Genomic DNA, 72,089 nt, shown 5'->3' with positions numbered 1-72,089 from the left:
ATTTACAAAATCCTGGGGCACACCACCTACCAAAATGACACGAAATGACACTCTAACACAGTACATGTTATACAAATAGTTAATAATATAGTTTCTAAATGTATTTATACTCACTTAGTGTGAAGCCTGGGTCTGTTTCGATGAACACAAAAGGGATATCCTGGCAGGAATGGTAGAAAGACACGCGAAGCTCTTCCTCAACAGTTCTCAGTCTCTCTCTGTTTTTAGTTTTTATCGCAGTCAAGCTTGAGAAGCTCAGCTCACATAGATATGTGGTTGAAAACGGGAGCAATGTCAAAATAGCTTTGTTGACCAGAATGGGGAACTCCTTGGCAACAGATAACCAAAAACTGTCCAAAGGAAGATCAGCAAACTTTAGCTTTAAACCACGATCTTGTTTCAGTTCACTGAGTTCCTCTTGCTCCTTTAAAGTCATGTTCTTTCCAGCAACGGATACTGAGCTGTATGGGTCCCTAACCCAGTCAAGGCATTCTGTGAAGGCTGAAGAGAAATAAAATGACAACGTCTTCTCAAGAGTTTTCAAATGTCTGCCAATCACCTTGCACATTGCAGCAGTGTTGCCATCATGCTGTTTCTCGGTGAGCGGGAACATCTCAAGGTTGCCACGCTGCACATATTGTTGCCAGAGCTGCACCTTTAAACAGAATCCATTCATTTTATCAGTGCTTGTAAGCAGGTTTTCATTTCGGCCTTGCATCCGTGTGTTCAGTTCATTCAGATAATGAAATATATCATCCAGGTATGCCAGCTTTGACACCACACATCACTTGCAAGCAGCTTTGAGTAATTGGACCTCTTGTTTGTCAGAAATACTTTAAGTTCCTCTCACAACTCATACACACGGGCCAGCACTTTGCCATGCGACAGCCACTGGACCTCCGTGTGGAGCAATAAGATTTTATGTTCTGCTCCCATTTCTTTACACAAAGACGCAAATAGCAACATCTCAAAGGTCGCGTCTTCACAAAGTTCACTATGCTCACAACATCATCCAACACAGGAGCTAGATCTGCTGGTAAGGTCTTTGCAACGAGGGCCTCACGGTGCAAAAAGCAGTGCATAACAATAACATCTGGGTTTCTTTCTTTGACCCTACTTATGAAGCCTTCGATGCGCCTGACCATGGCTGCGGCTCCATCAGTGCAGACACCTGTGCAGTTTTCCCATGTAAGCCTGCTTTTATCAAGATATTCCAACGTGACCCAAAATATTTCCTCTCCTGTTGATTTTTCTGGCAGTGCCTTGCAAAATAGGAAGTTTTCTCTAATGGCTTCTCCATCCACAAAATGCACGTTGGCCAAGAGCTGACAATGTCCACTAATATCTGTCGACTCATCAAGTTGCAAGGCAAATTTCTTACTGATGCACACCTTTTCCAAAACAACAGTTTCAATGTCTGCAGACATGTCATCAATACGTCTGGCAATTGTGTTATCTGAGAGAGGCACTTTAGCTATCTCTTTGGCCGCGGTAGAGCCAAGCATCTCATTTACAATGGCTTTACAAGTTGACAGTATTAATGTTTCTGCCACAGTGTGGGACTTTTTAAATTTAGCTACAAGTTCAGCAACAAGGTAGCTAGATTTGAGAGCTCTCTCATTTACCTTTGTGGTTTTTCTCAAAAAAGTGCCCGTTTCTCATTGTTTGTATGTAAGCGTACAAAATAGTCCATCGGCTTGTTTTGAACAGAAGGGTGTTTCGTTTGGAGATGGCGTTTAAGCTTGCTTGGCACCATGGCGCTATTAAGCTTCTCACCACACACCAAGCACAGCAGAGTCGGTGCTGTCTCATCCCCAGTGAAAGTAAATCCAAATGAAAGATAGCTTTCACTGTATTGCCTCGAACTCACCATCTTGTCTTTTTTCTTTTGTTGACCACTCATACTAGGGCCTTCATCTGGGTCAGGATTTTGTCCAGGGCCCTGTTTGGCATTTGCATTTTCCCTTCTCAAAAACTTCTCCATCACTGTCACTTGCTCGTCTTGCTGAGATCCCAAACTGTCACAAGAATGAAATATGCCTGGCAGAGGTCCTTTAAATAAATTACATTTATTAAAAAAAAAGTTAAATAAAAAAGGATAACCTGCCTGACCTGTGGTGGCGCAGTGGATAAAGTGTCGACCTGGAAATGCAGAGGTCGCTGGTTCGAAACCCTGGGCTTGACTGGTCAAGGCATATATGGGAGTTGATGCTTCCAGCTCCTCCCCCTTCTCTCTCTCTCTGTCTCTCTCCTCTCTAAAAAAAAAAAAAAAAAAAAAAGGATAACCCCCTCATATATACAGTCCCATGTAACATCCCTCATATATACAGTCCCACATAACATCCCCTTATAAATACAGTCCCACGTAACATCCCCTCATATACAGTCCCACGTAACATCCCCTCATATACAGTCCCACGTAACATCCTCTCATATACAGTCCCATGTAACCTCATATATATAGTCCCATGTAACCTCATATATACAGTCCCATGTATCCCCTCATATATACAGTCCTGCTAATAGATACTGGAGCTTTCATCAAGGTGTGGGTTCAAATCAATTTGGCAAATACTCTCTCTATATAGAGACTGGACAAAATCAATTTTAGAAAATGTTGGGTACTTGTGTAACATCATAAGTCCTCAGAGCATCTCTACTGTCAGATTGAGAAGTTTGCTTTCTAGGTAAGGATTCTGATAAATACTAGAGTTCTCCCTGAGGTTGTGGGTTCAAATCCCATGGTCAGCTAGGTGCAGGGACCTTGGTTCTGTCTGTTTTGATGGTGTATATAGAGATTTGAACTCTTTAAGAAGATGACCCTTCAGGAGGCCATATACAATATAGATAACATTGTGATGCATTGTATATCATCCTCTGTGGGGGGCCTCTTTTAAAAAGAAAAAGGTCAAATATCTATATACACCATCAGGATAGACATAACCAGCTGAGGCTGAGGCTTCATCTAGTGGTGGCAACATTTACCTCTAGTCCTGACCAGGATTAGAAATCGGGACCATGGGGAAGAGTAGCAGCTTCAACTATTTGCCTCGGCCACACAATGACAAGTGCGCGGCAGCCCGAGCGGGGACCTTCCTGGGTGTGGATGAGAGGCGGCCTACTATTGGTTCATCGCTAGTGGTCGGGATGAATCCTAGAAGGTGATTGGTTAGTGAGCGTTCCCTGTGCCTCCACTCTTCCTGTCACTGATAGCTAGAGGGATTGTGCAGAGAATGTTTATGTTCTGATGGAGGCGGCTGGCAGCGGGCCAGATAAATAGCCTCTGTGGTCCGGCATGCAGGCCATAGTTTGGGGACCCATGTTTAATTTCCCCATGGCACACCTGACCATGTCTCATGGCACACTAGTGTGCCACGGCACACTGGATGAAAAACACTGGGCTAGAGCCTGGGGCAATTCAGGGTTAAGGAAGGGTGATAGGTGTGGCTTCCACCCCTGGGTCCCAGGTATCAGTCTGACTTGACTTTTTTCAAAGTCCTCAGAAGGGTGTGACCTTCAGAAGTCTGGTGGATGTGGCCTCTGAGACCCAGAAATGTGGTCTGTCCACATTCTTGACAGTTTCTACTGAATCTCCTGTGAAACAAAAGCACCAGTCATTGTCTCCAGAGAGTGCAGGTGGTAAGCTTTGGCCTCAACATGGAAAATTGAGTCACTGATATGCCCCCTGCTTCCTGGTTTACTTCTTAGAATGGCCCAGGCTCCACAGGGTGGGGCAAAAGGGATTCCAGAGGGTAGGGCATTTGTTCCCCACCCCTGCCCACCACCAACTGATACCACACAGAGGGGATGGATGCTCCACCCAGGAAAGATAGCAACTGCAGTATTGGAGAATGACTTAGCACAGGGGTTCTGGTGGCCATCCCCCACAGTGTCTCTCCCTGGGCCACCAACTTCACAGTTTCCTCATGCAACTCCAGTACTGTCAGCCCTTTCTCTGCCAGAGCCAGTAAGTGGCTACAAACAAGATTTTCTGCATGGACCCTTTAAGACGGTGCCTCTGTCTTGTGAGCTCCTATCTCTTTCTCATGGACAGAAACCTCGCCTCTTTTCACTGCCAAATTCTGTGGGTACTTCTTCTATGCTCTGAGGCTCTAGGCAGGGGCACCTGGCCTGGGCTTAGGACCCTCACCTCTAAAGGCAAACCTCCCTACACTGAGAGTCCCTCCAGACCCACTGCCTCAGCTCGCTCCTGGGAGTGAGGTGGCCCTTTTTGTATCTCTGCCCTTCCTACCAGTCTCAATGTGGCTTCTTCTGTGACTCCTTGGTTACATACTCCTCTTCATTTAGTCTGAAGGTAGTTTGTAAAGCCAGTATCCATGGCCACCATCAAGCCACCTGGCCCTCGCAGGTTCTCATAAGATTCAGACAAACAGTAATGAAACAATGGAGCCAAGAACTGGTGGGCCATTAGCTTTAATCCTAGCTTGCACCCGGCAGGCAAGTAAAAACACACACTGGGCTCCAAAACCCACTCACATTCAGTGTTCACAAAGCTACTGACTTATCTGAGTTTCCTAGAATCAAAAGTTTCTGGCTCACCAGCCTTATTCACCTCTGTTCCCCGTCTCCTTCTCTCTGCACAAACTCTGCACAAACTGGCTTCTCCTTCAACACTCCACCATCTTGGCTGCTTCTCTTGGCCTCTTCCACATGGCCTCTCTCTGCTCTCCTCTCTGCTCTCTCCTCTAATGCTAATCTCCAGAACCAAAAGAGCAAGCTCCCCGTCTGCCCCACTTTATAGTGCAGAAATCAAAACCTTTAATCCAATATATAAAATAGGAAAGTCTCTAATACAAAGTCACTTATCTGAGGCACCACCCCACATCAAAAAGGGTGGGAAAGGCTTAGTCCTAAAACCAAACCTCAGGCTACAAGGATCCTGCCTGCCCACAGCCCGTCCCCAACACACATTAATATCATCAGGGTGATGGGCTTCCACGTGGGCAGCACCATCTTTAACAAAGTGAGCATAATATATTTTATCTGCCCAACAAAGATAATTGTTCTCTCTTTTTTTTTTATTAAGTGAGAAGCAGGGAGGCAGAGAGACAGACTCCACATGTGCCTGACTAGAATCTACTCAGCAAGCCCCCTACTGGGTGATGCTCTGCCCATCAGGGGATGCTGCTCCATTGCACAGCAAATGAGCCATTTCAGCGCTTGAGGTGAGGCCATGGAGCCATCCTCAGTGCCTGGGGCCAACTTGCTTGCACCATTCAAGCCATGGCTGCGGGACAAGAAGAGAGATAGAAGGGGTAGGAGTGGAGAAACAGATGGTCATTTCTCCTGTATGCCCTGACTGGGATTCGAACCATGACTTCCACATGCTGGGCCAGTGCTCTATTGCTGAGCCAACTTACCAGGACAAGATGTTCTAAATGTAGTTGTAATCCAATTTGGTCTTGCGATGCTGCAGTTGGAACATCTGTCTACTGCATTGCCATCTTGGAATCCTTTCATTTGAATTTTCTGACTTTTCATTTGGTTGTGTAATCTTTAAAAAAAAAAATCCAGTGGCTTCTCAATAAGATCGTTATGCTCTGATGAGTAAGTTTGGAAGGTGTGAGGCCAGTTGCCACGACCACCATCACAGCCGCCTGGCCCATGCAGGTTCGCATTAGATTTGGACAGACGGTAATAAAACAATGGAGCCAAGAACTGGTGGGCCATCATCTTTAATCCTAGCTTGCACCCAGCGGGCAAGTATAAACACACACTGGGCTCCAAAACCCACTCACTCAGTGCTCACAAAGCTACTGACTTATTCGAGTTTCCTAGAATCAAAGGTTTCTAGCTCAGTAGACTTATTTACCTTTATTTCCCATCTTCTTCTCTCTGTACAAACTCTGCACAAACTGGCTTCTCACTCAGCACTCCACCATCTTGGCTGCTTCTCCTGTCCTCCTCTACATGACCTTTCTCTGCTCTTCTACAGCATGGGCTTCTCTTAGAACGTAATCACTTTCTCCTGGAACAACGTGATCTCTCTTTCTTTTAAAACCTTTTGGTGTGAAAGCCCTCCCAAACACATATTAACATAATCACGCCCATCCCAAGCAATCACTTGGGCAACAGGCTTTCACGTGGGCAGCACCATCTTTAACAAAGTGAGCATAATATATTTTATCTGCCCAACAGAGAGAGAGAGAGAGAAACATTGATTTATTGTTCCACTTATTTATGGATTCATTGGTTGATTCTTGCATGTGCCCTGACCGGGGATAGCACCTACAACCTTGGTGTAGCAGTAAGACTCTCTAACCAACTGAGCTACCCAGCCAGGGAAGTCCATTGCATTTCTTAAGCTGGCTTCAGAATAGGCAAAATCTCCCCAGAGAGCTGTTAAGCTGATGGCTTCCTTTATGCCAGCTACAATGAGACCTATGGCTCTCTTATTTTGAGGTTAAGTAGTATAATGAGCAGTGGCAGAAATCTCTTGGGGGCTAAGAAAACTTAAGGCGTGCTGGCCCTGAAATTGTGTGCTGTCAACATATGGATAGGCTAGAGCAGGTAATGGTTGGTGAAATTTGGTATAAGGTCTGCCATCATAAGGTAGGCTATTTTGGGGGTGTCCACAAAAAAAGAGGTATCCAGGCAGGGTACACTCACCAGGAATACTTTGTTGAAAATTAGGCCTATAGGGTTGGACCTCAGTAGGTGTTTTCCCTGCAGTCAGGGGAAAGGGTCCTCCTTTTTGAAGGGAGTTCTTTGGCCCTGTGGGGCTTTATGTGCTGTGGGGACTTGGTAAATGAGTTTCCAGTTAATACATATTAGTTTCCCCTTTCAATAACTGCAGGTGTCCTGGGGGTCATTTTGAGAATTAGTTTCCCAGATACCTGTTTGGGCCCCGTAGCCTAGTGGAGAGCAGTGTGTCAGTTGAGGGTGCAGAAAACATTGTTTTAAAAAGTCTTTGGATATATCAAGGATAAGACAAATTATTTAGTTCAAGCTTATTGATATATTCGTTAGACATAATACAATGGCAGCAGGGCTCTGTATGTTTCTTGCATTAGAGCAGGGGTCCCCAAACTTTTTACACAGGGGGCCAGTTCACTGTCCCTCAGATCGTTGGAGGGCCGGACTATAAAAAGAACTATGAACAAATCCCTATGCACACTGCACATATCTTATTTTAAAGTAAAAAACAAAACAAAACGGGAACAAATACAATATTTAAAATAAAAAACAAGTAAATTTAAATCAAGAAACTGACCAGCATTTCAATGGGAACTATGGGCCTGCTTTTGGCTAATGAGATGGTCAATGTGCTCCTCTCAATGACCACCAATGAAAGAGGTGCCCCTTCCAGAAGTGCAGCGGGGGCCGGATAAATGGCCTCAGGGGGCCGCATGTGGCCCGGGGGCCGTAGTTTGGGGACCCCTGCATTAGAGCCTCAATATTGATGGGTTATTAGTCTGATTAGTAACTGAGGTGAGGTTGGTGCAAGGGAAGTTTCTGGGAACTAAAGGGAAGTTTATTAAAAAAACCAAACTGGCTTTTAAAAAATTTTATGGGGACACTGATAACAGAATTAGATTTAAGTTGGGGATTGTAGGTTGAAACTGGAAGGGTTCTTGTAATCAGCTGTCTATGGCAAATTCAGCAATCAGAAAGTGGATTTCCGGCGGCAATGATACTGGAAAAGTTTACCAGTGTATTAGTCTTCCATTCTTTCTGTAAGGGTCTTGAGTACAGTAGGGATATGGAAACAAGAAGGATAAACATTGTTGATTAAAATTTGAATAATTTGAGTGATGTGGAGGATTTAGGACTTTATTTGATAAGAATTAAATCCAACAGGGACAGAAATATTATTTTCCTGTGGGAGGCGTGTGGTGTGCAGGAGGCACAGTACAGAGATGCAATCACTCACAAATGAATTTTAGGGAAAATTTTATTATGCTTAATAACACCAAAAAAAATAATCAAGGCAAAACCAAAAGAGGTTTGAATTTATGTAACCTAAAGTAGAATAAAGGAAAAGCTTAATATAATCACTACAACAATAAACTACACAACACTACCAGACAAAGAAACATCAGCCTGGGTTCTAGAGTAATAGCTAGTTAAAGCAATAAACTAAGAAAAAGAGAATTATGAGTATGTACAAATCCCACCAAACAGTGGAGGAACACATCACCAAACCAATAAGCCTCAGCCTGAGCTCCAAGGTCAGCCATCAATGAGAAAGAGTTCTCTAGAGCAGGGGTCCCCAAACTACCGCATGCGGCCCCCTGAGGCCATTTATCCCGCCCCCACCGCACTTCCGGAAGGGGCACCTCTTTCATTGGTGTTCAGTGAGAGGAGCACAGTATGCAGATGCAAAGCCCGGCGGGGCTCACTTACAGTACTACTTCCGGTGACGCTGAACGCATGCGTCAGGGCTCCGGAAGCGAGTCATATCACTTGTTACAGCTAGCAGTGATAAATATGGAACCGGACATTGAAGATCTCATTAGCCAAAAGCAGGCCCATAGTTCCCATTGAAATACTGATTAGTTTGTTGATTTAAATTTACTTGTTCTTCATTTTAAATATTGTATTTGTTCCCGTTTTGGTTTTTTACTTTAAAATAAGATATGTGCAGTGTGCATAGGGATTTGTTCATAGTTTTTTTTATAGCCCGGCCCTCCAATGGTCTGAGGAACAGTGAACTGGCCCCCTGTGTAAAAATTTTGGGCACCCCTGCTCTAGAGATTAAAGGGCAGGCTAAAACCCTACTTGTCTTAGGGTAAATTTTGGCTGGAGGTTATTACACAAGGGAACTTTGTGCATAGCCTCTAGGAACAAAGAAAGGTCACCACATTCAAGAATAATTAACTAGGCCAGCAGTCAAGTGATAAGAACATCCTCCCTGGCTTCAGGGGGAACTGCAGCAGGATGTCTTATCCCACCCTGAGTAAACAACTCAGTCATTCCTGTAACCATTTTTTTTGTGACCCTTATTCATGTTTAATTGAGTTCAAATTCATTTCATATATTTTTTTATATACTGTTCCTCCACAAGGAGGCTGGGCATAAGAATAGGCTAGCCTGACCAGGCAGTGATGCAGTGGATTGAGTGTCAGACTAGGATGCAGAAGATGCAGATTCGAAACCTCAAGGTTGCCAGCTTGAGTGCAGGCTCATCCGGCTTGAGTGTGAGCTCAACAGCTTGAGTGCAGGTTCTCTGGCTTGAGCGTGAGAACATAGACATAACCTAATGGTCACTGGCTTAAACCCAAAGTTGCTGGCTTGAAGCCCAAGGTTGCTGGCTTGAGTAAGGGGTCACTCGCACTGCTATAGTCCCCCCCCCATTAAGGCACATATGAGAAAGCAATCAATGAACAACTGAGGTGCTGCAACAAAGAATTGATGCTTCTCATCTATCTCCCTTCCTGTCTGTCTATCACCCTCTCTGTCTCTGTCACACACAAAAATTTGGCTAGTAGAAAGAGTGGCAAAAATATGAGAGGGGATTCCAAGATGACTGCAGAATAGGCAAAAGCTACACTCACCTGCTCCTAGTGCATTATAGCTAAATAATAGAGCAGTCAACCTGAATAGCCAACTGAAAGCTGTCTGAACTGAAATACTATCACTAAGAATTTACAGAAGAAGCCATATAGAGACTGGTAAGAAGGGCAGAGATGCAGAAAGGTCTGGCACCCATACCCATGTGTAGTGGCTGAGAAGCTGGTGGAATGCCTAGGCTGCAAAACTTCCTTCCCCAGGAGCAAGTTGTCTTAACCCCATGCAGGGATCCCTGACTTAGAGCAATAGAGGTGGGAAGAAGAGCCTGCATAGCATCTGGTAGTGAAAATCAGTGAGAATTCAATCTGACTAAGAGAGAAGGGAGTCTGCTAGAGATCCAGACACTACCTTCCAAGGGTAGAGCATTCCTATTGTTACAGCACCAGCCAAGGGAGTTGTCCTGGTAGAGCCTGAGCTCTACCTTGATCAGGTGTCCCTGATCTGACTTCCCCGTGCAGTGAGACATTCCTGCTTATCAGCAGGGCTGGCAGCCTCTTCAAGACTACTTTTGAGGCGGCTATGAGGATTTTATTTATCAGTGCCAACAACAACTGCCACCAGAGGAAAGACATGACTGACATACAAGTTAGTTGCAAGAATCACATAGGCAGTTTATTACTCACAAATTCTTTTGGAGTGCCTGGGTACAGCTTAATGGGGCCCCATAGGCATGCTCCTCTAGGCTGTTTTTGGTCAGAGCAGCGTGGAGACAGCCCACATTCACCTTGGAGTCTGGGCAACTACCGCAGCAGAAGGCCCATTAGCTTTAGTACCTTTTCTGGCCAACGCCTTCTAACAGGTGTCAATCTATAAGAATATCGTCTCAAACCACCTTTATGGGAGTTTCTCACAGGGAGCCCTTTTTATGTTAATCTACTGAAAGTCACATCAAGCCACTTTTAAGATGTTCCTAGGAGCCTCCTGTCTATGTCAACCCACAGAGTTATGACATCAAGCCACTTATCTATATGAATTAAACACACACACACACTGAGCCCTGCGCAAAAGGCAAAGTCTGTTTATCATATCTGTACACACTATATTAATTTCTATCCAGACAGCATAACTTTATTTAATTTCCTTAATTGCTTTAATATTATATCCTAATTATTTTTATATATCTTCCATATTTTCTATATATTTAATCACTATAACCTTATATTACTGCAACAGGAGTGCACTGCTTGGTCCTCCAGGTACTAGTGACAACACTCTGCTGTGCTTGGGTCCTGCAGAAGGGTGTGCTGGCTCAGATCTTCCAGTATAAACCTTTGGGTTGGCTCTTTTTCTGGAGAAGATTTTGGTAGGGACTCAGATAATGATTGAACTGTGTAACAGGAAAAGGAACCATTCTTCCTCACCTTGAGTACATAACTGGTATGCTCCCTAACCTGCTGAATCACTGGGCCTGCCCTGTCATTCTGTGGCCCTACCCTACTGAGTTCAGTCATGCAGGGGGATCAGAGTGCCTCAAAGAGTTAGGACTTTCAGAGTGTCTTTTAGGAGGTTTTTGTCCAGGAATAAGATAAGCAGGTACTGGGTTGTGTGGCTACGTTGAAAGGGGACCACTTCTATATCCCCTGTTAGCTCAGCCTATGCTATCCCAGGAAGAGGAAGAAGTGCCTAATCCCCTTCTACAGCCTGCCAGCAATACCATCAGTGGGAGACTATTTAGATTGGCTGTACTAAGTCCTGGTAACTCCTCCTGGCTGAGCTCAGTTCCACACAGGGAAGGGTGTACTGTTTGAGCTTGGGCGTTTGGAGTGTGTCTCCATCAGCAGCTATTGTCTGGGACTAGGATGAAGTGTTTGACTCCCTCCTGTGGGCTTGGCTAGAACCACCTCCAACAAAAGACTTAATCTGTCTTCATGAGACCTGGAAGCTCCACCCTGTTGAGCTTGCTCCTGTGGAGGGGTTGGCTGGCTGCACTGAACCTGAATCTGCAGTATGTTCCTCCTAGGGGAGCTAGAGTTGGAGACTCGGGCAGAAATTGAGTGGTTTGGCTCTAGAGTAGGGGCCACATTTCCCTCATTAAGTCATGACCCACTAGCTCCATCCTCCCCACCCAGGTCACACTGCCCTACTAAGCCCCTGATGTGTGGAAGGGTCCATGCACCCTGGCTAGCCAGGGCCCACTCTACGGTATTTTTCTGAAGACTCTGGAGGAAAACTAGGCAACCTCTGGTGGAGGGAGAGTAGCTGACAGGTGAGGATGGAACTCAGGGAGCCTAGGACCTTTTACAGAACTACCCAGCTTTAAGCTGAAATATCAGATTCTTGTACACTGATTGGCCCCTCTCATGCACACCCAGGCCCAGTAGACACAGGCACAAGCAGTGAATAGTGTGGTAACTCCAGACAGATATCCCAAGGCAATGTCTAACTTGTACCTGAACTCCACCAAAGAGGTACCAGAACCAACACAACCAATGGTGGGCTTCAGACCACACCAGAGCTTGAAACACAGCTATCCAGACAAGTAGCACACCGAAAGGGGGATTCCAGACCCTGCTAGGACCAACTCAAGGTGTATTTTACAGTCAGTCAGCCTGAAGGGTTAACTCTACCCACAAAATGGTCAACAACATTCAAGACTCAACTACAATAGGAAGGCACATATAACTCCCCAAAACATTCCTGTAACACAGATCACAGGAAGATTGTGCCAGAAAGCTCAACAAAATATCTAAATCATAAAGCCATCATAACAAGTTTGAGAGTCATAGCAGATCTACCTAATACACAAAGATGAAATGGAAACACAAAAAATATGCATCAAATGAACAAATAAGAGAAATCCCCCAGAAAAAGAATTATATAAAATGGAATAACCAACACACCAGATACAGAGTTTAAAACAATTGTTATGAAGATGTTCAAGGACCATACAAGAAAAAAGGATATTCTCAGTGAGAATTTAAACAAAGAGATAGTAAGCATTAAAAAGGACATAGAGGCAACTTCCCTAACCTCCATCTTTCTTTCCTCGGGGCCAGGGAACATTGCCAGGCGGGATGCGCTGTACTCAATAAAGCTGTTTATTATTCCACCCTTTGCGGCTCTGAGCCCTCTTCCTTCCTTCTCAGCGGGGAAAAATACCTTACATTTTGGTGCTGAAAACCTGGAAGGAGTTAGAAGTCTGCAAGGACCGCTCCTTTCCCCTCCCCTCCGAAAAAGAATCAGGATCTCCGACCTTCCACCCACTTCAGCGCATGGTGAGGTAAGTCCCCTGCCTCCAGCCTTCCTCTCAGTTCTTTCCGAGACTCCCTGTCCGAAACCATAGTTACGTCAGGGAACTCTTTTCCATCCAAGTGAGCATGTGCTTCGGAGACCTCCGGAGTGCATCCACTTTACCTTTTCTGTCTGTGGCTGGACCTTGAGTTTTTAGGACGCTAATGCTCAGGTCTGACCACTCCGAGGACTGAGGGCGGCTATGAGAGCACAGGAATCTCCCTCCCTAAAGAAGAAGAAACTGTTCTTCTTCTCCGCTGTGGCCAGGCCACAGAACCCACTGAATTAGCCTCCTGAAGGGACTTTCGGTGTTAACACTCTCACCAATATGACTATCGCCAAAAAAGTTGGGAACTGATTGGAGATCTCTTACATTCATGGCTTCTAATTATTCGCGCGCCCGTCCTTAATCTCTGTGCCGCCTGTTCCACCGCACAGGCCTTTTTCTGGCCAGAGAAACCTCACCTAAAACCTCCACTACTAATCTTTCCTTTAAAAAAAAAAAAAAGACATAGAAACCATAAAAAAGAATCAGTCAGAAATGAAGAATATAATATCTGATATGAAGAATACACTAGAAAAAAATCAACAGTGATTAGATGAAGTAGAGGATCAAATCAGTGATTTAGAGGACTAGATAACAGTAAGCACCCAAGCACAATATCAAAAAGAAAATAGAATTTAAAACATGAGGAAAGGCCAAGGGACCTCGGGGACAACATCAAGCATAACAACATGACATCATAGGGATACTAGAAGGAAAAGAGAATGAGCAAGGGATAGAGAACCTATTTGAAGAAATAATGGCTAAAAATGTCTCTAATCTGCTGAAGGAAAAAGTCACAAAAATTCAGGAAGCAAAGAGAGTCCCAATTAAGATGAACCAAAAGACCAACACCAAGACATATCATAATTAAAATGATAGAGTTTAAAGACAAAGAGAAAATCTTAAAGGCAACAAGAGAGACATAGTTAGTTACCTACAAGGGAGTTCCAGTAAGGCTTTCAGCTGATAACTCAACAGAAACACATCAGTCCATAAGTGATTGATCTGAAATATTCAAAGTGATGAAAAGCAAGGACCTTCTACCAAGACTATTTTCTCCAGCAAGGCTATCATTTAAGATTGAAGACAAAATAAAGAGCTTTCCAGAAAAAAGCTAAAGAAGTTCAAACCAGTTTAAAGAAATGTTAAAGGGTCTGCTTTAAGAAGAAAAAGAAATATATATAAAGAGGAACATAGGTATAAAGAATAAAAGGGCAGTAAATAAATACCTAGCAATAATAACTTTAAAAGTAAATGGATTAAATGTTCCAATCCAAAGACATAAGGTAGCTGAGTGAACAAGAAAAAATGATGTTTATATATGTTGTTTACAAGATAGCCACCTAAAACAAATGATACACACAGACTGAAAGTCAAGAGATGAAAAATAAATTCCATGCAAATGGAAACAAAAAGCTTGAGAAAGCAATACTTATCAGACAAAATAAACTTCAAAACCAAGATCGTAACAATTGGCAAAGAATGTTACTACATAATACTAAAGGGCTTGATCCAACAAAAGAATATAACTTTTGTAAACATCTCTACACTCATATAGCAGCACCTAAATATATCAAACAAATATTACTGAAAATTAGGGCCCTGGCCTGTTGGCTCAGTGGTAGAGCGTCGGCCTAGCGTGCGGAGGACCCGGGTTCGATTCCCGGCCAGGGCACATAGGAGAAGCACCCATTTGCTTCTCCACCCCTCCGCCGCGCCTTCCTCTCTGTCTCTCTCTTCCCTTCCCGCAGCCAAGGCTCCATTGGAGCAAAGATGGCCCGGGCGCTGGGGATGGCTCTGTGGCCTCTGCCCCAGGCACTAGAGTGGCTCTGGTTGCAACATGGCAACACCCAGGATGGGCAGAGCATCGCCCCCTGGTGGGCAGAGCGTCACCCCATGGTGGGCGTGCCGGGTGAATCCCGGTCGGGTGCATGCAGGAGTCTGTCTGACTGTCTCTCCCTGTTTCCAGCTTCAGAAAAATGAAAAAAAAAAAAAAAAAAAAAAATATATATATATATATATATATATATATATATATATATATATATATTACTGAAAATTAAGGGAAAGATTGACAGCAATATAGTCATAGTGGGAGATTTTAATATTCCACTGACATCAATGGATAGATCTTCTGGACAGAAAATCAACAAAATAATGGCAGACTGGATTGAATGGATTTAATTGACATTTCCATTGCAGTAGAATATATATTCATATATATTCTTCTCAAGTGCATATGGAACATTCTCAAAGACAGACCACATGTTAGGACACAAAATAAATCCTAATAAATTCAAGAAGATTGAAATCATATATCAAGCATCTTCTTTTACCACAATGCTATGAAATTAGAAATCAATTATAATAAAAGAACTGAAAAATATTCAAACACAGAGGTTAAATAACATGCTATTAAACGATGAATGGGTTTGAATAAGATCAAGGAAGAACTCAAAAGTTACCTGGAATTAAATGAAAATGAACACACTACAACCCAAAATCAATGGAACACAGTGAAAGCAATCCTGAGAAGGAAATTCATAGTATTACAGGCCTACCTCAAGAAGCAAGAAAAATCTCAGATAAACATATAACCCTGCACCTAAAAGGACTAGAAAAAGAACAACAAACAAAGCCCGAAGTAAGTAGAAGAAAGAAAAGATTTAAGTAGAAGGAAGAAAAGTTTAGAGTAGAAATAAATGACCTAGAGACTAAAAAAAGAAAAATACAAAAGATCAATGAAATCAAGAGCTGATTCTTGAAAAGACAGACTAGATAGATGAACCTTTAACCAAATTCTTCAGAAAAAAATGGGGGAGGGGAGAGCAAACCCAAATAAAATGAGACATGAAAGAGGAGAAATAACTGACTCCACAGAAATACAAGAAATTGTAAGAAAATGCTTTTATTAATTTTTAAAGAGAGATAGAGAGAGGAAGGAAGAGAGAGAGAGAAGCATTCATTTGTTGTTCCACTTAGTTGTGCATTCATTGGTTGCTTCCCATATGTGCCTTGATCAAACCCACAACCTTGGTGTCTGGGGGAAATACTCTGAGTAAACCAGCAAGGGACATTATGAATAACTATACGGCAAGATATTAGACAACCTGGGTGATATGATAAGTTCCTAGAAACATACAATTTTTCCAAACTGAATCTGCAAGAATCAGAACACCTGAATAGACTGATTAAAATTAATGAAATTGAAATAGTAATAATAATTTTAAAGAAAAACTCCCAACAAACAAAAATCCTGGATGAGATGGCTTCACAGGTGAATCTTATGAAACATTCAAGAAAGAACTAATACCAATCTTCCTCAAACTATTCCAAAAAATTCAAGAGGAGGGGAGACTCCCAAGCTATTTTTCTTTTTCTACAAGACTACCATTATCCTAAGTGCAGAACCAGATAAAGATACTACAAAGAAAGAAAATTATACGCCATTATCCCTGATGAATATGGATGCTAAAATCCTCAACAAAATATTAGCAAACCAGATCCAGCAATACATTAAAAACATCACACACCATCAACAAGTGGGATTTATTTCAGGGATGAGAGCTTGGTACAATATTTACAAATCAGTAAACACGATACTTCACATAAACAAAATGAAGGATAAAACCACATGATCATATCAATAGATGCAGAAAAAGTATTTGATATAATTCAGCACCTATTTCTGATAAAAACTCTCAGCAAAGTGGAAACACAGGGAATAACCTTAATGTAATAAAGGCCATATATGACAAACTCACAGCCATCATCATATTCAATGGGCAAAAACTAAAATACATTCCCCTTAAGATCAAGAACCACACAAGGATGTTTGTTTTTACCACTCTTATTCAATATAGTACTGAAAGTTCTAGTCACAGCAATGAGACCAGAAGAAACAAAAGGCTTCCAAATAGGAAAGGAGGAAGTAAAACTGCCATGATACGTAGATAACATAATATTATACCTAGAAAGCCTAAAGACTCTATCAAAAAAAACTACTAGATCTAATAAATGAATTTGGAAAAATAGCAGAACACAAGTTAATATTCAGAAATTGGTGAAAATCATTGCAATGACATCAGCGTAATGGCAGCATCAGAGATACCCTTGATCTCTCCCTTTGAAAGTTCAACAAACTGAACAGCTATGATTCAGTGAAGGAACCCCAGTTAGGCTCACAGGCTTGCCTGAAAAAGTCTGCACATCCAATTGACTAAAAGCAGGAAGGGTAAAAACTGGGAACAGAGCATAATAAGCACTTAATGGGACTCTGGAAAAAGGATAAACCCAGAGTGTCTGGGTCTTCTTCAGCAAGAAGGAACAAAGAGATTAGGGGACATCTGGAAAGATACTGGCCAAAGCAGCGGCAGAGCTTCTGGTCACTGCCAGTGTTCCTGCAGTCTGCTGGCAGCCCGCACTTGAAAAAGAGACAGAGAAATACAAAGTGAAGCCCTCTACCCTCTCAGATTCCACCTCCCTCTTCTCAGGGGGTATGGAGAGTGGCAGAGGCATACCCCACAGCTTGTTCTCTAGGACCACTCTTTCCCCTCAGAAACAGAGGTGGTCTGTGTTTGGTCCTCTGGCCTGTTGAGATACAGGGAAAGCACCCAAAAGTCTGAGATTGCCATTACTAAAGCCATGAAGCCCTCATAGCAGGCCCACTCATCATCATGACTACAGCCCCATTTCCATCATGGTGAGAGCAGATGCTCAGCAGAGGTCAGTCTGGGGATTTTATAGAGCTAAAACTTGTAATCCAGTGCCACCTACTGGAAAAAATAGAAAAGTCTTTTGCAAGTATAACCAACACCTCATTTTTTTATTTGCTTGGGTGTGTGTGTATGTGTGCGTGTGCGTGTGTGTGTGTGTGTGTGTGTGTGTGTGTGTGTGAGACAAAGGCAGAGAGAGAGACAAAGAGAGGAACAGATAGAAGCAGAAAGACAAAAAGGAGAGAGATGAGAAACATCAATTCTTTGTTGCAGCTCCTTAGTTGTTCATTGATTATTTTCTCATGTGTGTCTTGACTGGGGGGCTACAGCAGAGTGAGTGACTTCTTGCGCAAGTGAGCAACCTTAGGTTCAATCCAGCGATCTTGGGCTTCAAGCCAGTGACCATGGGGCCATGTCTATGATCCCACACTCAAGCCAGTGACCCGCATTCAAACTGGTGACCTCACACCCAAGCTGGATGAGTCTGTGCTCAAGCCGATGACCTCAGGGTTTCAAACCTGGGTCCTCTGCATCCCAGTCTGATGCTGCATCCACTGCACCACCACCCAGTCAGGCTCCATGGGTTCTTTTTGTTTGTCTTGATTTTATTTTGTTTCTTGTACTTTTTCTCGTTTTTAATTTCTTTTATATTTTATATTTCTAATTTTTATATTTTGTTGGGGTTTTTTGTTGATTTATTAACAATACCACTCTCTTTTTGAATTTTTTTTTTGTATTTTTCTGAAGTTGGAAACGGGGAGGCAGTCAGACAGACTCCCACATGCGCCCAGCTGGATCCACCCAGCATGCCCACCAGGGGGCGATGCTCCGCCCATCTGGGGCACTGCTCTGTTGCAACCAGAGCCATTCTAGAGCTTGAGGCAGAGGTCATAGAGCCATCCTCAGAGCCTGGGGCCAACTTTGCTCCAATGGAGCCTTGGTTGTGGGAGGGAAAGAGAGAGACAGAGAGGAAGGAGAGGGGGAGGGATAGAGAAGCAGATGGGCGCCTCTCCTGTGTGCCCTGGCCGGGAATCAAACTCGAGACTCCTGCACGCCAGGCCGATGCTCTACCACTGAGCCAACCAGCCAGGGCCAACAATACCACTCTTAAATGCTATCAAGGCAGAAAAAAAATCTAGTACCACGACTAATAAAAAAAGAGACAATGTTCGGAAAGAAAATGAAAAATCTCTAGAAAGCAATCTCAATTACATGAAAACCTTGAAGTTAAGTGATAGAGAATTCAAAATTGATGTTCTAAAAATAATCAATAAGATGCAAGAAAACACTGATGGGCAATTTAAGAAAATCAGAAAATAAAATAAATGGTTTAAAAACAGAAATGAAGCCTAACCAGGCAGTAGCTCAGGGGTAGAGCATCAGACTGGGATGCAAAGGACTCAGGTTTGAAACCCGGAGGTCACTGGTTTGAGCATGGGCTCATCTGGTTTGATCACAGGCTCACCAGCTAGAGAGAGGGGTCACTGGCTTGAACATGGGATCATAGACATGACTACATGGTTGGTGGTTTGAGCCCAAAGGTCACTGGCTTGAAGCCCAAGGTTGTTGGCTTGAGCAAGGGGTTACTCACTCTTCTGTAGCCCTCTAGTCAAGGCACATATGAGAAAGCAATCACTGAACAACTAAGGAGCTGCAATGAAGAATTGATGCTTCTCATTTCTCTCCCTTCCTGTCTTTCTGTCCCTATCTGTCTCTCTCTCTGACTCTCTCTCTCTGTCTCTGTCTCTGTCCAAAAAAAAATGATGGAAATGAAGAACTCAATACATGAATTGAAAAATGACGGCCTGACCTGTGGTAGCGCAGTGGATAAAGCGTCAACCTGGAAATGCTGAGATTGCCAGTTCGAAACCCTGGGCTTGCCTGGTCAAGGCACATATGGGAGTTGATGCTTCCAGCTCCTCCCCCTTCTCTCTCTCTCTCTCCTCTCTCTCTTTCTCTGTCTCTCCCTCTCCTCTTTAAAAAAATGAATAAATAAAAAAATTTTAAAAAAATTTTAAAAGAAAAATGAGCTAGCTAGTTTGGCTAATAGAACAGTCCAGATAGAGGAGAGAATTGTTGACATCAAAGACTGGCAACTAGAAATAATATGGAGGGAAGAAGAGAGAGACTCAAGAATTAAAAAATATGATAGAGCTCTATGACAATTGTCTGATATCACCAGAAAGAGCAAATAAGAATAATGGATATATCAGAAGAAGAAGAGAGGGAGAAGAGAATGAAGAGCCTATTTAAGCAAATAATTGATGAGAATGTCCCAAGCCTATGACAAGGTTATATCCTTGAATCCAAGAAGCAAACAGATCACTGAGTTACCTCAACCCAAACAGGTTTTCTCCAAGGCACATTGTAATAAAACTGTTAAAAATCAGTGACAAAGAAAGAATCTTCAAGGTAGCTAGGGGAAAATAGAACATAATATATAAAAGAAGTCCCATCAGGTTATCATCAGACTTCTCAGCAGAAATTCTACAAGCCAGAGAGAGTGAACCCAAACATTCAAAGTACTGAAAGGAATTGCCAGCCAAGAATACTATACCCATCAAAGTTGTCTTTCAAATATGAAGGAGAAATAAAAACTTTTCCAGACATACAAAAGCTGAAGGAATTTATCAGCAGAAACCCCTATGCAGGAAATACTCAAGGAGGTTATTCTACCAGATACAAAGAACAAAACGACACCAAACTACAAGTATAAGCTCCAAAAAGGTTACAATATAAAGAAAGATAATCTGTAACAACAAAAACATAAAAGGGAGAGAATAAAAGTCTGAAGTAGCAAAGGAGGATGAAGGTCAGAAGCACTCATAAGACAAAGGACTTTTTTTTTCCTGTATTTTTCCGAAGCCGGAAACGGGGAGAGACAGACAGACTCCCGCATGCGCCCAACCAGGATCCACCCGGCTCTGCCCACCAGGGGGCGACGCTCTGCCCCTCTGGGGCGTCGTGACCAGAGCCACTCCAGCGCCTGGGGCAGAGGCCGAGGAGTCATCCCCAGCGCCCGGGCCACCTTTGCTCCAGTGGAGCCTCGGCTATGGGAGGGGAAGAGAGAGACAGAGATGAAGGAAAGGGGGAGGGGTGGAGAAGCAGATGGGCGCTTCTCCTGTGTGCCTTGGCCGGGAATCGAACCCGGGACTTCTGCACGCCAGGCCGACGCTCTACCACTGAGCCAACCGGCCAGGGCAAAGGACTTTTGTATATGTGAAAAATTTTTTCTTAATAACTTAATGGTTACCACTGACAAAAACAATACTGAAACACATAGCTTTAAAAAGAGTAAACAGGGGAAAGAAGTATGGAATACCACCAGACAAAAACAACTGACAGAAATACAAAAGAGAAGAACCAAAGGAGACACAGAGCTACCAGAAAACAAAACATAAAATGGCTACAGGAAATCCTCAAGAGTCAGTAATTAGGCCCTGGCCGGTTGGCTCAGCGGTAGAGCGTCGGCCTGGCGTGCGGGGGACCCGGGTTTGATTCCCGGCCAGGGCACATAGGAGAAGCGCCCATTTGCTTCTCCACCCCCACGCCCCTCCTTCCTCTCTGTCTCTCTCTTCCCCTCCCGCAGCCAAGGCTCCATTGGAGCAAAGATGGCCCAGGCGCTGGGGATGGCTCCTTGGCCTCTGCCCCAGGCGCTAGAGTGGCTCTGGTCGCGGCAGAGCGACGCCGGGAGGAGCAGAGTATCGCCCCCTGGTGAGCAGAGCGTCGCCCCTGGTGGGCATGCCGGGTGGATCCGGGTCGGGCGCATGCGGGAGTCTGTCTGACTGTCTCTCCCCGTTTCCAGCTTCAGAAAAATACAAAAAAAAAAAAAGAGTCAATAATTAGTCTAAATGTAAATCAGCTGAACTCCCCAATAAAGAGGCACAGAGGAGTAGCAAATTAAATCGAAAAACAAAAGCTAACCATATGCTGCCTTACATCTAAGCTACAAGGACAAAAGCAGACGCAAAGTAAAAGATTGAAAAATGATTCTCTAAGCAAATAATACCCAAAGAAAAGCAGGCATAGTCATACTTATATCTGACAATACTGACTGCAAGACAACAAAGGTAACAAGAGACAAAAATGAACATTTCATGACAAAAGGGACACTATATTAAGAAGACATACCACTTCTTAATATATTATATATGCACTGAATCAGGGAGCACCAAAATATATGTCACCTACTAACAGATTGAAAAATAGAAACAGACACAATCATAGTTGGAGAGCTCAACACAACACTGACACTTTAGAAAGATCATCCAAACAAAATCAATAAAGAAATACTGACCTTAATGACACACTATGCCTGACCCAGTGGTGGCGTAGTGGATAGAACATCAACCAGGGATGCTGAGGACCCAGGTTCAAAAACCTCAAGGTCGCCAGCTTGAGCATGGGCTCATAGACATGACCCCATGGATGTTGGCTTGAGCCTAAAGGTTGCTGGCTTGAAGCCCAAGATCACTAGCTTGAGCAAGGGGTCACTGGCTCAGTTGGAGCATTCTGGTCATGGTACATATGATAAAGCAATCAATAATAAACAACTAAAGTACCACAACTACAAGTTGATGCTTCTCATTTCTCTCCCTTTCTGTCTGTCTCTCTATTTCTCTCTCTCTCTCTCTTTCTCTATAAAACAAAGTAATACAACACAAAATAACAAAAAGAAACAAAGAAAATGACACACTAGACCAAATGGACATATAGACATTTACAGACATTTTATCTCAGAACATTGGATTATACATTCTCTTCTTGTGTGCATGGAGCATCCTCAATGATAGATCATATGTTGGGCTACAAAACTAACCTCAACAAATTCAAGAAGATTAAAATTATACCAAGCATATTCTCTGACCGTAAGGCCTTAAATTAGAATTTAACTGCAAAAAAGGAAGTAAAGAAACCCACAAAAATGTGGTAATTAAACAACACAATATATCAAAACTTCAGGGTTGCAGTGAAAGGAGTAATAAGAGGAAGTTTATATCATTACAGGCTTATATAAAGAACAAGAGAGATCCCAGGCAAACATTACATCTGAAAGAACTGGAGAAAAAAGAAAAAAGGCAACCCAAAGTTAGCAGAAGGAAATAATAAAAATTAGAGCAGAACTAAATGAAATAGAGAATAAAAGAAACTATAGAAAAAAATAATACAACAAAAAGCTGGTTCATTGAAAAGATCAATAAATGACAAACCCCTGGCTAGACTCACTAAGGAAAAAAGAGAAATAACTCATATAAACAAAATCCAAAATAAAAGAGGAATAATTACTACAGACACCATAGAGATACAAAGGATCATACTAGAAAACTATGAAAGATTATATGCCAACAAATTCAACAATCTAGAAGAAATGGATAAATTCCTAGAACTATACATCCTCCTAACCGGATTCACAAAGTAGCAGAAAAGCTAAATAAATGAATAAACATGAGGAAATAGAAAAAACTATCAAAAACTTCCTGCAAAATAAGCCTAGGACCAGATGGCTACCCTAGTAAATTCTACCAAACATTCAAAGAAGATTTGGTACGTATTCTTCTCAGTCTTCCAAAAAATTGAAGAAGAGGTTTATACCTTAACACATTTTATGAGGCCAATACAAAAAAGAAAACTGCAGACCAATATCTCTAATGAATACAGATGCAAAAATCTTAAACAAAATTCTAGTAAACCAAATACAACAATTCATTAAAAAGATAGTACGTCATGATAAAATGAGATTTATTCCAGGAGCACAAGGATGGTTCAACATATGCAAATGAATCAATGTAATACACCACATCAACAATACAAAGGACAAAAATAATATCCTATCAATATATGCAAAAAGGCATTCAATATGCTACAACATTCATTTATGTTTAAAACAATTAATAAAATGTGTATAAAAGAAAATTATCTCAACATAAATAAAGGCCGTATATGACAAATCATCAGCCAGAATCATGCTACACGTAAATGGTGAAAAACTGAAAGCTTTTCCTCTAAAATCAGAAACAAGACAAGGATGCCCACTCTTTTCACTCTCATTCAAGTCTTAACCAGAGCAATTAAGCAGGAGAAAGAAGTAAAAGGCATCCATATTGGGAAAGAAGTAAAGGTATCACATTTTGCAGATGATGTAATGCTGTATATACAAAACCCCAAAGACTCCACTAAAAAACTATTAGGAACAATAAACAAATACAGTAAAGTCACAGGATACAATTGATACGCTTTCTTATACCTAACAATGAAATTTCAGACAATGAATTGAATGAAACAATCCCTTTTTATAACTGCAACAATAACAAGAACAAAATTCTTAAGAATAAGCTTAACAAAGGATGTGAAGAACCTATATACTGAAAATTGCAAAGCATTATTAAAAGAAATCAAAAAAGATACAGTGGAATGGTAAAATATTCCATGCTCATGGATCAGAAGAATCAACATAGTTAAAATGACCATATTACTCAAAGCAATCTACAAATTTAATGCAATCCCAATGGCATTTTTTAAAGAAATGGAGCAAAAAAATCACCAGATTTGTATGGAACCATAAAAGACCCAAGTAACCAAAGCAATTCTGAGAAAAAAATAATGAAGCTGGAAGTATCATATTACCTGACTTCAAACTATACTGTAGAGCCACAAAAATGAAAACAGCATGGTATTGGAAGAAAAACAGACATACAGACCAAATGAACAGAATCGAGAGCCCAGAAATAAAACCACATGTATATGGACAAATAATCTTTGACAAAGAAGCCAAAAACACACAATGGAGAAAAGAAAGCCTCTTCAATAAATGGTGCTGGAAAAATTGGAAAGCCACATGCAAGAGAATGAAACTTGACTGCAGTTTGTCTCCCTGCACAAAAATTAATTCAGTATGGATCAAACACCTAAATATAAGATCAGAAACTATAAATGACATAGAAGAAAACAGAGGTACTAAACTTATTGACCTTGGCTGTAGAGAACATTTTATGAGTTTGTCCCCAAAGGCAAGGGAAATAAAGGCAACAATAAATTAATTGGACTATATATAACTAAAAAGCTTCTGCACAGCCAAAAAAATCAATAACAAAGCAAAAAAGCAACCATCCAAATGGAAGCTGATATTCACAAACAACAGCTATGAATAGAGCTATCATATGACCCAGCAATCCTTCTGCTGGGTAGCCACCCAAAAAACTCAACAACATTAGCATGCAAAGACACATGCACCCCCATGTTCATCGCAGCAGTATTCATAGTGGCCAAGACATGGAAACAACCAAAGTGTCTCTTGATAGAGGATTGGATCAAGAAGACGTGGTATATGCATATAATGGAATACTCTTCAGCCATAAGAAATGATGATATATTGCCATTTACAACAGGGATGGACCTTGAGATCATTCTACTAAGTGAAATAAGTAAATCAGAAAAAGCTAAGAACTATATGATTTCACACATAGGTGAGATATAAAAATGAGATTTGGCATGGCCAGTTGGCTCAGTGGATAAAGTGTCAGCCTGGAGTAAAAATGTCCCAGGTTTGATCCCTGGGCAGGGCACACATGAAAAACAACCATCTGCTTCTCTTCCCCTCCCTGTATCCCTTCTTTCTCTCTTCTCTTTTCACAGCCAGGGGCTTGATTGGTCCAAGTGTCCACCCTAGGCACTGAGAATAACTTAGTTGGTCCAAGCGTCAACTTCAGGTGCTAAAAATAGCTCAGTTGATTTGAGCATCAGCCCCAGATGGGGGTTGCCAGGTGGATTCCAGTCAGGGTGCATGGGGACTGTCTATCTCCTTTTCTTTCACTTAAAACAAAGGCAAAATTAAAAAAACTGAGTCTCATGGACATAGATAAAAGTGAAGTGGTTACCAGAAAGAAGGGGTTAGGGGGAAGGGAGTAAAGAAGGACAAATATACAGTGATGGAAAATGATTTGACTTTTGGTAATAGGCACACAAAGCAATCAACAGTTCAAATGTGCTATAGAAATGTTTACCTGAAGCCTACATACTGGTGTGTGTGTGTGTGTGTGTGTGTGTGTGTGTGTGTGTGTGTGTGACAGAGACAGAGAGAGGAACAGATAGGGACAGACAGACAGGAAGGGAGAGAGATGAGAGCATTAATTTTTTGTTGTGGCACCTTAGTTGTTCATTGCTTTCTCGTATGTGCCTTGACTGGGGGGTGGGGGGCTACAGCAGAGCAAATGAAATGACCCCTTGCTCAAGTCAGTGAACTTGGGCGTAAGCCAGTGACCTTGGGTTTCAAGCCAGTGACCTTTGGGTTCAAGCCAGCAACCATGGGGTCATGTCTGCAATCCCACGCTCAAGCCAGCGGCCCCTCTCTCAAGCTGGTGAGCCTGTGCTCAAGGCACCGACCTTGGGGTTTCGAACCTGGGTCCTCTGAGTCCCAGTCTGGCACTCTATCCACTGCACCACTGCATGGTCAGGCAAAATCTATGTACTGTTGTTGATTAATGTCACCTCATTAAATTTAATTTCTAAATAAAAAAAGAAAAATTTATTAGTAGCATTTTTATACACCAATAATGAACTATCAGAAAGAGAAATTTAAGAAAACAATTCCATTTACTATTGAAAAAAAAAGAAGTAAGCTACACAAGAATAAATTTAACCAAGGAGGTAAAAGAATTGTACTTGGAAATGATAAGACACTAAAGAAAGAAATTGAGGAAGCTACAAATAAGTGGAAGCACATACTGTACTTATGGATAGAGAAAATTAATATCATTAAAATGTCTATATTATCCAAGCAACCTACAGATGCAAAACAATTCTTATTAAAATACCAATGGCGACTCAAATGATCTAGACCAAATATTCCAAAAATGTATATGGAACCACAGAAGTTCCCAAAGAGCCACAGCAATCTTGAGAAAGAAAACTAAAGTTGGAGGTGTCATAGTATCTGATATCAAACTATACTGCAAGTCCATATTAATCAAAACAGCATGGTTTTGGCACAAGAACAGGCATATAGATCAATAGAACAGAATGGAGAGCACAGAAATAAACATGCACCTTTATAGTCAATTTTATCTGGTAAAGGAGGCAAGAACATACAATGGGGTAAAGAAAGTCTCTTCAATAAAGGTGTTGTGTAAATTGAACAGATACATGCAAAAAAATAAAACTAGACCACCAATTTATACCATACACAAGAATAAACTCAAAATGCTTTAAAGACTTAAATATAAGTTGCAAAACCATAAAATTCCTAGAAGAAAAGATAGGTAGTAAAATTTCAGATACTTCGCATAGCAATATTTTTGCTGATATATCTCCTCAGGCAAGGGAAACAAAGAAAAAAAAATAAACAAATGGCACTACATTAAATTAAAAAGCTTCTGTATAGTAAAAGAAACCATCAACAAAATGGAAAGGGAACCCACTGAATGAGAGAACATATTTGCCAATGATGCATCTGATTAAGGTTAATTTCCAAAATATATAATGAACTTATACTGCTCAACACCAAGAAGACAACCCAGTTAAAAAATGCGCAAGGGACCTGAATAGACACTTCTTCAAGAGAACATACAGATGGCCAATAAAAATATTCAAAAATGCTCAATGTCACTAATCATCAGTAAGATGCAGATTAAAATCACAATGAGATATCACCTCACACCTGTCAGAATGGCTATCATCAATAAATCAACAAACAAGTGTTGGTGAGGATGTGGAGAAAAGGGAGCCCCCATGAACTGTTAGTGGGAATACATACTGGTGCAGCCACTGTGGATACAGTATCCAGTTTCCACAAAAAATTAAAAATGGAACTGCCTTTTGACCCAACAATCATTTCTAGGAATATATGTGAAGAAACTTGAAACTCTGATTCAAAAGAATTTATGCATTCCTTTGTTCATTGCAGCATTTTTTACAATAGCCATGATCTAGAACAGCCCAAGTGCCCATCAGTAGACGAGGGGATAAAAAGCTGTGGTACATTTACACAATGGAATACTACTCAGCTATTAAAAAAATAATGAAATCTTACCTTTTGTGTCAGCATGGGTAGACCTGGAGATTATTATGTTAAGTGAAATAAGCCAGGCAGAGAAAGGCAAATACCATAGATGTGGAACCTAATGAACAAAGTAACCTGACCAACAAAATAGAGGCATGGATACATGGAACAGACTGACAGCTGTCAGAGGGGAGGGGGATTGGGGGTTGCTGAATGAAAGAAGATGAAGGGATTAAGGGGAAACAATAGATATATGTTACACATAGACAGAGACAACAGTGTGGTCATAGCCAGAGGGAAAGGGTGGTGGAGGGTAGATCAGGGGTCCCCAAACTTTTTACACAGGGGGCCAGTTCACTGTCCCTCAGACCATTGGAGGGACGGACTATAAAAAAAACTATGAACAAATCCCTATGCACACTGCACATATCTTATTTTAAAGTAAAAAAAAACAAAACGGGAACAAATACAATATTTAAAATAAAGAACAAGTAAATTTAAATCAACAAACTGACCAGTATTTCAATGGGAACTATGCTCCTCTCACTGACCACCAATGAAAGAGGTGCCCCTTCCAGAAGTGCGGCGGGGGCCGGATAAATGGCCTCAGGGGGCCGCATGTGGTGGGGACCCCTGGGATAGATGGAGGTGGGCAAAGGGCAGTGGTTGGGGAATGGGGATGGAGAGAGACTGCTTGGGGCGATGGGCACATGATGCAGTTTTGTTGAATTGTACACTTGAAACCTGCAGGGTTTTGTGAACCAATGTCATCCCCATAAATTCAGTTTAAAAAAAAAAAAAAATATATATATATATATATGCAAAAGACAATTACACTAAGGCCCAGCCATTATATTACTGTACTTATTTGTAGCAGGTTTTGTTTTGTTTTTTCTTGAAGAGGAGTTTGAGATCTTGGGTGTGTTCATAAAAGTAGGTCTTTGATTGTGGTTCCTGAGGGGACTCACAGGAAACAGGTTTAATTTGAGATTAGTGAACCTAACTGACTATCCCTGTGAGCTTTATTTCAGTTGGAGTGTTTGGTCAGACTTGATGTGGGCCCTTCCATCTGGGCTGTAGTTGAGACTTAGGATAATTGTCCCTCTAGGTTTTTAATTAGACCATTACTCCTGGTTCAATTTGTTTGTGTTAGTAGTCTTTATTGTGGGCAGGTAGAATTTAGTTTCCATATTTCTGCAATGGTTTTTGTATTTGTCCTAGATTAATGATGTAAGACATCAGCTGGGAGATTTCATCATCTATTAATAGGACAGACCTGAGAAAGGACCTGCCACAGGTGAGTTCTAAGGGGCTAATGTGTAATTTTCTTTAGGTACAGCTCTCATGTTCATGAGATTCATGCGAAACATAGACACCCAAGACTGCGGTTTCTTGGCATAGCTTGGCTACAGTTATTTTTCAGGACTGAGTAGCTTTTTCTAGCTTATTCGAGGATTTAGGTCTCCCTGAAGAGTGTAAGTGATAGTTGATGCTGAAAGCTTGAGCCAGCTGTGGTGTAATTTTGGCTACAAAAGAGTGTCTACCATCATTCTGTAAGCATCTTGGTAGTCCAAACCCAGGGAAGATTTTCATTTTAGTAAGTACCTGGCTATTTTAGTAGCTTTTTCTGTTTTGATAAGAAAGGCTTCAATCCATTGGTGAAAGGGTTTACAAATACTAGCAAATACTTCATTCTAACTTTAGGGGGCAGCCTGAGGATCATCAATTTGCCAGTCTTTTCCAGAGTATGTCTTCTTGATGTAAACACAACATCAAGAGGAAAGGAAGAGGGAGGTGGCTGGTTATTTTTTAACTAACAGGTCACTTCCTTTACAGTTTTTTGGTCTCCCTGCTGTTTCTGTTTCATAAACAGCGGGGAGACCAGGATGGCAAGAGCATTGCTCCCCAAGTGGGTGTCATCACGGAACATTTTGATTTATTTCCATTTTAAGATTTGAGGTAATAAAAGCTTATTATCACTTGATATTCAGCCTTCTGGGTTTCTAGAGAATCCATTCTTTAAGGCCCAAGAGACCTCTTCTGTGGTGTAAAAGGGGCCTTCTGGGGGCAGAGGGAGGTTGGGGAGCAAAGCTGCCATTAGAGTAATTGATGAAGACTGTTCTACTATCTTAGCTGCCAGATCTGCTAATGTATTGCCTTTGATTGTGTCAGTGTTTACCTTTTGGTGGCACCAGCAGCCCATCATTGCTATCTTTTTGGGGAAGTGTTATAACTGCAAGGAGTTCTAAAATTTCTTTATGGTGTTTTATGGGGTAATTTTTAGACATTAAAAGTCCTCTTTCTTTCCAAATAGAAACATGGGCATGTGATATTAGAAACCCATACTTGTTTTAAGTGAGAGGAGGGGAGGTAGTGAGACTCATGCATGCACCTCGATGGGGATCCACCTGGCAACCCCTGTCTGGGGCTGTTGCTTGAATCAATCTCAGCTCCCGGGGCCCATGTTTGAATTAATCATGCCACTGGCTGCGGGAGGGAAAGAGAGAGAAGTGGAGAGGTTGGGGTGAAGAAGCAGATGGGCACTTCTCTTGTGTGCCCTAACTGGGAATCAAACCCGGGACATCCATATGCTGGGCTGAGGCTCTATCCACTGAGCAAACCTGTATGGCTGCAACCCATACTTTGAGTCAGTACAGATATTTACTTGGAAGTTTTTTCCTAAGGCATTAGTGAGTATTATAAGTTCAGATTTTTTGAGTCAAAGTGGTAGCGGACAGGAGTTTTGTTTTTATTGTTTATTGAAGACTGACCCTGCCTTTTTTTACCCTATTTTGTATAAAACTATTGCCACCCATAAAACATTCTGCTTCAGGGTTAGGTCAGGTTTCACCTTTTAAGTCAGGCTTGCATGAATGTACTTGTTCAATAGTTTCTGTGCATTGAAGTGTGACCTGAGTTTTTTTGTTTATTGTTAGAAGGGTGGCAGGATTGAGAGTTTGGCAAAGCTTTAGTGTTCATTCAGGAGAATCGTGGAGGAGAGGCTAATATTTATGTAGCCTTTCCTCCGGTGAGCCATTAACGACCTTTTATTTCTAACACACCTTGTATCTGATGGGAGGTTTGAACTCTTTGTGTTTGCCGTGGGCAAAATTATTGTCCTCTCCTATTGTTGCAGGAGCAAAGGAGTGAATCCCGGAGGATGCTCAGACAAGTGCTGGAGGAAGTGAGGGTTTATTAGCTGTCAGAGCAGTGTGACCCAAAAAGGGCAACAAAACATGAAAAGTTAGTTTTTCTGAGTCTTATACACCTTTACAGCTTTAGCTTTCATGTGACAAGTGCCTGATTTTTTTTACTTCTTTGTCTGTAGACCTACATGACTCTTGTGTCTCTGGGAGGGGAGGGGTTCTGAGAGGAGGTTTTGTCTGTTTGTCTTTGACTATTCACATACCCTGTTTATCTTGCTTGTGTTGCAAGTTATTTCAGGTAGCTGATAAAGGGCTGCACAGCTGTGGTTTGTTACTTTTCAAACTTACTCAGTCAGCCCTTCCTCCCTCCCTCCCTTCCTCCCTCACTATTAGAGTAGTGGATGCTATGGCTTCTAAACAATGTGGCTAGCTGGCTGCTATAAGATGTAGTTGTTTTGAAAACTAAGCTACTGGTTTTGGAGTCAGACTCAATTTCTGGGTGACGACTCCAAGTGTTATTTCTCATCTCTCTGCTATATACAGGGTAAATGGCTTTTCTAAAGTTAGCAGCTCTAAGGTGGGTGTACTGCTTAGTTTCACTTTAACTTTTTTTTATAAATAAATTTTTATTAATTTTAATGGGGTGACATCAATAAATCAGGATACATATATTCAAAGAAAACATGTCCAGGTTATCTTGTCATTCAATTATGTTGCATACCCATCACCCAAAGTCAGATTGTCCTCCGTCACCTTCTATCTAGTTTTCTTTGTGCCCCTCCTCCTCCCCCTCTCCCTCTCCCTCCTTCCTTCCCACCCCCATAACCACCACACTCTTGTCCATGTCTTTTAGTCTCGTTTTTATGTCCCACCAATGTATGGAATCATGCAGTTCTTGTTTTTTTCTGATTTACTTATTTCACTCTCACTTTTAACTTTTTTATTTAGATATTAATTTTAACAAGGTGGCATTGATCAAAAAGAGTAGATAGGTTTCAGATAAACATTTCTATAGCATTTGAACTGTTGATTATGTTGTATATCCATCACCCAAAGTCAAATCATTTTCTGTCACCATATATTTGTTCATCTTTATTCCCTTCTCTCCCACCCCTTCCCCCATACCTCTCTTCCCCACTCCTGGTAACCACTTTACTTTTATCTGAGTCTCAGTTTTATATCCCACCTATGTATAAAATCATGCAGTTCTTAGCTTTTTCTGAATTACTTATTTCACTCAGTATAATGTTCTCAAGGTCCATCTATGTTGTAGTAAATGGCAATATGTCATCATTTCTTTTTTTTTTATTGTCTATGTAATTGGACTTTTGTTATTATTTTTTTAGTATTACCTCATCATACTTTATCTTTTTTTTATTTTTTTTATTTATTCATTTTAGAGAGGAGAGGAAGAGACAGAGAGAGAGAGAGAGATGAGAGAGAGAGAGAGAGAGAGAGAGAAGGGGGGAGGAGCTGGAAGCATCAACTCCCATATGTGCCTTGACCAGGCAAGCCCAGGGTTTCAAACCGGCAACCTCAGCATTTCCAGGTCAACGCATTATCCACTGCGCCACCACAGGTCAGGCTGTCATCATTTCTTATAGCTGAGTAGTATTCCATTTTATATATATGTACCACATCTTTTTTATCCAATCCTCTATCAAGGGACATTTTAGTTGTTTCCATGTCTTGGCCACTGTGAATAATTTTATGAACATGGGGGTGCATGTATCTTTACATACCAGAGTTTTTGAGTTTCTGGGTTAGATACCCAGTTGAAGGATTGCTGGGTCATATGGTAGTTCTATTCTTAATTTTTTGAGGAACCACTATACTTTCTTCCAAAATAGTTGTACTAATTTGCATTCCCACCAGCAGTGAATGAGAGTTTGTTTCTCTCCACAGCCTCTTCAACACTTGTTATTACCTGTCTTATTGATGATAGCCACACTTGTAACTTCTCAAAGGCATGGTAGCATTTAAGGGCGCAGCCTATAGGCTCTTTGTTGTCTTTCTTTAAAGCCCTATATAGCGGTTTAGCAATTAGCCCAAGACCTGGTATCCACAGGTGGCAGAAGCCAGGTGTTCCTAAAAATTCTCAAAGCTGTTGTGTAATTGTGGGACTCAGAACTAATATGGTCTGGGGGTTTTATTTGGGGGGGATGGCAGGGTCCAGGATCCTGGGCTAAGTAGGTATCCCAAATGTTGGACTGTGAGGAATTATTTGGGTTTGTTAGGAGAAAACTTTAAATCCTCTATTTGCAAAGATGTTTAATACTACCAGGATGAAATTTGTATCTGAGTTTTCTTTGTTATAACTAGAAATTAATAAGTCATCAACATCTCATAGGAGGGTCCCATTAGTCAATTGGAGTTTTTAATTTCTTGGTTAAAGCATTTTCAAACAAATGGGGGCCCTGGCCGGTTGGCTCAGTGGTAGAGCGTCGGCCTAGCGTGCGGAGGACCCGGGTTCGATTCCCGGCCAGGGCACACTGGAGAAGTGCCCATTTGCTTCTCCACCCCTCCGCTGCGCTTTCCTCTCTGTCTCTCTCTTCCCCTCCCGCAGCCAAGGCTCCATTGGAGCAAAGATGGCCCGGGCGCTGGGGATGGCTCCTTGGCCTCTGCCTCAGGCGCTAGAGTGGCTCTGGTCGCAATATGGCGACGCCCAGGATGGGCAGAGCATCGCCCCCTGGTGGGCAGAGCGTCGCCCCCTGGTGGGCGTGCCGGGTGGATCCCGGTCGGGCGCATGCGGGAGTCTGTCTGACTGTCTCTCCCTGTTTCCAGCTTCAGAAAAATGAAAAAAAAAATAAAATTAAAATTAAAATTAAAATTAAAAAAAAAAAAAATGGGGACTGTCCTTAATGTCCCGAGGGAGTACAGTCCATGTATATTGGAAAGTGTCTCTAATTTGGAGGTTAGTCTATTCAAATGTGAGCAAGTACTGGGAGTCAGGATGAAGGGGGATGCAGAAAAAGGCACCCTTTAAATCTAATACAGTAAACTATTTGACTTCTCCTAGGATTTAAGATAGTGTAGGGATTTGGAACTATAGAATGAAATTGCAGGCTTATTTATTACCCTTAGGTCTTGTACAAACTGATATTCTTCATTTGGCTTTTGAACTGGGAGAATAGGTGTATTGCATAAGGGTTGGCAGGGCCTGGGAAGCCCAGGCCTTAAATATTTTTCAGTAAGAGGCTTGATCCCTTTTAAGGCCTTAGGTTTTAGAGGGTACTGTCTTTTGTTAGGGTAGGGTACCCTGGTTTTAGGGATATCCTGACCAAGGGATGTTCGTTGCACTGCCTGGTATTCCCGTTTCTCATACTTTGGAGTTGACTTGGATGAGGACAGATTCTGGAATATTATTAATTTATGGTTTAAGGTAAGAAGTTAGATTGCCCATTAGGCATAACTATGAGGGTTCATAATCTTCCATAGCTAATGCTTTTAGGATTATGGTAGTTCCTAGACAAGACAATATGTCCTTTTCTAGTAAGGGAATGGGCCACCCCAGAACTACAAGAAAAGTATGACTAAAAGTGAGATTTTCAAGGCAGCAACCAAGGGGTTGAGTGAAATGGTAGTGTCGAGGATGCCCATTTACCACAGTGATCAAGCGGGGTTTAGAATAAAGATGCCCTGGTGAGTGAGTTAGAGCAGAGTAAGCAGCCCCCCCCCCCCATGTCTAATAAAAATGTAATGGGCTTACCTGCCACATCAAGGCTTACTTGAGGCTGCTCTGGTGAGGTGGTCAGACAATTGACAGAAGTGGTAGGAAGCCTCAGGCACCATCAATTCTCCGGTGTTTTGACCATCACTAGTTTGGAGGCATTACTTTCCCTTCGGAGCCTAGCACATTCACTTTTCCAATTGCCTTCCCTCTTGTAGAGGGTATACGGTCCTAGAGGGAGTTGAGCCAGAGTCAGTCGTGGGCATTTCTCTTTTATGTGTCCTTCTTGTCTGCAGGAATAGCATTGCTCCTTGGATGCCCATTGTAGCCCATGGGCTAGGTGACCCTGAGGTGGCGTAGGACTTAAAGCTGCAGCTAACAAGTGAGCCTTTTGTTTCCATCAGGTGACTTTTTGCTCTTCCTCTGCCCTGTCCCAGTTCTTAAAAACACTGAAAGCTATCTCAGTCAGTTGCTCAGTGAGGGTCTGGGCTTCCAAGGTTGGTTTTGTAACTTTTTCCTGCTGTCTGGGGCTGCCTGCTGAATGAAAAGCATTCCCAGAAGTGTTTGGTCCTTAACAGACTCAAAGTCCATGTTTGGGTACTTTCATAAAGGTTTTGTTATTTGCCCCTGGAAAAGGGTGGGATTTCATCCTTCTTCTTTCCCTTTTTTTATTTTTTTATTTTTTGAGCAACCTTTTTAATTTGTTATAATGAACAGTCTTAATAGTATATATTTTCAATGCTTCTATGAGATAAGTAACCATATGAGTCCAGTGGTCCCTTCCCTCTTGTCCTTCATCTATCCCAGTTCGACACACCTAGTGGGATTGCATCTCCCCCTGGTTGATATACGTGATGCTGAGCATGATGACAAACTAATTTATCAGTATAAGCCCTAGCAGTTCCTGTTCTGCACTGCTTTTCATCTACAGTGAAGCAGTGGGAGAGAACAATCTGTAAACTACTCCAAGTTAGGTCATCAGTCAGTGTTAAGTGACTAAACCCCTCTGTGAATTTGCTAGGATCTTTGGGAAACTGACCATATTTTTCTTTGCAAAGGGCCAGGTCAGACATGGAAAAGGGAATGGGCACTCAAATAATTCCTTTCAGACTCGTGTTTGCTACTTCTCTCAGGGTTCGAGTATACTGAGTGCGGCTCCTTGTAATGGCAGGACTCATAGCAGGGCTGGTGCCGGCAGTTCTGTAGTGGAAGGATTCTACAGCACTGGCTGCACTTTGGGTTCAGCTGGGGAGTAAACTGGGCAGCCAGCTGCTTTGCCCTCAGGATGAATTCTGTTTGATTCCCTAGGGACAGAGGCCAGCATCTTGCTGAAGCTGCAAAGAAGGTGTCCTTTAATTTATCTGCCATGTGGCAACACATCCTACAATACTTCCTTAGATCTCTATCTTGATAAAGAACCATAAACAACTGAATATAAAGTATTTTACTCCATTTGTCTTCATTTTTGCAAAAAAAAAAACAAAAAAAAAACACATAATTGGTGAATAGTGTTATAATTCAGAGATTCATTTACAGGCCAGACTTCCCTGTCTGCAGTTTGTATTGAGGCTAGGTGGTGACATTACAAAAAAAAATTTTTAATGAGGTATTTTTTCCTTTGATCATTGCTCTTAAAGGAGTACTAGTTGTTAAGGAGACAGATCTTGGGGTGTCAATTCAGTTATTCCTTAGAGTTCTATACATTTTCATCTACTTTAAAGGTATGATCTGAAAATTGAAACAGACTCATAGACTCAGAGAACAGACTGATGGTTGCCAAAAGCGGAGTTTGGAGACTGGATGAAAAAGGTGAAGGGATTAAGAAGGACAAATTGGCATTACAAAATAGTCCTGGGGATGTAAAGGACAGCATAGGGAATAATGTCAATAAGACTGTAATAACTAGGTATGGTGCCAGGTGGGTTCTGGAAATTTCAGGGGAAACACTATAAAATAAATGATTGTCTAACCACTATGCTGTATACCTGAAACTGACCAAAAAAAACTTGCCAACTAAGAACATATGCATAAACTGGGGCCATATTGTCTCAAAATTAGGCAAAACGAAAGTGCTACAGTGTGATAGAGCTAGGTGGCGGGCAATTTTGTTGTTATTTCTATTTTTCTGTAATTTGAAATTTTCATAAATAGAAAGATACTTACACCTTTACTTTTGTAGATATTACTGCTTCTCTGTTCAAAATTAATGTCTTTGAATTTTAATAATGAATGAGTTTAAGAAAAAACACTAAGTAAAAAAGAGTGTAGACAAGATATGGATATGGCTAAATCATTGAGTTCCTAGTGTGTGGCTGGAGGTTGGGAAATACTGATGTGTTTTGCGCTGTCCCTTTTTACTCCAGCTGACTCAAAGTTGCAGAACCAAATTTGAACTTGGTTCAACAATAACAATGTTGGTCACTGTTTTTGGCATATTTGTATTCTTCTTCAGATTTGAATTTCCAGCTCTCTATTCTACCTTATATTATTTCATCTTATGAATTCCAGGGCAGTTGGGCACCAAAACACACTGAATCGTGCCCTGACTCTAGCAGACCTCAGTCCTCGCAGTCATACCAATCTGACACTCTCGGGAAGATGCCGTAGCCTTCCTCACACCAAAGTCCTCCCGTTCCAAAGTTACAATATAACAATAAAAGAATCCCAGTGAACACCAAATACATTTTATAAAAATTTACAAGTAAATGACAAAATATAAATTCTCTCACTGATGGCCTTTGGGTATGGTGAATTATTATCTAAAACAATTGTGAAAGAGGTTATTAGTGCAAAGACCCAAGGATGTCCTTTGTATCTCAGAATAGAATCTACCTACTTATGGGAAGCTGCAATGGTTTCAAAGTCCATAACGTGAGACTCTAAATTCTGGGGAAAACTTGGAACTTAGAAAGGTGGATTTTGAGAGACAAAGAGTCTGGAAGATTTTGAAGTATCAGGCAGAACATGCACCTCTCTTGGAAAGTTACAAGAATGAACTCAGTAACTTCAAAGACCAAAATAAACTTTTGTTTATTGTTTTATGCTTTTTTAGTGTTTTTTTGTTTTATGCACCTAAGTTCCTGGTTCATACTGGATATTTCAGAGAAGAGTCTATGCTGCCATGGGTCTGTTCATGGAGCAATGCAAGGGGTACAAGATTCTGATTGTGGCATCGATCTTTCTCATATGGGTGAGTACTGCCCTTGCTCGGCACTATCGTGTTCTCTCCTTAAGCAACCTCACGTTTGGATTGATTACTGTCTTAATCTGGGAGAGGAGACTGAGGGAGCTCTCAATCTCCTTTTATCTGTCCCTGTGTGACTCCAGAGGCGGCAATTGCCAGGGTGGAATGTCCTCCTTAAGAAGAGTTGGGTGTTGGGGTCTATTAGGGAATTAGAAACACAAACCCAGAAGAGATTGTTTCAGGGTAATCTTAGTGGAGGGAAAAAAAAAGCAATTCACATCATTCTTAGCTCTCTCACCCTTTCTGCCACAGTGTAAGAGAAAGAGATACAAGTCTGTGGTGTCCAGTTCTGCTTCTTAGCACAGAGAAAAAGAGGCAGAGTCAGGAAAACATTCTCTGTTTGAAAAGAGAGTGGGCAATTGGCTGGAGTGACCTTTGTGGTGTTTTGGGCAACTTCGCTGTGACAAGAAGCTAAGAATGCCTGTTTGTACAAGGGTTGTACTGGGTTTCTGGGACTTAATGTAGCTATAGATAACATTTGTTTGACTTGTTTCAACTCATGTTTCTGGGAGTTTTTTTTGTTGTTGTTGTTTTTAGTGAGAGAGAGACAGGAGGTGAGAAAAATAAGAAGCATCAACTCCTAGTTGCGTCACTTTAGTTGTTCATTGATTGCTTCTTATATGTGCCTTGACCTAGGGGGCTCCAGCTGAGCCAGTGACCTTTGGGCACAAGCCAGAGACCATGGGGTCATTTTGATGATCTCACGCTCAAGCTGGAGCCCCATGCTTAAGCTAGTGAGCCTTGTGCTCAAGCTGGATGAAACTGCAGTCAAACTGTAGACCTTGGGGTTTAGAACCTGGGACCTCAGTTCCCAGATAAACACTCTATCCACTGCGACGCCACCACTGGTCCCAGTCTCAATGTATATTTAAAGCAATTAAATGGGTTGTTGGTATTTAAACAAGAGGAGCTCTCATTTGAAAATACGAATTTCTGGTTTCTCTTAAAAGTAGTCAATCTGGGATGGCTGGTGGTGGTGCAGTAGATAGAACATCCACCTGGGACACTGAGATCACAGGTTCAAAACCCCAACATTGCCAGCTTGAGTGCAGGCTCATCGGGCTTGAGTGTGGGATCCCCAGCTTGAGTGTGGGGTCACCAGCTTGAGTGTGGGATCATTCACATGATCCCATGGTCACTGACTTCAGCCCAAAGGTCACTGGCTTAAGCAAGGTGTCACTGGCTCAGCTTAAGCTCTGACCTCTGCCCTGGTCAAGGTGCTAATGAGAAACAATTAATGATTGCTTCTTAAAAGGGGTCCTGAAAGAGAGGATTGCTTTGACATTCCAAAGTTGTATTATTTTACTTAAGGTAAAGATTGACCTTTGTCAAGGAAGCTACAGATCTAGGATGTGACTACCCACCACCACAACTTCCTTTTAGTTAAGAATTTTTAAGTTTATTACAGATGATCAGACCATCTTATTGTTACTGGTTGGGTTCTTGGGTTCCACAAGATAGAAACCAAGAGGAAACTCCAGAGAAATTTCCAGACAGATGTTTGTTAGGCTTATGCTTGAGCACAAGGGAGGCAGCACAGGAGAAAGGAAGCTCCTGCGAACTGGGTCGAGGCTGGCTCTGCTTGGCTGCTTTTATAAGCTGGAGACAAAGTGGGCTTGCATGAAAAAAAAACCAAAACACAGGCTTTTTGGAAAAGGCAGGCTTGTGGAATTTGTCAGGGTAGAAAAAGCAAGCAGTTCAAGTAGAGACAAAATTCTGCAACTGTTTTGAACAGAGTATGGAGGGATAGTCACATTTATATTGATGTTTGTTCTGGCTCCATCATCTTAACTTAGCTTCCTGGTCACTGGGTATTTTTTCATTCCTGGCCAAAGTCCTTATACTGTCTCACTGTGTGATTCCTTTCAGTCACTGAGTTTGTAAGGCCCACATTGAGTCCTTTCCTGAACTTGTCACATTTAGTGTGTGGCCCCTTTTTCATCCACATTAAAAGTCAGGTCCAGGCCCTGGTCAATTGACTTAGTGGATAGAACATAGGCCCAGCGTGCGGATGGCCCAGATTCAATCCCCAGTCAGGGCACACGTGAAAAGCGGCCATCTGCTGCTCTCTCCTTCCCTCTCTCCCTTCCCCTGTAGCACCAGTGGCTCGATTGGTTCAAGTGTCGGTCCTGGGTGCTGAGGATAGAGCTCAGTTGATCCAAGCCTTGGCACCGGGTGGAGGTTGCTGGTGGATCCTGGTCAGGGCATATGTGGGAGTCTCTCTATCCCTTCTCCTGTCACTTGAAAACCAGACAGGTCCAAAAAAGTGTTGATTTCTTTTCCAGAGTAAGTTTTCACTGTGTGATAGTTAGATATCTTGGTGCAGCAGTCAAAACTTTCCACTTTTTAAAAAAGTTGAATTATAAAATACATAAAAATACATAAATCATAAATGTTCAATTAAATAAAAAGCAGAGCTGTGTAATTATTGCAAGGCAACATATAAAAATTACCGGTTCCCCTAAAAGCTTTCTCTTTTGCCTCCTTCTCTGTCACTATCACCCTCTCTTCTTTCCAACTATAAATATTATAGCCTATTTTAACCTGATTTTGCATTTTATAGAAATGTAATCATACACTCTGTACTCTTTTATGTGTGTCTTCTTTCATTCTATTTTTGTGAGAATCATCCATGTTGTAATGTAAAGCTGTTCTTTGTTGATTTCTATTTCATGCTCGTACTCCAGTGTATCAATATATTGACAATGCACTTACCATTCTATTATTGATGGCCATTTGGATTCTGTTCAGATTGGAGCTATTTTAATTATTACTTGCTGCACATATGCATGCCTTTCTTTTGGGTATATACCAACGAGCTAAACTGCTTGGTCCTCAGGTATGCATATGTTAACCTCAATACATACAGCCATTTGTGCAGTGATTTCCCCGATTTATGTTCTTACCAGCACAACATGAGAGATTTGCTTGCTTCATATCCTCACTAACATTGGTATTGTCTTACAGTTGTCACCTTTCTTTGACTACAAAGAGGTATTTCTCTGTGGTTTTAATTTACATACCTTCCCTAACTAATTCAGCTGAGCACAAATTCATACATTTATGGGTCATTTGAATTCCTTCTATGGTGAAATGCTGTTAAAGTATGTTCCATCCATTTTTAATTGAGGTATTTGGCTTTCTCACTAATTTGTAGAAATTCTTTATAGATTCTGGATACAAGCTCCTTCATTTGTTGTACATGGAGCAGATATCTTCTCCAGCTCTGTGTCGTGCCTGATTTTCACTCTAATAGTGTCTTTTGATTACAAGAAGTATTTTTATTTTTAAATTTTATTTCATAGTGATAAGAACACTTAACATGAGATCTATCTGCTTAACAATTCTTAACGTATGCAATGCCGTATTTTAGGTTCAATGTTGTGCAGCAGACCTGTGGAGTTTATCTTGCTTAACTGAAATTTTGTGCATGTTAATTAATAATTGCCCATTTCTTCCTCTCTCTAGCCTCTGGCAAACAGCATTCCACTCTTCAACTCCATAAATTTGACGATTTTAGATACTTCATAAAAAGGGAATCATGTAATACTTGTCTTTCTGTGATTGATTCTTTCAGCAGCATAGGGAGCTGAGGTGAATGGAGGGGTGGGGGGAGTTATGGTGATGACCAGCCTAGTGGTCCCTGTTCTCCCCCACACAGCTAGACTGGGCTAGTCTCGTCAGCACTGCAAAACTAGCAGGCCAGAAACCAGTCCCCTGAGGAGACTTATGGAAACGTTGGGGCACTGGAGCTGATAGAAACTGGGAACTGGAGGTCCTCTCCCTGATTTTATTGCAGTACGGGGTGTCCTGAATCTCCTCCCAGCTTTGGTAAGTCTGTTTTCATGTTCGCCTAGCCCTAGAGTGCAAAGCCTCTGTTAGTTTTGTACTTCTTACGAAGGAAATTGGTCTGTGCATTGTTGATGAATCTATGTGTTCATGGGGGGAAAGAGGGTCTAGGGCAGGGGTCTCAAACTCAACTCAGCATGTGGGCCGCAGAGCAAGATCACAGCCGTTCGGCAGGCCGCACTAGGTCTACAAAAGGCAACTGTTACGCAACACTTTTCTCACTGCAGTTGAAAACAAAAAAAAATCAGTACAACAAGCACAATCGTACATGCAGTTTACTCAGTGTCACAAAACGACCAGAAACTGTACTGTAGTTCGCATCACAACTGCTGTTAACTAAGCTAATATCTAGCTAGGATGCTAGAGAAATGAAAAATACAAGTAGGCCCCTAGGCTTACTTAATTTTATCCAAAATATTTTGAACTTCATGGATTAGTCTGCGGGCCGCACAAAATTGTTCGGCGGGCCAAATGCGGCCTGTGGGCCACGAGTTTGAGACCCCTAGTCTAGGGCTTCCTACGTGCCACCTTAAAGATGTTATTCCTGAAGTTTTCTCTTTTCATTTCTATCTAGACAGAATGTATTTTTCTTTCTTTAAAAAAAATTTTTTTAACTTATTCATTTTAGAGGGGGGGAGTAGGAACAGGAAGCATCAACTCCCATATGTGCCTTGACCAGGCAAGCCAAGGGTTTTGAACTAGGGACCTCAGCATTCCAGGTTGACACTTTATCCACTGTGCCTCCATGGGTCAAACTGTATTTTTCTTTTTATAGTTCCTCTTTGGGTAAAGTGAAATTAAGCAGATAATTTTTAAACTTTAAAAAAATTATTCATTGATATTTTAGAGAGAGGTGTAGGAGAGAAAGAGAGAGAGAAGCATCACCTGTTATTCCACTTAGTTGTACAGTCATTGGTTGCTTCTTGTGTGTGCCCTGACTGGGAATCAAACCCACAACCTTGGCAAATTGAGATGATGCTCCAACCAGCTGACTTACCATGCCAAAGCCCAGATATTTTTTATAAAATTTGTTTTTATTAGCAAATATTTTTCACATACCAGAGAATATATATAACATGTAATGAAATTTCAGGAATAATAAGACAAGCATTCATGTAACCTCTCACACTTAGTAATTCTTTTAATCTTAAACTGATATTTTTGGTCTTTGTCTCTCAAATCTGTTCAAATTTGCCATAACATAACTCTTGACCACTCCTACTGGTCAGTTCAGATTTTCAGGATCCGTTGTGTGGTGGCAAAGCTGCAAGTGACAGGAGGCAAAAAATAAAGTCTTTGGTTCTGGGAACATGGAACATGTTCACCAGCACGTTTTTGCCCTTTGTTAGGGATGGACAAGAAGTCGTTCTGATTTGTGATCTCCCAGTTTAGTGCTCCCCTGACATTCTCCCCACCCAGGAGGAGGGACTCTGAACAGGCCCCATTAGGACCAAACGCCTTATCAGCTGTACTTTCTCCCAAGACGCCACTGGCCCTTGTGGGCCAAGCATTCCAAGGATCCACACAGTACTGAATCTGAGTCCAGACTTTATGATGTTCAACCTTTCTCCTCCTCAGCCCAGAGAGGAGCCAATCCTGTAAGTGTTCTGTCCACGAACAATCAAAACAGAGACCACAGCCTCAAAGCACCTCCCATGTGTTGCCATGGACTTTGAGATGTGCCAGTGGGTTGCTTTTCTCTGAATTACACTTGCTTGAGTAGAAGAGACTATTGCTGGGCATACATCAATATCTAATAGGCCAGGTGCATAGGCTCCCTCTCAAACCCACCACCACTGTTCATCGCACAAAACAAGGCCCCCTCTGCTGCTCTTCCTGTTTGGTTTCTTACACTTCTCTGGTCTGTATTTGTGACTTTGTGTTTCTCAGAGTATGGGATTAGAGACCACTGGGCCCCTGGAGGAGACTCTCTGCCATTAGCAAACTTCGTGTCTTCCTAGAAAAGAATCTGCCATTTCTCAGTCTTTTTCCAACCTGCACCTCTGCCTGTGCCTTTCTATAGCATCTCACTTTTCCAGTGGTTTCTGTGGTTGAATCACTTCTTTTGTCCACTGAGCCCAATCAGTGAGGGAGCTTCCTAAGAGATGGTCTAACCTCCTTTTAGTGTAACCCTCAGCAGAATTGCGTAATGGCCTTGTCCAAGTCTGACTCTGTTGGAAATCTAGGTTGAGATGATGGGGTTGGAGAGGTGGAGAGAGGACATAGGAAGTAAAAAGAGGACTCAATCAGAATGCCGGATTCTGAGAGGAAAGCAAGGGCTGTGGCAGTTGGAGGCAAGCCCACACATATCTCTGTGTTTGTGGCAGGGGTGTGGGTGGTAGTGGAGGGAAAAGGTTGAGATAAGAGGAGAGTTGAGATCCAGACATAGAACTTCACCCTCACACGAGATGCTCCTCTAAAGTAAATCTGGTAATGACTCAGACACTAGGCTGATGAAGAACAGACTGGTGCAAGCAGGAGAGGACCCCCAGCAGAGAGAACTAGCTTTGATGAGTGAAATCCCCTTCCTAAAAGAAAGTGAGGAAAACACAAACCACTGATAGATTTTCCTTTCTCTACTCGCAGGTCCTCTACTGCAGGATGACCTGGCCTGACAGCACCACCCTTCGGCCCCCATCGTACCGACCTGCTTGTAAATCAACCCCCAAGTTCACAGAATCTCCTTCCCTCTTGGAGTCTCTCCCCAAGGAGCTTGCTAAATGGACCCATCTTCTGTACTGGCCTCCAACTCCAGGAAATAAGGGGGACCTATTGGCCTCCACCAGCCCCCAAAATTCCACCTACCACCTGAAGGGTCCTGCACAGGCCAGCTATGCCCTGGGAGGCTATCTTGAGGTCATCCTTGTTGCCAGAGACCATCGGGGCAGGCCCAAGACCCATGGTGGAGATCTGTTTCGGGCACAGCTGCTGGGTCCCGAATTGAAGGCTGGGGTGCCTGGGGATGTCCAGGATCTGGAGAATGGCACATACCTGCTGTCCTTCCCCCTTCTCTGGTCTGGGAAGGCCCGGGTGCAAGTGAGGCTAATCCACTCCAGCGAGGCAATTGGAGTTCTGCGAAGAATCTGGAGGGAGAAAAGGGCCACGGTTGATTTTAGAGGGTATTTCCGGGGACCCACAGGAACTATAGAGACTATGATTTGCAATGTTCACCCCGAGTCAACTGGAGCAAGAGGGCCTATCTGCCAGTACAGGGACATGGATTCGGGTGAGCTCTGGTTCTGTGCTCAACCCTCTACCCTGCCCTGCAACTCTTTAGTTGGGCACTCAAAAGGAAGTTACTTGAATGTGACTACTCTACATGATGAGGCCCTGCTGGCATGGTAAGAAAACACAGTATCTGGGAAGCCTGCCCCAACACTAAGCCACATCTTTTTTCCTAAATATTTATATTTTCTCTATGACCCAATGACCCTCCCCAGTTTACTCCACTCATTTATTTATACTCTCACTCAACAGATGCTTGTTGAGCACCTATTATATATAACAGACATTTCTAAACAGACATGAACTACAAGAAACTGGTCAGGTTATTTATATAGGGAAGTTCACAATTGATTCTCCAGGAAAGATAAGAGATGAAATATTCAAGGCAGAGCAAATGACCACAGGGTAAAAGTGTATTGAGTGCCTCATTTATACATTTAAATTCCATTCTGCATTTATATTTTCATTTGAAACTTCCTTATTTTGTTAGATATTTAATTGTTTAAAAATATTTCTTCAATGTTTTTATTAATTTGAAAAATATTTTTAAAAAATTTATCCTGAGTTTTTAGTGGTGTCAGTGTGAATAAGGATTGGTATGAAAACTGGAGTCTGCCATATTCCCAGGAAAATGAAGTCTCCATTCTATTTCATTTGTTTCTGTGGATATCTTTGATCTATCTTCCTTTTATTTACTTCAGGGCTTATTTCTTTTTTCTAATTTCAGGATTCAGAACAATTAACCAATTTATCAATCTTCTTTATATCCATATTAATTAAAAATAGCTAAAGTTATAAATTTCCCTCAGAGTACAGATTTAGCTATATTTTCCAAATTTTTGTATGTGGAAACTTCATTTTTATTCCATTTTACATGTTTTATAATTTTCACAGTGATTTCCCTTTTTTTGGTGGTATTCACAGTGATTTCCTCTTTAACTCATGAATTATTTAGGAATTGTTTTTAGTTTCTGAATATATGGCAGGGAGATGGCTATCTTCATATTTTTTTCCTAATAGTTGCAATATGACTAGAAATATGGTTTCTGATATTGAGTCTTTGAAATTTGTTAAAAATTTATTTGTAATTGAGTAGTTGACTAAGTTTTTGTTTGTATTTTCTATTTCCTTGAAAATAATTTTTAGTCTTTTTTTCTTCAGAATAGAATTATAAATCTATTTGATTTAGCTTGTTAACTTTTTTATTCCAAACATATATACCTTCATTAATATTTCAGTCTGCTTAATTTATTAGTCCAGATATAAATATATCAACTGTGTTTGTAGATTTATAGATTTGACTATTTCTCTTTGTAATTCAGACAGTTTTCAACTTACAAATTTAAAGACTATGTTGTTAATACCTTCATCTTTGTGATTATCTTATGTTAATGATAAATTATTCATGTTTCTTTCTTACTTTCTGCTTTACATTCTAATTTCGACACTATGAGTATTGCTCTAACAACTTTTATATGTTTAGTGTTTTCAAGGTATACATACTTTTCTTCTCTTTATATTTCAATTTTCAGTAATGAAATACTTTTAAACAAGTCTCTTGACATAACATGTGGCATTTATTTAGGCACAGTTAAATAAACCATAAAATAAACTAGATCTATAAAGATAACTAATTTTCTCTAAACATAATAGGTATTCAAAAACAATGGAAATGCATTGAGTAGTGAAGAAACAGAAAAAAAGTATAATTTTCTCCGAAGCGCACAGTAAATACCGTATTTCTCCATATATCAGATGCTCCCATGTATAAAATGCACCTTCATTTGGGGGCCCAAATTTTGAAAAAAAATGTATTACATAAAGTTATTGAACTCAAGTTTCATTCATCATAAAATTCATACAACTCCTCATCACTGTCAAATTCCCATACATTAGCTTGTCCTCATCTGTTTCTGATGACGAATCACTGTCTTCCTATATTGCCTTGTCCCCAGTTTCATCTATGGCATTTGAAATGCCACACTTCTTAAATGACTTGACAATAATCTCAATCTTGATATTATCCCAGGGTCTTTTCACCCAGGTACAAACTTCTCCTATAGTTAGTTTCTTCATTCTTCCTGCCGGTGTCAAATTGTCATCAGCTGTTCTTCTTACCTCATGCTGAACCATCTTTGTGGACACAGGAATTCCAATTGCTCTTTGCTCTTCAATCCATATCTTCAATTCCCTCTCTAAATCAGGCCATTTTGCTGACTTGGCTCTCATGGCCTTCTTCTGCCGTGGCATTTTCAGTAAAGTTTCTTCTTCCCGTAGCCAATCTCAGATTGATTTCTCAGTTGGAGGAGGACCAAGCTTACGTTTAGCAGCACGATTTCCATTCACATTCACTTTTCCAAACAGGATCACTTTTAACTTGAATTCGGCACTGTATGAAAATCTTTTCTGAGCCATTTCTGGGCAGAACATGGCAAAACGTAACCTGACTTAATATCTGGTAACAAAGTGTGAAACAATGAGCGCAAACAACAAGTGCAAAAAAGTGTGAAATATATATAAATACAATTAAGAAAATCTACAACAATGAGCACAAAAACAAGCGCAACAAAGCAGGAAATGCAAGTTTAAAAAATCAACACCCACTGTATAAGACACTCAGTTTTCAGATCTCAAATGTTTCAGAAAAGGGTACGTCTCATACATGGGGAAATATGGTACATAAAGATCAGTATCAGGAGGACTAAAGAACTAAATGTGAAAAAAAGGCAACCTTAAAACTTAGAAAAGAAAATGTCTTTTTGATTTTGGGTCAGGAAAATATTGTTTTAGACATACTAAAAAATGACTTTGATTTTTGTCAGGAAAATATTATTTTAGACATACTAAAAGGCACAAATCATAAGTGAAAAGAAAATAGTCATAAAGGTGGCAATATATAAATATAAATAAAAAACTTCACCATTACAGGAAGTCCCATAAATATTGTTTAAGTCAACTTAACTTCCAAGACTGGAAGATTATATCTGTAAAACATAATTAATACACAACTAGTACTTACCTCTAAAATGAATAAATAAAAATAATACTAATAAAAAACAGCCTGACCCGTGGTGGTGCAGTGGATAAAGCGTCAACCTGGAACACTGAGGTTGCCAGTTCAAAACCCCTGCCCGGTCAAGGCACATAGGGGAGTTGATGCTTCCTGCTCCTCCCTGCTTCTCTCTCTTTTTCTCTCTCTCCCTCTGTCTCTCTCTCCTCCCTCTCTAAAATGAATAAATAAAAAATAATAATAGAATTAGTACTTAGAATATTCTATCAATAATCTATTCTTTTTATTGCTGCCTGGTAGTCTATTGTATAAGTTTCTTTAAATATCTTCTCCCATTGAAGGACATTTGGTTTTTTTCTGTTTCTTTTTACTACAACGAGTAAAGCTTCCATGTATATTCATATTTTTTATTTTTAACAGAGACAGAGAGAGAGTCAGAGAGAGGGACAGGCAGACAGGAAGGGAGAGAGATGAGAGGTATCAATTTTTTGTTGCAGCTCCTTAGTTGTTCATTGATTGCTTTCTCATATGTAACTTGACCAGGGGACTACAGCAGAGCAAGAGACCACTTGCTCAAGCCAGAGACCTTGGGTTTCAATCCAGCAACCCTTGGGCTCAAGCCAGCTACTGTGGGGTTATGTCTATAATCCCATGCTCAAGCCAGTGACCCGGTACTCAAGCCTGAAACCTCAGGTTTTCAAACCTGGGTCCTCCAAATCCCAGTCCAATGCTCTATCCACTGCACCACAGCCTGGTCAGGCCATAGATAAGATTTTATATGGACACAAGTTTCCATTTCTCTGGAATAAGTGCTTGTATGTGATTGCTGGGTTGTGCAATTAATGGACATTTAGGGGGTTTTTTTGTTTTGGGGGGTTAGATAGAGAAAGAAAGAGACAGACAGACAGACGTGAAGGGAGAGAGATGAGAAACATCAACTCATAGTTGTGGCACCTTAGTTGTTCATTGATTGCTTTCTCATATGTGCCTTGATGGCGGTGAGGAGAGGGACTCCATCTAAGTCAATGACCCCTTGCTCAAGCCAGTGATCCTGTGCTCAAGCTGGTGAGCCCACGCTCAAGCTGGCAGCCTCAGGGTTTCAAACCTGGGTCCTTAGCATCCCAGGCCGATGCTCCATCCACTACACCATCACCTGATCAGGCTGGACATTTAATTTTATAAGAAACTGATAAACTCTTGTCCAGAATGGCCGTATCATTTACATTCCCACTAGCAACGTCTGAGAGGTTCAGTTTCTCTGCACCCTCCCCAACATTTAGTCTTAACACTATTTTTAATTTAAGCTATTGATCTATTTATTGTTAAAGAAAGATATAATTTAAACCTGGCAAAAAGTTAAGATCCTGTAGAGCTGGATGTTGGGTACACACTAAAAAAACTTAAAATGTACATAAGGTTAGGAAAAGGAGGCAGATAACAAAAGCAGATGAGTCTTTCAAGAAGTTGTCTATGGACCCTGGCTGGTTGGCTCAGCGGTAGAGCATCGGCCTGGCGTGCGGGGGACCCGGGTTCGATTCCCGGCCAGGGCACATAGGAGAAGCGCCCATTTGCTTCTCCATCCCCCCCTCTTTGTCTCTCTCTTCCCCTCCCGCAGCCAAGGCTCCATTGCAGCAAGGATGGCCCGGGCGCTAGGGATGACTCCTTGGCCTCTGCCCCAGGCGCTAGAGTGGCTCTGGTCGCGGCAGAGCAACGCCCCAGAGGGGCAGAGCATCGCCCCCTGGTGGGCAGAGCATTGCCCCTGGTGGGCGTGCCGGGTGGATCCCAGTCGGGCGCATGCGGGAGTCTGTCTGACTGTCTCTCCCCATTTCCAGCTTCAGAAAAAGAAAAAAGAAAAAAAGAAAAATAAAAAATAAAATAAATAAAATAAAAATAAATAAAAAAAAGTTGTCTATGAAAGATAAGAACTTGACAGAGTTGTAGCTATAGAAAGAGGTCATGGAAGAGGCGCTTCATTCAGTGGAGCAGATGTGATTATGTTTTGATTTTTTTGTTTTGCTTTGTTTTGTTTTTCAATTGATTTTAGAGACAGATAGAGAGAAATATGGATTTGTTGTCCCACTTATTTATGCATTCATCAGTTGATTCTTGTGTGTGTCCTGACTGGGGATCAAACCTGCAACCTTGATGTATCGGGATGACACTGTAACCAACTGAGCTAACCGGCCAGGGCTGGGATTATGTTTATACTCTGGAAAAAAAACTTGAGGAAAGAAGTTAAAGATATGTTGTACAAAAAAATGTTTAAAGGTGGCACAATCTAAAAGATGCAGAAGCAAGTAGCATTAGAGGACAGTGTCACCTCTTCTGAGCAGAGCAAGCAGAAAGGTTGAGTTCAGGGGTTGATAATATTTTCTAATAAGAAAGTTAATGTTGAACCTGACCAATCAGTTGCACAGTGGATAGAGTATCGGCCTGTGATGCAGAGGACCCAGGTTTTAAACCTCTAAGTTGCCATCTTGAGCGTGAGCTCACCAGATTGAATGTGGAGTTGCTGGCTTGAGCATGGGATCATAGACATGACCTTATGGTTGCTGGGTTGCTGGCTTGAAGCCCAAGGTCGCTGGCCTGAGCAAGGGATCACTAGCTCATCTGGAGCTCCCCACCCCATCAAGGCACATATGAGAAAGCAATCAATGAGCAACTAAGTTGCTGCAATGAAGAACTGATGCTTCTCACCTCTTTCCCTTCCTGTCTTTCTCTCTCTTTATCGCTAACAAAAAAAGAAAGAAAGTGAATGTTGAAAAAGCTTCTGTAAATTAAGAGGCTCTGCCCTGCCCTTTTCCCTCCCTTACCCTCCCACCGCCTCCACCCCTGGTCTGGGAAGTGAAAGAAGAAAGATGAAGTAAGAAAGACATCTCTCCCAATCTCAGTTTTGAAAAATGGTACAGTCATCTAGGTGGAAACACACAAAAAGATTGCTCAACAGTATTTCCAGCCTCACTGGAACTGGAGCCCATCAATTTTAGAGACAGCAGCTCATACATTCAAATAGTTATTCTTATTTAATAGCTTATATATAAATATTTAATTATCACCTACTCAGCAGCTCATAATCTTATTATCTGAGTTTTTATTTTAATAAAAAAATTTAAATCTAGTTTATTGCAGTATAATTTACATATGATTAAATGGTCTTGTTTGAAATGTGCAGGTCAATGAGTTTTAATAAATGTGTATACCCATGTAACTGTCACCACAATCAATAGAACATTTCCACCACTTCCAAAGATTCCCATGTGTCCTTTTACAGTCCATTTCCTTCATCTGCCTCCAGCCCCAGGCAAACACTGATTTGCTTTCTATAAGTATATATTAGTCTTGCCTTTTCTAGAATTGCATAAAAATAGAGTTATACAATTCATACTCTTGTATCTGGCTTCTTTCACTCAGTAAAATGTTTTTTGAGATCCACCCATGTTGTAAATCAGTAAATTTATTTTTTCTTTCTTTATTTTTTTTAATGAATGGTGTTCCACTGTATGGATATACCACAGTTTGTTTATCCATTTATCTCTTGAACATTTGGATTGTTTCCAGGTTTTAGCTATTATGAAACAAGCTGCTGTCAACATTGAAACGTTAGACTTTTGTGAGCAAGTGTTTTCAGTTCTCTTTAAAGAACATCTGTGTGCAATTTTTTTATTACTAAACTTTATGGTTAAAACAGTTTTAGATTTACAAAGAAATTGAGCAGATGGTACAGAGAGGTCCCCTATCAGTTTTCTTCCATAATTTCTCCTAGTATTAACATTTTATATTAATGTGGTATTTGTTACAGTTCATGAACCAATCAATATTGATACATTATGTAAAGTTCAAAGTTTGTTTAGGTTATTGTAGTTTTAACCTGATATCCTTCTTCTGTTCTAGGATCCCATTCAGAATACCACATTAACATTTAGGTGTCAAGGCTCTTCTTTGTTGTGACAGTTTCTCATAGTTTTCTTACCTTTAATGACTTTGACAGTTTTGAGGAGTATTGGTTAATTCTATTATAGTATTTCTCTCTATTGAAATTTGTCTGGTGGTTTTCTTATGATTAGAGGTGGGTTATGGGTTTGGGGAGGAAGGTCACAGAGATCGATTACATTGTCATCACATCCTATCAAGGGCACATACTATCAACATGATTTATAAATGTTGATGTTAACCTGGTCACCTGGCTGGGCAGTGTTGCCTGGTTTCTCTACTGTAAAACTACCTGCCCACCCCACCCCCCTTCCACACTGTGTTCTTTGGGCATCTCTATGCACAGCCCACACTTAAGGAGTTACATCTTCATTGTTTTTGTAAACAAAAATTATGCTGCTCCACATTTCTTCCAGAACTCAGTGCGAAGAAGGGTTTGTCTTTCTTGGGATGCTTGTATACTCTATTTATCAGAGAAGGAGAAGTACGTGACCCAGCTTGGATGTTCGTTTATTACCTGGACTGTTAGTAAACTGAGAGCTAATGGGTGGGTTGCTTGCAGAAGGTCCCGTTTCCTGATAAGATCTTCTCTTCTTTCCATCATTTTTCTGACTCTTCATTATAATTGCCTCTTTATAAATGTGCTAATTGTATTGTAACTACCTCAAGCTTTTTTTGGACTTAGGCAGAGTAGAAATTACAAGTCAGCCATCATATCCCCATACCGAGCCCAGCTTTTACCTAGTCATCCCCCCACCCCCTCAGTACTCAGTCTTGGTATTTCTCCAGGAAAGTGACAGACAAGGTGCTCCCTCAGGGCGTTTCTCCAATCCAGATCAGAATGGCAGCCCCAGGAAACAGCAGCCTAGGTGAGTGGGGCTGGCATTTGCTGGGGTCGGGGTGGGGGTGGAATAGATGTAGAGAGGTTTTATTCCTTGACTGGGAGTTTAGCCCCAGTCCTCTTGCCAGGGCAGTTTTGCATAATGGTTAGTAATATGTGCTCTAAAGTCAGACTTCTTGGGTTAAAATGCTACCTCTGCCAGTCACTATTCTTGCTCATGAGCAAATTGCTTAACAATTCAGGTCCTCGGTGTCCCCATTTGTAAATGAGATAAGAATAATACCTCATGGACTTTGTATGAAATAATATGTATAAAGCATATAGAAGAGCCCCTGGCATATTGCAATATATAAAAGTTAGTACTGTTCTATTGTTCTCTTTTCTATAGCCCTGTCCCAACGCCCCCCATGCAGCCCTGGGCTTCCAGCCACAAAGCCCTCTGGCTTCTACCACGGAGATGTGTGGCACTCGCTGTCCTGCTCCAGCCGCTCCTTTTCCACTGTGGATAGCATCCTGGGCTGCCTGGCTGGTCACGTCATCCACATGATGGGGGACTCCACACTTCGGCAGTGGTGGGAGTATCTGCGTGACACTGTGCCCTGTGAGTGGCCATGAAGGGAGAGGGCAGGACCCCTAAGAGAAAAAGAGCAGAATCAGGGTTTGAGAGACAAGGATCCTGTATTTCCGGTGAGAGGTTGGAACAGCATGCTGGGAATGTTTCAAGAACAAGTGAGTAAAGGAATCAGAGCTGGGAAGATGTAATTATTACCACCCAGCTGCCTTTCAACAATTTTATTTTTAATGGGGCAACATCAATAAATCAGGATACATATATTCAAAGATAACAAGTCCAGGTTATCTTGTCATTCACTTATGTTGCATACCCATCACCCAAAGTCAGATTGTCCTCTGTCACCTTCTATCTAGTTTTCTTTGTGCCCCTCCCCCTCCCCCTTTCCCTCTCCCTCTCCCCCCTCCCCCCGTAAGCACCACACTCTTATCAATGTCTCTTAGTTTCACTTTTATGTCCCACCTACGTATGGAATAATGCAGTTCCTGGTTTTTTCTGATTTACTTATTTCACTTCGTATAATGTTATCAAGATCCCACCATTTTGCTGTAAATGATCCAATGTCATCATTTCTTATGGCTGAGTAGTATTCCATAGTGTATATGTGCCACATCTTCTTTATCCAGTCATCTATTGACGGGCTTTTTGGTTGTTTCCATGTCCTGGCCACTGTGAACAATGCTGCAATGAACATGGGGCTGCATGTGTCTTTACGTATCAATGTTTCTGAGTTTTGGGGGTATATACCCAGTAGAGGGATTCCAGCTGCCTTTCCAGTTTAGTTTACCAGAAGTTATGTAATGAACTCAAATGACAGCATAAATAACAACTTTCAAATAATACCATTTCTGATAATACCAAAAAGTCCCCCATTTAGTTTCTAAATAAAAATCCCCATTTTAATCTCTTAAGTAAAGTTAACATATGAAAGATATAAAGGTCAAACTTTTGTCCCCCATTCACCTCAATTTCTTTCCCCCTCTCCTCTCCTCTCCTCTCCTCTCCTCTCCTCTCCTCTCCTCTCCTCTCCTCTCCTCTCCTCTCCTCTCCTCTCTTTTCCTTCCTTCCCCTCTCCTCTCCTTCCCTCCACCCCTCTTCTGCTCTCTTCCCCTCTTTAGTCTCTCTCTCTCTCCTCTGCCTCACTTCTGTATTCTGACCAGCAGCGGTAAAACTGTGGTTCTCTTAGTACCTAAAACCCGAGTGACTTCTGCTGAATGTGTGTCGTTTCCTCAGCCCTCCAAAGTTAAATTAATCGAATCCCAGATCTTCCATGTGCACCATTGTTCTAAATATTAGTTGAGTTTATGAAAAAAAGAAAATTATCACAGGAGTTATGAATAACCTCCCATTTAGAAAAAAAGAACAGCCCTGGCAGGTTGGCTCAGTGGTAGAGTGTTGGACTGGCTTGTGGATGTCCTGGGTTTGATTCCCTGTTAGGGCACGCAGGAGAAGTGCCCATCTGATTCCCCACCCTTCCCCCTTCTCTCTTTCTCTCTTCTCCTCCTGTAGCCATGGCTCAAATGGTTTGAGAAAATTGGCCCTAGGCACCAAGGATGGCTTCATGGTCTCTCCTCAGGTGCTAAAAATGGCTCAGTTGCCAAGCAACCAAGCAGCACCCCAGATGAGCAGAGCATCACGCATAGAGGGCTTGCCAGGTGGCTCCTAGTTGGGTACATGCTAGAGTCTGTCCTTCTTGTCTCTTTGATAAAAAAATATATAAATAAATAAACAAAGAAAAGAAAAACAAATACTTAGCATCAATAGCAATTATGTTAAATAAAACCATGTCCAAGCAGCCAGCACCATATTCAAGGTTATTATAAGTCTGGAAGATATCTGAGGAGTATGAGTAGAACAGAAAAGCTAACCTGTATGTCTGTTGGACTGTGCCTACTATTTGGTGGTCATAATCTCCGTGCATTCAATTGTAAAGTTAGCAACAGGCCGGTTGTGGGTCTTGTTTACCATGTTTTTGAGCAAAGTCCACCTAACATATTATCTCTGATCTCAGATAGGTAGTGCAGATACAGTCCTGTCTTCCTGGAAGTTTAGAAATATTTAAAGTTTAGAAATTTGCCATATTGTCACCCTCTGTCACTAGACCTAATTTGAGGTTCTCCTTTATTTTAAACAATTTATTGAAGTATAACTGACAAACCATAAATAGAGTAAATTGAAAGTGTAAAATTAGCAAGTTATAATATATATGTACACTCAGAAAAAAATCTCCACAAAAAATATAATTATCATACCCTCTACCGAGACAACATTTCTGGTGGTCCTTATTAATCCCTCCCTCTTATTCTTCCTCCTCCCCAGTCAACCACACATCTTCTTTCTGTCTTTCTAGCTTAGTTTGCATGTGTTAGAACTCTATATTAGTATACAGATCAATGAAACAGAACAGAGAACCCAGAAATAAATCCACATCTTTATGGCCAATTAATATTTGACAAAGGAAGTAAGAGCATACAATGGAGTAGACAGTCTCTTTCACTGATGGTGCTGGGAAAATTGGACAAGTACATGCAAAAAAAAATGAAACTAGACCACCAACTTACACCATTCACAAAATAAACTCGAAATGGATAAAAGTCTTGAATGTAATTCGTGAAACCATGATCATCTTGGAAGAAAACATAGGCAGTAAGCTCTCCAACATCTCTTGCAGCAATATATTTATATTTACTGATTTATCTCCACAGGCAAGTGAAATAGAGGACAGGATGAACAAATGGGACTATATCAAACTAAAAAGTTTTTGCACAGCTAAAGACAATATGAACAAAATAAAAAGACAACCCACACAATGGGAGGACATATTCGCCAATACTTCTGATAAGGAGTTAATAACCAAAATCTATAAAGAAGTTGTAAAACTCAACACCAGGAAAGTAAACAATCCAATCAAAAATTGGGCAAAAGAAATGAATAGACACTTCTCCAAAGAGGATATACAGATGGCCAATAGGCAGATGAAAAAAATGTTCAACATCACTAATCATTAGAGAAATGCAAATTAAAACCACAATGAGATATCACCTCACACCAGTGAGAATTGCGCTCATCAACAAAACAACACAGAATAAGTGCTGGCCAGGATGTGGCAAAAAGGGAACCTTCCTGCACTGCTGGTGGGAATGCAGACTGGTGCAGCCACTGTGGAAAACAGTATGACATTTCCTTAAAAAATTAAAAATGAAAATGCCGTTTGACCCAGCTAACTCACTTTTAGTAATATATCCTAAGAACAACAAATCACTGATTCAAAAGAAGAAATACACCCCCATGTTTATTGCAGCATTGTTTACAATAGCCAAGATCTGGAAACAGCCCAAGTGTCCATCAGTAGACAAGTGGATTAAAAAGCTGTGGTACATATACCCAATGGAATAGTACGTGACCATGAAAAATAAGGAAATCTTACCCTTTGTGACAATATAGATGGACCTGGAGTCTATTATGCTAAGCAAAATATGTCAGGCAGAGAAAGAGAAATATCATATGACCTCACTCATATGAGTATTCTAATGAACAGTGTGAACTGAGGAACAGAAGAGAGGCAGAGAAGGGGTCAAAGAGTCCAGAAAGAAAGCAGTCAGAGGGAAAGGGGATGAGAGGAGGGGATCAAAGAAAGGAAAAAGATTAGTGAAAGTATATATATACATAACACAGAGAGATAGAAGGCAAGATAGTAAATTATGGAGGGAAGGGGGAAGGAGGTGGGGAGAGGGAGCAAAGGGGATATCAAGGAGAACACGGTGGGCAGGGAGGGAGATACAGTCAGTGAAACACTTGTAACTAGGTAAACACAACAAATGAAAATCAATTGAAAAAACTATATTAATAGAGCCATATGATATGTACCTTCTTGCATGTGTGGCTCCTTTCATTCAATGTAATTCATTTGAGATTCATCCACATTTCTGAGTGTGGCAACAGTTTGTTCCCTGTTTATTGCTGTGTAGTATTCCATTGTATGAATATACCATTATTTGTTTATCTATTCATCTGTTGATGGACATTTGGGTTGTTTTCAATTTTTAGCTATTACAAGTAAAAGTTGCTATGAATATTTGTGCACAAGTCTTTGTATAGGGATATGATTTCTTTTCTCTTGAGGAAATAATACCTTAATGTGGAATGGCTATGGAAGGTGTATACATATTATTAACATTTTAAGAAACTGCCAAACTGTTCTCCAAACTAGCAATACTATTTACATTTCCATCACCACTGGATAGAACTTCCAGTTGCTATATTATCACCCTCACTTAGAAAAGTCAATTTTTAAATTTTAGCTATAATAGGCATACAGTGTTCATAATGGCCCACTCAAGCATTTTTAAGAATGCTGCTTTAAAAATCCTTATCAGATAATTTCAACATCTGAATAATCTTGGTGTTGGCACCTGATGACTATCTTTTCTCATTCAAGTTGTGATTGTCATAGTTCTTGGTATGATAAATGATTTTCTATTGTTGCCTGGACAGTTTGGCTATTACGTTGTGAGACTGTGGGTCTTATTTTACCTTTGTTCTTTTTAACAAACATTCACACTGTTCAGGTGTAGCATGCAGGTCCAGGTGGGGTATATGCTCAGGTCCCCTTTGGACTCTGCTAAATGCCAACTCAGTGAAAATGGAGCACCAACTCCATAGCTTTATTGCCATTGAGGAAGGTAAAATTTCAGCTCCACACCAAGAGCAGGCGAACACAGTACCAACTAGCAATTCTTCACTCCACCTTTTTCTGCCATGTTGCTGCCAGATGGGAGTGGAAGCTCAGATCCTGGAGTCAATTTTTCCTGTTCAAATTAATGTGTGATTTCCCTCCCCCCCACCCCGCCCTCCTGATTGAACCCTGACTGATACACCAGTAATTCCCAATGAATTCATTTTGACATTTCTCTCTTTTTTTAGTCATAATAAAAATAGCCCTAGAATTTCAGTGGCTTGACACAATAAAAGTTTATTTTGAACTCACCCAAAGTCCAATGTTTGGGAGCAGGCTTCAACACTGCTGTCCTCAAAACTGTGACTCTGGAACCAGGTTCCTTTCATCCTATGTCTCCACTGTCCCCTAGGGCCTCCCAGAAGTCACTAATGGCTCCTCTGCACCCAACCCCATGGTGGGGAGAGAGAGAAAAAAGACAGAAAGTGGGGGTGGGTGGGGAGGGGTACAGGAGAGGAAGAGGTAGAGGGAGAAGGAGAAAGAGAGAGAGAGAGAGAGAACAGAGAATTGTAGAGGGTGTTTTACATCCAGGCATGGAAGTGGTGTACATGTTTATTGCCTTAGCTAGCCTCCCCTTCCTATCTTTCCAATGTATTTATATTACTTTAGACATATCAGTGAACTGTGTTTATCTTTTAATAATTATGTAAATATTTTTCTCTTCATAGTCAAAACTAATACATTACAATTTAGTTTCTTGTGCTGTAATTTGTTTTTCCTGTCTCTCTTCTTTCCTCCCTCCCTCCCTTCTTTACTTGTTTTTCACCATTAAATATTTATTGAATACCTATGATATCCAGACACTGTTCTAGGTTCTAGGAACATAGCAGTGAACAACAATAAAAATATAAAAATTCTTATTTTGTTGTGCATGACTCTTGTGAAAAGACTCAGACACAAGTAATATAATATATATATACACACTTCCAGATACTGAAATATTCTGTGAGAAAATGTAATGTGAAAGTGGAAGATGGTAAAGAGGAGGAAGAGAGATTAAATGGTCAGGGAAGGTGCTTCTGAGGCAGTTTCATTTGAACTGAGTCCAGAATAATAAGAAGGAGCTGGGTATGTGATGATCTTGATAATAATCTCTGGCTCATTCAACTCTCTGCCTCTTTTGCAACTATACCTGTGCCCCTGAACACACCTGGGGGAAAAGAAGTTTCATCATGCTGTTCTCACTTGAAATGCATGACCACAAATGTCTAGGAGGCACTAAAGCTGCACAATAATCAGGGTAGTTCTCAAAATGCTGTTCTCAGACTGGCTATATCAGCATTACCTGGAAGCTTGTTAGAAATACAACCCATTGAATCAGAAATTCTGGGAGGAACACAGTCTTTGCTTCAACAAGCCTGCAGGTGATTCTGATGAGCACTGGCATTAGTACCACTGGCATTTGGGAGCCACTGCCTTAGTACCACTGAACCACTCTCCTCACTGACGATCTCACAGATTCTCCTTTCCTGAAACCTTCTTCATCCTCACAATCAGCTACTGACCTTACATATTTTCTTGAACAAACCAAAGCAATCAGAAGTGAAATTCAAGACTTCTACCACCACATTTCCTCTCCTACCAGCATCTGTAGTAGTATTCTCTATTTTCTTAATTGCTTTTGAAAATGAATTCTCCATGTTCCTATGACTGGTCTTTCCACTTTAGCTCTAGATTTCACCCCCTCTTGCCTATTCAAGGACATCTCTTTACCAATTTCTCCCCTCCCTCCTAAATCATCTTCCCTCTCAACAGCATTATTTCCATTACATTTCCATCAGCATATACACATTAATTTTTACTTTCATATTCTTAAGTATTAGAGTCAATTACAGATATCATGACATTCTACTGCCAAATATTTCAGTATAGATCTTTTTGTGTGTATGTGTGCGTGTAACAGAGACAGAGAGAGGGACAGATATGTACAGACAGATAGGAAGAAAGAGAGATGAGAAGCATCAATTCTTCTTTGCAGCTCCTTAGTTTTCATTGATTGATTTCTCATATATGCCTTGACTGGGGGGGCTACAGCAGATCGAGTGACCCCTTGCTCAAGCCAGAGACCTTGGGCTTCAAGCCAGCAACCTTTGGCTCAAGCCAGTGATCATGGGGTTATGTCTATGATCCCATGCTCAAGCCAGCGACCCCACGCTCAAGCTGGGTGAGCCCACGCTCAAGCCAGCGACCTCAGAGCTTCCAACCTGGGTCTTCTGCATCCCAGTTCGATGCTCTATCCACTGTGCCACCACCTGGTCAGGCCAGTATAAATCTTTTAAAAACAGAGTACATATTTTAAAACATAATTAAGTAAGATTGTCACAACAAAAAAGGAATAAAATTTATTAAATCTAATATTCAATTCATAATCAAATTTCCTTCACTGTTCTTCAAAAGTCTATACAATTGTTCTTTCAAAGCCAAGATCCATTTCAGGACCTGGTTGTTTTGTCTCTTGACTTCTTTAAATCCAAGCTAGTCATTTCTTTCCTTCACTTTCTTTATGGAAAAGTCAGGGCCTGTTGTCCTGTCAAACGTTCCACCTTCTGGATATTTCTGATTGTTTTCTTATGGTGACATTCAGTTTGTTCTCTATTTCTTGCATTTCCTATAAACAAAAATTGAGAGTTCAAGGCTGGATATATTGAACTTGAGCATTTGCATAAATGATGTTGTAAATTCTGTTTGTAGCATATCAGGGATGCATAGTATGTGATCGTTTACCATCAGTGATGATAAGAATGATCACTGGGCCTGACCAGGCGGTGGCGCAGTAGATAGAGCGTCGGACTGGGATGTGAAAGGATCCAGGTTCAAGACCCCAAGGTCGCCAGCTTGAGCGCGGGCTCATCTGGTTTGAGAAAAAAAAAAAAAAAAAAAAAGCTCACCAGCTTGGACCCAAGGTCACTGGCTCCAGCAAGGGGTTACTCGGTCTGCTGAAGGCCCACGGTCAAGGCACATATGAGAGAGCAATCAATGAACAACTAAGAAGTCGCATCGCGCAACGAGAAACTAATGATTGATGCTTCTTATCTCTCTCCGTTCCTGTCTGTCTGTCCCTGTCTATCTCTGCCTCTGTAAAAAAAAAAAAAAAAAAAAAAAAAAGAATGATCACTGGGCCCTCTACGGTACAGTTAGGATTTTTCCCTTGGAACCAGAAAGGAATCTCGTGGTGCTATCAGATAAACATTCATTGTATGAATTCCAGAAATCCCCAGTAACCATTCTCATAACGATTTTAACAAAAGTAATAATTATGCCTTTATCAATCACTTTATAAATGTTGCAAAAGGATAATTTACTAACTTTATTGCCCTTTCTACACATATTGGCTGGCCTTCTTTTATTTAAACAAAATGCTTTCTCCCATTAACTGGAGCTAATAGGTTAGTTTGAAAGATAACTTCTCCTGGAAAGGCAAGAAAACATTAAATTATCTTTACCAATTTACAAAGAGAAGGGCTGGTTTAAAATGGTCACAAATGACTATTTTTTGAGTATCATTATAGATACATACATTTTTATAGATTTGGTGTGATTGACCAATATTTTATTATAAAATCATTGTTTTCTCTAATTACTTTCTTTCATGATTTTCTCTAATACTCAAATTTTCACAATCTCTGTCAAGATGACTCCTGTATCTTTTCTGATATACCCCCAACATTAGAATACTACCTTGATTTCTGGTATGTGGTATTTCAAGTTTATTATGTATTATTCTGCCCAGACCTGGAATTTGATTCTTTAAGAATTCATAGTAAATTAGAAATGAATATCTGGGCATTGTGAGTGCTCATTATTATTGGGGTAGCATTGTTTCTAGACCATTTAACATACAGAAGAAGAAATGGATATATGATTGATAGATGATAGACAGCTAGACTAAAAAATCATGAATTTATATTGATATTTCACATTTATTTTGAGATTAGTGTTTTATTTTTTTAATTTAATTTATATTTGTATTTCATTTTTCTTACACTGAAAATCTAACAATAAAAGCACAATTACTTACTTGCTGTATCCTAGCATATTAAAAAAAAGTCATTTCAAAGTAACAATACCACTACTAAAAATAACAATAAAACCACTGAATGAAATTAAAAATCCTCTTATAGATGACCAGGGTTGTGTTGAAAAGACTCAGAAGCCAACTTGAAGAGGCTGGCTTCTGGACAAAAAGAAAAGAAAAGAAAAGAAAAAAACATTTCATTATCACAAATATAAAAATTGCAGTGGAATGAAACACAACAGATATGTTTAAATCAACAAATTTATAATGATAACATTTGGAAGAATTTTAAGCAACCAACTTGTTATTTTAAAAACTGATAAGTAAAGGGAAAGAATAAGTCTTTATCCTGTCCTTCTTATATGACCAAATGTTTAGCAAGGGAAAATTTCTCTCTATAAAAATATTCCACCTAATAAATAAATAAAGAATGATAACAAGAATATCTTCATTTTGTAACCCATAGTGAATTAATGAAGTTAGTCAATAATCATCAGTAGTGCTCATACCACAAAAAGTAAAGATAGCCAGACAATCTGTGGTTCTCGGTTGAATTGCACAATCATTACTTATGAGGCATTGCCTGCCCTCAAACTGAAGCACTGCCTCCAAAATGAAATCTGAATTTAATCAAGCCTCTAGCTCTTACTATTAATTTATAGACAATACAAAGGATAGAGGAAATTGTTCGTCACTATTTAACATATATTAAAAGCCAGGCTATGGGAAAGTTCACAGAACAGACAACCTGGTTTCTTCAACAAATTATTGTAATTGGAAAAAAGAAAAGACAAAAGAGAGGAGCAGGTGGAGGAAAGGGGCTGATAGATTAAGAGAGACTTCAGAGACAGCCACCAATCACAATGTGTGAACCTTATATGATTTGAACAAATTGTGATATTCCTTTGTAACTCTTTTTGTCCTTAGAAAGCAGCCCTGTACAAAGAACTAGGTTGTAAAGTCAAGAAATAACTTCCTTCTCTGTCTGATTGTTACCAATTAAATAAATATTTAGTTTTGTTTCTTTCATTTTGTTCCCAATTTCAGAAATTGCACTTTTTAGATTTAATTTTTGAAAATAAATTGCAGGTACATGTATCAAGTCAAAACTACAAAAAATTATGCAAAGAATTTTGTTTCTATACCTATCCTCAAATTCAATTCTCCTTCTATTATTCATAGGGAACTAGTTTGTTAATTTCTCATTTATCTGTCAAGTACTTCTTTTTACAAATATAAGAATTTTTTTAAAGTGAGAGGAGGGGAGATAGACAAAATCTTGTATGCATCTCGACTAGGATTCACCCAGCAACCCCTTGTCTGGGGCTGATGCTCAATTGAGCTATTGTCAGCACCTGAGGCTGACGTTAGGACCAACCAAGCTATCCTGAGCTATCCTCAGCCACTGGCTGCGGGAGTGGAAGAGAGAGAGAAGGGGGAGAGGGGAAAGGAGAGAAGCAGATGGTCACTTCTCATTTGTGCCCTGACCCAGGAGTTAACCTGGGATATCTGCATGCCAGGCCTACGTTCTATCTACAGAGCCAAGTGGCCAGGGCAAATACAAGGATTTCAGAATATAGTATATATACATGAATATATATCAATGGGTGTGCATATTTTTATTTAAAATTTTATTAGAAAATATAACAAAAGATGGAGAAATGTGTAAAACAATTTACCATATTGTTATAAAATGATCCTCTATATAACCTCCACCCAATATATGAAAGAGAACAAGACCCTCACTTTAGAAGCCCTCCTGATAAAATGTCTCCCTTGAGTATAACTTTCTCTCTCTCTCCCATTATTCTAGAGGTACTCATTATTCTTTTATAATATTTATGCCTTTGATTTTCTTGATAGTTTTGCCAACTAATAAGTCATTCTTAAACAATATGTATGAATTTTGCCTGATTTTCAACTGCATGTAAAAGAGAACATACACAGTTAATTCTGTTGTGTCTGGCTTCTTTTGCTCAATATTTCGTATGTAAGATTCATCCATATACTTTCAGTTCATTATAGTTCATCCTTTTTCACTGCTCTATGGTAATTCATAGTATGATTATATCAAACTATACTTTTACATTCTACTGTTGATGAGAACATTATGAAAAATGCTGCTATAGATTTTCTTGTGCAAGAAACTATACAGTCCTCATGAGCATGTGTTTCTACAGGATGTCACCTGGCGGTGGTTTTGCTGATCAGAGAGTAGGTGTATCTTTATACTTTATATAAATAGATTCTGCCAATTTTTAAGAAGTAGTTTTACTGGTTTACTCTTTCATCATTGGTTTTTGTTGTTCCACATTCTTGCCAGTATTTGATATTATCATTTTTTAGTATATGGAAAATATTGTGGGTGTGTAGTAGTGGTTCATGTGGTTTTCATTTAATTTTTCTAATTAGTTATCAATGAACACCTATTTTATTTTTTTTAATTTTTGGATATTTGGATACCTGAGTGACTTGGCACCATTGACTGAGAAGTTCACTCTTTTCCCATAGCTCTGCAGTGCATCTTCGTCACAAATCAGGTGTCCATACGTCCTTCTGTTTGGGAGCTCTCTAGTCTGTTTAGTGAACCCTTTTGTCTACACCAGCACCAATACCACCCTGTCTTCATCACTATAGCATGGTTATAATTTTGGCTTTCTGGTGGACAAGACTTACATTTTTGTTCTTTAGAAAGGTCTTGGCAGATTTATGTGTGTGTGTGCTTCCATATGAATCTTTTTTTTCCTCCATTAATCTTATTATCTCCAATTTTATAGTAGTTCCATACTACCATGCTTTTCACACTGTTTAAAATTCCCATTTCCATAATTCGAATTTCAAGAAATTATTACACATTCCCTTATACAGTCAAAAACAGGTTTATAGGAATGTTCTTAGTTATAGCTGAAGGCAGCAGCATTTACAACACTTAATTTTTCTTACACCCATCAACATATGGACATTGTTTGCAAAACAATTGTAATGTGAGAAGAATCTTGCGAATATTGACGGAATGGCTATTTAGGCCTCCTGACACCCACCTTAATTCAAGAGTGCAAGTCTTTATGCCATTGAAGTAACAGTAGGAAATGTCATCATCAGTGTTTAACTACAGACATAAGGAGTGAACTGGCAAGTATCTAGTTTCAAATTAGATTTTTGGAACCATATGAATCTTTTTAATCAACTTGTGAAATTGAAAAAACAAAGGAACGTTTTGGGATTTTACTTGTGATTATATTGAATCTGTAGTTCAATTTGGTTTCAACTTAGATATTTAAACACACTATATCTTTCTATTAATACTATTTTAGCTTTTAATTTCTATATTTTTAAAAATTTAAATATTTTGAGATTTGATGAAACTTATTTTGTGTCCCATTATACAATCAATTTTGTAAATGTTCGATGTATGTATTCTGCAATTGATAGCTTTATTGTCTAAATAAGACCGGTTTTAAAATCATGTTGTGACCCTGACTGGTTGCTCAGTCAGTTAAGAGTATTAACCCCAAACAAGGTCGTGGATTTGATCCCCCATCTGAGCACACACAGTAAGCAACCAATGGATGCATGACTAAGTGGAACAACAAATGAATGCTTCCCTTCCCACTCCCCTCTCTCTGCTTTCCTCTCTCTGTCTCTATCAATAAATAAAAAACCCTGTTCAGACAAGCTCAGTTGGGTGGAGCGTCATCCTGGAGCACAGAGGTTACTGGTTTGATTCCCCAGTCAGGGCACATACAGCAGCAACTTGATGGTCCTGTTTCTCTCTCCCTGCTTATCTAGAAAAAAAAATCATGCTGTTCAAATCTTTACATCATTACTAATCATTTATCTACTTATTTTACTAATTATTGAGAGATACATATCAAAAAAACCTTCCAGAATGATTGTGAATTTGTTTTTCCTTGTGTATGTTTTGAAATTTGCTTTATTTATTTAATACCATATTATTAGAGCTATTTAGAATAATAACAAACTCCTGACAGATTGAACTTTTTATCATTATAAAGAAACCTTTCTTATTTCTAGAAATAATGCTGCCTTAAGGTCTATATCAACTTTCTTTGGTTACTATTTACATGGTTTATTTATTTCTACTAGTTTTATTTGAATCGGGATTCAAACCAGGTACACATGTTACATTTGGTTAAGTTACTTACATTTCTCTTAATAGTATAGTGCTGTCCAAATTATCTATTACATATTAGGGATATTGTAACAGTTTGTACTTTTCAGTAAATTGGTTCATTTCATCTAGTGTCAAATTTATATGTGCAAAATTGTTCATAGTATTTCCTTATTATACTTTTGGTGTTTATAATGATAGATAATTCTGTCTTCTCTTATTATTTTATTTTTTCTATATCTTCAATCAAATGTGGTTAGATATGAATTTTTCACAAAATTCTACTTTGGCTTTGTTGAGATCATTGAAACAGTGAATTAATACCCTTTATCTCCTCTTTAATTGTCTCTGGGGAATTCTCAGTCATTCTCTTCAAATATTACCTCTTCCTAGTTTCTCCTCTTTTCTCTAGGACTCCAATTAAATTGTTTTATTTTTGACATTCTGTTCTCTGTATCACTCTGTCTTCTGTGCTTTTTATATTTTTTCTTCTTCACATATTCTGGGTTTTTCTTTCCAATCTGTGTGTCAACTCACTACTTTTCTCTTCAGTTGTGTCCAGTCTGCTATTAAATCAAACCATTGGTTCTAAATTTTAGTTACTGTATTTTACTTCCATAATTTCTAGATGATTATTTTTTAAATCTCCAATATCTCATTTATAGTTTCTGGGTTATTGCTGAGACTTTAAAACTAGACTTTTATTTCTTTAAACATAGTAAGTATAGTTGCTTTACAATCCGTGTCTGATAATTACAGTATCTGGAGTCCCCATAGATTTTTCTTCCTGTTGTCTCCTATCTCTGGCATGCTTTGCATTGCCTCATCATATGTCTTGTGATATGTGATGGTTTTCTGGATGTTTTATTTGACAAAATACTTTTATGTATAACACAAGACCTAAGGCACTGTTACCTTATTCTGAGGGAGAGTTTTCATTCTGGCAGATATCTAAGAGTGCTTACAGCTCAGGAACAAAGTTTGAAGTGTTGTACGCTTTGGGGGTATAATACACACCAACATCCAAAGTAAAATTCTTCAGTTTCTAGCCCAGTACATGGAATGTTACACTAGGTTTTCTCCTTTTGTGGATGCTAAGTTCCAACTCCTATTGCTTTAGTATATGAAGCCACCAAAAATACATATCTGCCTTTCAGTGAACTTGCGTGGATTGGTAAGTGATCAAAGTCAGTCTTTAGGATCTCAGAAAAACAGAAAGTATTTCACTAAAGTTTTATTTATTTACTTTTTTGTGACAGAGACAGAGACAGGGACAGACAGGCAGGAAGGGAGAGAGATGAGAAATATCAATTCTTCGTTGTGGTTCCTTAGTCTTCTTAGTTGTTCACTGATTGCTTTCTCATAAGTGCCTTGACCAGAGGGTTATTGCGTGACCCATTGCTCAAACAGCAACCTTGGAGTCATGTCTATGATTCCACACTCAAGCCAGCGAACATATGCTCAAGCTGGTGAGCCCCTGGTCAAGCTGGATGAGACCATGATCAAGCCAGCAACCTCGGGGTTTTGAACCTGGGTCCTCCGTGTACCAGTCCAACACTCTATACATTGCGCCACTGCCTGGTCAGGCTAAGTGTGAACTTTTATTTATTTATTTATTTAACTAAAGAAGTCCCTGGTCGGGTAGAAATAACTTGGCTCTGATGGAGGCTTTGACAAAGATTAACTAACTCCAGAATGGTGATAATTTCCCAAGTCTTCATCCATCAATTTCCTCTGCTTCCAATACTACCAATGGCGTCTCACATCCAAGTGATGGGAGCAGATGGAGGAAACTTTATTGTGAGAAAAAGTTAGTGGCTGTCACTAATTGTAGGAGGGTCTGATACTGTGTTGTCCAGGGCCGCATGTCAGAGGCCATGAATTTATCGTATTTAGTGCCAAATGTCAAGAAGCTCAAATAGATGTACAAACAGGAAAGTTGGCATTCTTCACCCCCTGCACTTAGGCCCTGTGTGCTGGAAGCCAGCAAAGATAATGTAAGTGTGAGCTTTTTAAAATGTAAATTAGATCATGTTACTTACCTTCAATGGACTCTAATTTCCTTGGGACAAAAATCAAAATCATTGACATGATTGAAACTTGCCTATATCTCTAACCTCACCTCATGCCATCCATTATGTTCTAGGAGCACCTATCTTCTTTCAGTTACTCAAAATTTCCAACCTTCCACATCAGGAAACCTCTCTCTCCCCCAAGAAACAGTAAGCTCCATGAGGGTAAGGACATCTGTTTCTTTTTCACAATATATACAGAAGTGCCCAGTATAGTGTCATTTTGTACTGATAAAATATTGCTAGACCCTTGATTGGCTCAGTGGTAGAGCATCAGCTGGCGTGTGGATGTCCCAGGTTCCATTCCCAGTCAGAGCACACAGGAGAAGCGACCATCTGCTTCTCCACCACTCTGCCTTTCCTTTCTCTCTCTTAATCTCTCTCTTCACCTCCCACAGTCATGGCTCAGTTGGAGCAACTTGGCCCTGGGTGCCGAGGATGGCTCCATGGCTTTGCCTCAGGTGCTAAAATAGCTTGGTTGCTAAACAATGGAGCAATGGCCCCAGATGGGCAGAGCATTGCCCCAGAGGGGGCTTGCAGGGTTGATCCCATTTGGGACGCATGTGGGAGTCTGTCTGTCTGCCTCCCTGCTTCTCACTTAAGAAAATTTTTTTTAAAATATATATTGCTAGATGAATATAGCCAAGAGCTCTTAAGAGCCTGAACTAAAAGTTGGGTGCAAGAGTTGGATATAGGAAACCTTAAAAATGAATAATGAATAGAAGTTGATGAATTATTTGACTTCAGATTAAGACACAGAGAGGTAGGTATTGGATATGACTAAAGGTCTCCAATTGGAAAGCCAAGAAAAAGACAATAAAACATTGGAAAGTCACCAAAAACAATACTTGACAGGTATAGGAGAGTAGGGGAAAGTTGAGGACGTTGAAAGAGAGATTTGTGCAGAGTGTAGATTCATTTGCCATGTGTTCAAGGCTATGGTGGACCATTGGAGAGAAAATATTGATTAGAAAATGGAAAGATTGGAAGTGTGGACTCAAGCTCAACAAGCCATCATCAGCTCTTAGACAAAAACTAAAAAGGTAGAAGTGAATGAATTTTCCAAAAGGTAGATAGTAAAGAAAAGTGGACAATAATGATAGAATTTCAGGGAGTGCCTCATTTACACAGTGCAAGGAAAATATGAAGCAAACAACTGAACAAAGAATGACCAGAATAGTAGAAATAATAGGATGATGCAGCGTTACGAAGGCAAGAGAAAGGTTTTGGAACAAGTCACCCAGCAGAGGAAAGGGAAATTTCTTAGAGGAATAAAAACAACCTTGGCAACCTTAAAAACTGGAGAGCAAAGGTGCATTAAGGTTTAGAAACAGAATGCTTAAGTCCTAGGAAATAGAGCCTCGCGTTTCATTTGTACAAGAGGATGATACGCAGTCTATATAAACCCCTAACTCTCCTCTTTCTGTCTCCCACAGCCCTGAAGGCCTTGAACCTATATGCCACATACGAGGCAGGGCCCCTGATGGCCGTGGAGACCACTCAGAACATAGTCCTGCACTGGCGGGCCCACAGCTGGCCCCTCCGCTCCTACCCCACACCAGTGGCCTCCCTGCACTCCGTGGTCCGGCAGCTGAGGGGCCTGGCAGGGGGCCCCCACACCGTGGTGGTGCTGGGGATGGGTGCTCACTTCACCACCTTCCCTCCATCTGTTTTTGTGCAACGACTGGCAGGGATCCGGGCAGCTGTGGCTGCGCTGCTGGCCCGGGAGCCCCGCACTCTTGTGGTCATCAAACTGGCTAACACCGGCTACAAGTCCGTGTATGGCAGTGACTGGTTCACTCTGCAGATGAACCGACTCCTCCGAGCTGTCTTTGCTGACCTCCGTGTGGCCTTTGTGGATGCCTGGGAAATGACCTCCAGTCTGGCTGTGCCCGACAACATCCACCCAGGGCGCCTCATTGTCCGCAATGAGGTGGACCTCCTCCTCTCCTTCATCTGCCCCACCTGAGCATTTCTATGGATTTTGGAGCCTTGTGGATAGAAGTCATAGGAATTGTGAAGAAAACACAGCAATAATGGGACCCTGAACTAACAATGATACAGAGAAGAGGGGTTACCACAAGACTCATCACCTAGGGTTAATTACTGTTAATGCATTGGAGACTAATTTTTAATACATCTCTCTGTTTGGAGAAAACATATATATATATATATATATGCAATTATATACATGTAATTATAAATAAATGATATGTTTTACATGCATTCTTTTAAATTTACATTTTAGGAAATTTTTATTGATGTAATTGTAGATTTTGCAGTTGTAAATAACAATACAGATTTGTTTCCTCCCATTGGTAACAATTTGCAAAACTATAGTACAGTATTCTACCCAGGATATTAACATTGATAAAATCCACCAACCTTAACGACATTTCCCTAATTTTCTTGTACTCATTTGTATGTGTGTTTTTAGTTTTATGCAAGTTTGTCATATGTATTAATTTGTGTCTAATTCTCTAGCATCTGTATTGTAGACTTGCAAAGGCAAGAAGACAAGGTCATGGTTTTATTCAAGTGGCAGGTGTAATAGGCGAGCCCTGCCTGTATAAACTAGTCTCAATGGACTCTACTCTCAGGCTAAGGATAATACAGAAATAAAACCTCAGACCCTTTCTCTGCTCAATCCACTTTTCTTCTAATTAACCAAAACTATTCTCACCACAGTAAATAAGAGCTTCTTTGAGGGTAAATCCCATGAACAATTTTCAATTTTTACATTTTGATATTTTTTCTGCATCATAGGCCACTCCTTCCTTGTTGAAACCATCTTTTCTTTTGGGTTTCATAATATAAGATCCTTCAATTCAGAGGTGAATAACTTGAAAAATGAGGTCCACCAGAATCCATTTTGCTGGTGAAGGTGGTAACAAGATCAGGCTCCTCGCACAGAAATGGCATCCTTGGTACAGTGTAAACCATAGCAGGAATTTCTCCTACTGCTCATTTGGGCAGCAGTGTTGTTGATGGTATAAAGTATAGTTCCTAGAAGCTTCACCAATCTCCCATCAGTATGTGGGCTACCCAAGATTCTTTTATTAATACCCCTTACTCTTTAATCAGCCAGAATTAGCTTCCATTCCTTGAAAGTAAGAACTTGGATTAATCATAATACGTGATTATGTACCCGGCAATTACAGGTTCATCTGTTAAGTAATATAATAGAAGTGAGCTATGAGAATACGCAAGACAGCCATGTAACCCAGTCTTTGGAACCTAGAGAAGAATTCCAAAAAGGTGAGATACCTGAGTTGAGTTTGGAAAGAAGACTGTGGATTAGCTAGGCACAGAGTATCAGAAGAGTATTCCAGGCTGAGAAACAGGGATGCTCGAAACCACACAACACTTTTGGGTTGGGAATAGGGTGAGACAAAAGGTCAGATAGCAGAATTGAATAAGAAGGTCCCTGAAGACTTTATATACCATGATCAAAGTTGTTTCCTGGGTGAGAAAGAAGGCTAGAGTCCAGACCTTTCAATATATACCTTGCAGTAAGGTAGATGCCTGAAATTACCTGGATATGCTTTTTGGAGTGTACTTATTTTGTATTCAGTGCCAGCCTTGCCTAAACACTCAGGGAACCATTAGCCAAAAGTCACCATAGCCTGTTGACCTGCAAATAAACCAGGCTGCTGGACCCTCACTTTGCAATCCCCTGAGCCTGACCTTCTTCCCTTAGTTCTTGCAACTATGACCCTATTCAGGCAAACTCCAATTTTCCTCAGGAAACTTGTTATCTCAAGTTCTCCCCAAAACAACTCTATTCCCTTCCTGTGTCTTCTGTAGTTTAGTTAACAGTAAGTTCTTCTCCAAAGTTGTGTCTTACTTTACTGGGAAAGGAAATATTTTATGTCCTTTTTTAAAAATGAATTTATTTATTAAGTGATAGAAGGCAGAGACAGACTCCTGCATGTGCCCCAACAGGATCTACTGGACAAGGCCCCTACAGGGTGATGCTCTACCTACCTGGGGCTTTGCTCCGTTGCTGGGCAACTTAGTTATTCTTAGCACCTGAGGGAGACACCACAGAGCCATTCAGCCATCCTCAGCACCTGGGGCCAACTCACTGGAACCAATTGAGCCATGGCTGTGGGAACAAGAGAGAGAG

General features: G+C 40.6%; 1 protein-coding gene across 2 annotated transcripts; it reads left to right on the top strand.

Moving 5' to 3' along the window:
* Positions 1-29,355: 29,355 nt before the first annotated feature.
* Positions 29,356-70,796, top strand: LOC136403467 (NXPE family member 3-like). 2 transcript variants are annotated; one of them, XM_066382226.1, is made up of 6 exons: positions 29,356-29,479; positions 37,414-37,526; positions 44,016-44,770; positions 52,384-52,463; positions 52,824-53,036; positions 69,397-70,796. In XM_066382226.1, the coding sequence occupies exons 2-6, from the start codon at positions 37,458-37,460 to the stop codon at positions 69,927-69,929; spliced, it is 1,650 nt and encodes a 549-aa protein (XP_066238323.1). In that variant the 5' UTR covers positions 29,356-29,479; positions 37,414-37,457; the 3' UTR covers positions 69,930-70,796. The 2 variants fall into 2 exon arrangements, with proteins under 2 accessions (XP_066238323.1, XP_066238322.1); XM_066382225.1 differs by having other exon boundaries at positions 29,395-29,479; positions 37,389-37,526; positions 69,397-70,795.
* Positions 70,797-72,089: the final 1,293 nt, after the last annotated feature.

This window comes from Saccopteryx leptura, chromosome 4 (genome assembly GCF_036850995.1).
Source record: "Saccopteryx leptura isolate mSacLep1 chromosome 4, mSacLep1_pri_phased_curated, whole genome shotgun sequence".
Lineage (NCBI taxonomy): Eukaryota > Metazoa > Chordata > Mammalia > Chiroptera > Emballonuridae > Saccopteryx > Saccopteryx leptura.
Note: the sequence above shows the minus strand (reverse complement) of the source record. Positions and strands in the feature narration are given on the sequence as shown.

Bases quoted from the DNA above. Each gene is read 5' to 3' on its own strand.
- LOC136403467 (XM_066382226.1), top strand. From the start codon at position 37,458: ATGGGTCTGTTCATGGAGCAATGCAAGGGGTACAAGATTCTGATTGTG. The intron at 52,464-52,823 runs GTGAGTGGGGCT...TCTTTTCTATAG, and splicing joins CCCAGGAAACAGCAGCCTAG to CCCTGTCCCAACGCCCCCCA. The intron at 53,037-69,396 runs GTGAGTGGCCAT...TGTCTCCCACAG, and splicing joins TCTGCGTGACACTGTGCCCT to CCCTGAAGGCCTTGAACCTA.